General features: G+C 51.4%; 7 protein-coding genes across 7 annotated transcripts; 3 read left to right on the forward strand and 4 right to left on the reverse strand.

Moving 5' to 3' along the window:
- The first annotated feature begins 8,297 nt into the window (after positions 1-8,297).
- LOC100898717 (sodium/hydrogen exchanger 4) lies at positions 8,298-26,909 on the forward strand. Its single transcript, XM_029112538.1, is given in 22 exon segments — positions 8,298-8,336; positions 9,060-9,230; positions 9,499-9,634; positions 13,488-13,533; positions 13,702-13,743; positions 13,842-13,879; positions 13,882-13,906; positions 14,743-14,824; positions 16,230-16,443; positions 16,849-16,916; positions 17,074-17,363; positions 20,150-20,477; positions 20,640-20,781; positions 20,927-21,041; positions 21,252-21,381; positions 21,487-21,571; positions 21,992-22,024; positions 23,186-23,221; positions 24,031-24,272; positions 25,213-25,438; positions 26,295-26,509; positions 26,600-26,909. Coding segments are annotated over 22 exon segments (2,889 nt in total). The 3' UTR covers positions 26,786-26,909.
- Positions 26,910-28,147: 1,238 nt separating this feature from the next.
- G6P (Glucose-6-Phosphatase) lies at positions 28,148-32,835 on the reverse strand. The gene is made up of 5 exons (XM_003747096.1): positions 32,730-32,835; positions 30,095-30,308; positions 29,417-29,687; positions 28,919-29,161; positions 28,148-28,739 (listed from the first exon to the last, which is right to left on the reverse strand). Exons 1-5 carry the CDS (start codon positions 32,780-32,782, stop codon positions 28,471-28,473), a joined length of 1,050 nt encoding a protein of 349 aa, XP_003747144.1. The 5' UTR covers positions 32,783-32,835; the 3' UTR covers positions 28,148-28,470.
- A 2,504-nt stretch (positions 32,836-35,339) lies between these two features.
- Positions 35,340-37,645, reverse strand: LOC100898762 (membrane-associated tyrosine- and threonine-specific cdc2-inhibitory kinase wee-1.3). The gene is made up of 6 exons (XM_003747097.1): positions 37,522-37,645; positions 37,211-37,430; positions 36,892-37,128; positions 36,634-36,781; positions 36,305-36,520; positions 35,340-36,146 (listed from the first exon to the last, which is right to left on the reverse strand). Exons 1-6 carry the CDS (start codon positions 37,636-37,638, stop codon positions 36,026-36,028), a joined length of 1,059 nt encoding a protein of 352 aa, XP_003747145.1. The 5' UTR covers positions 37,639-37,645; the 3' UTR covers positions 35,340-36,025.
- Positions 37,646-37,649: 4 nt separating this feature from the next.
- LOC108864737 (uncharacterized) lies at positions 37,650-39,807 on the reverse strand. Its single transcript, XM_018640929.1, has 4 exons — positions 39,661-39,807; positions 37,965-38,222; positions 37,712-37,737; positions 37,650-37,668 (listed from the first exon to the last, which is right to left on the reverse strand). The coding sequence occupies exons 1-4, from the start codon at positions 39,706-39,708 to the stop codon at positions 37,650-37,652; spliced, it is 351 nt and encodes a 116-aa protein (XP_018496445.1). The 5' UTR covers positions 39,709-39,807.
- Positions 39,808-40,712: 905 nt separating this feature from the next.
- LOC100898908 (glutaryl-CoA dehydrogenase, mitochondrial) lies at positions 40,713-43,692 on the forward strand. Its single transcript, XM_003747098.2, has 9 exons — positions 40,713-40,941; positions 41,208-41,417; positions 41,682-41,825; positions 41,949-42,072; positions 42,194-42,366; positions 42,455-42,738; positions 42,872-43,101; positions 43,223-43,383; positions 43,493-43,692. The coding sequence occupies exons 2-9, from the start codon at positions 41,333-41,335 to the stop codon at positions 43,561-43,563; spliced, it is 1,272 nt and encodes a 423-aa protein (XP_003747146.1). The 5' UTR covers positions 40,713-40,941; positions 41,208-41,332; the 3' UTR covers positions 43,564-43,692.
- An 849-nt stretch (positions 43,693-44,541) lies between these two features.
- Positions 44,542-46,635, forward strand: LOC100899053 (ATP-binding cassette sub-family F member 2). The gene has a single exon (XM_003747099.2). It carries the CDS (start codon positions 44,676-44,678, stop codon positions 46,554-46,556), a length of 1,881 nt encoding a protein of 626 aa, XP_003747147.1. The 5' UTR covers positions 44,542-44,675; the 3' UTR covers positions 46,557-46,635.
- Positions 46,636-49,584: 2,949 nt separating this feature from the next.
- Positions 49,585-52,951, reverse strand: wnd (Mitogen-activated protein kinase kinase kinase 13 wallenda). The gene is made up of 2 exons (XM_003747178.1): positions 51,542-52,951; positions 49,585-49,875 (listed from the first exon to the last, which is right to left on the reverse strand). Exons 1-2 carry the CDS (start codon positions 52,949-52,951, stop codon positions 49,585-49,587), a joined length of 1,701 nt encoding a protein of 566 aa, XP_003747226.1.
- Positions 52,952-53,484: the final 533 nt, after the last annotated feature.

Consider the following 53,484-nt stretch of genomic DNA (forward strand, 5'->3'; position numbering starts at 1 on the left):
GGGACCAGGACATTCGTCCCATTCAAGCCTACCGGAAGCAGAGAGGGGATCTCGGCTGAATTCTGAGAGGAGCACGATACATCTTCCTGGGAGCAGCAGAGGAAAGCTGCGCAGGTGCCCGAACGGACGGTCGATCGATACTCTGATTCATTTTCTGAATGACGGAAGGTAATCGAATACTTGGTGTTTCGGCTTCTGCATCGAGATAAATTGGGAGCTGATCCAGTATTCATTTGGAAGAGAACCGGCCTGCGTCCCATCGGGAGCGGGATTCGGGACGAACATCCCTTTACTCCTTCATTCACTTCCTCGTATCTATTCTTGGATCAAACCCCCCAGTGTATGTCGCAAGCTTGAATACTCGTCGGCCACTCGTCGTTCTGCCAACGGGGCAGTGGGGAATCGGGTGAGGAACTCCCGAAGCGAAACCGACATGCAAGGAAATCAAGCGGATCCAGATTGGATTTCGGATACTGACGATGAGACGGCTCGGTCGACGAATGCCATTTCCTCTTTCGATCGCGCCTATCACAATAACGCGCAGAGGAGTCGTAAGCAGAGAAGCATTTGGAGCTTTTCTTTGACGTTTCTCGACAGCGGCGACCATCAGGAACTCCAAAGCCGATCTCGGCGCCCGAATCCTCAGATGGACCTAACGTTCTCACGCGACGACTTGCGGACGCGTCATCCACCGGAGGCTGATAGCCTGATGGCTCCGACTCGACGCTTTCGTGGAATTTTCAACCACGAACAGAACGCTGCAACGAACGGAGTCCTCGAGAGGTTGACCTAGAAAGGCGCTAGCTGAGAGATCTCCGACGACTGAGCTAGACGCGAAGCTACAGTGTTCGCATATTAGCTCTAGATGTATTAGTGATTGAGTGATATTTCCATCGGAGAAGAGAATTTCGCAAGCTCTCGACGACATTCCGGGACGCGGCCCTGAAGGCAACGAACTCGAGAGGAAGCTTTCCGCAAAGAAAGAGGCGTTGCGTCACGCAATTCGATGTAACTGATCGCTCGAAAACTAATCCTCGTGGGAGCGTATAGATGTTTGGATGAGGAGTTCTTGTTTAGCGACAAGAGCGGTCACAAGCTAGTCACAGCCGGAAACAGGGAGAGCTATTCGTTGCTCATGGAGTGATTAGAGGACAATGGGAGGAACGCCGCTTTTTGGGACGTTGTAAACGCGGAGACGTGAAAAACAGAAGATGAGGTCCCTTATCAGATGTGATGGCGACTTTGAGATCGGGGCTGGGCTATTCTATCATGAGGAATCGAAATGATTCATCGAGCTCCATCTCAAAGCTTTGAGACGCTCCCGTTATAATCAATCTGTGTTAGGTGATACCATGGAAGCTGATCAATTGAGCCCACCAAAGTCTGGGTGATCCTTGGTCATCGCAGCGTTTTCAGATGAGGAACGCATCTAGTATTTTACGCGCTTGTGAAGTAGAGCGAGGAGCTGCCGCTAGCTCGCCGGCCGACCAACAAGGCCGAATTCTATGAGACGACTCGGACTTGTAGCCTACGGATCCTCATTCCATGGGCGAGCCACTCTCAGGGAACGACGTGAACCGACTGCGAATTGTGACGTCGTCGACTGTTCGGCACGGGGTTCGGGACCAGAGGCCCGTGTTCGTTGACTTCGAGACCCAGGGCCCTTCATTTGAGACTAGTCTCGCGCTCTACGCACATTGTTGCTCTAGGCAGACTGTGGGGCCCTTTTGATTGTCCGGTGTGGAGCGGGTATGCACCCTTCCTCAAGGTCACAGTCTTCGTTGCATTATTCCTCGCTCTGAATTTTCGATGGCCCCGGATCCTCCGCCCGGCGACCTTTGTGATCCCCCTAAACCGGCTCAAGGATCTTCAGTGGCACCGACAACCACGCCGCCCGTCTCCGCTCGAGGCAGAGCTCCAAGATAAAAACGAGGGCGCTAGAAAAAGGGAAGATTAGTCTGTAATCACTTTCCAACTCCTCCTGGACTCTCCCCGATCAACAAAGACGATTCTTCCCGAGGCGCGTGGCCTCTTCGGCGGCATCTTTCCACGAAGCCATCTGACGACGATTTCGCTGCTCATGAGAAAGCCTTGACAAGTGCAATAATTCAAAATTCACCAACCTACGCTATGTATGTAAATATGAGCACTCACTGTCTCGCGTAGGCCATCGCAACTTATTTTGCTGTCTTTGGAGAGTCTTGCGCCGTCTTCGCGCGGTGTGCGTGTGCGCAGCTATCGAGCTCCACGAGTTCGTCGACTTCATGAGTATAAATTTTATTATTTGTATGAGAATAATATCCACTTGACGGTCAGAGAGTACCGTTTCATTAAACACGTTTGCGCGTTACACCCCCCAGCGTGAATAATGGAGACGTCATGTTGAAATTGATGGAGCACGAGCGATCCGCGTCCACCGTCTACCGTCATACATAGACTAAACGTCCGTAACTGGTCCTGACGGGCAAAGCCACTCCGTTCTCGATATAGGCGACAGATCCGATCACTTCTGAGAATGTCGTCAGTTCATGCGCGGCGCCCCATTAGTTCGCCGCTGACAGCTCCTTGTAGAGCCGCGAGATTCTTGCTGTGCCGGTGGCGTCAAAGATCTACGTCTCGAAACTTTGTCGGGACATCGTGGGTCGCTTGCTCCATAGTATACGGTCCTGGAAAAAGACGAAGCTGTTATAAATATTCAACCAACGACAATAACCTGCCGTCATCGGCTTTGCGGCGCGTGTTGTGACGCTGAGCAGAACTCCAGCGGATTACTTTCCGGTGTCCTGCTGTACGACGAACGAGGGCGGGAACCTAGAGGTGGCGAGCGTGGAAAAGAGACCGTTTCCGAGGGAAACTTCGGCATTCCTCAAGTTGAGTGCCCGAATTCCGGCGATTCGATCCGGAAGAGGACTCTTGACAGTCGTGGCCTAGTCGACCGGGCCAATAATGTCTCACGATACGTCGTTGTTCCCGGGAGGACTTACTGATGGACTTTATCGATGAAACTAGGGGACGATCCACTCTCACAACGGATAATGGAGCAAGGCGGAGAGACTATACCAACATGCGTTCATTTGACGTCTCCTTCACAAGAGGTTCCCTGGTCGAGTTCCTAGAGACTGGCTCCAGGCCACCAGTGGAGTTCTATGACCCTCCGCTGAGCAAGTGGGGCTTTACATTTATTCATATTTTCTCCTTGCAGGCTGCCCTCCTCTGAACACACAGAGGCATGCACAAATCGTTATGCACATGGAGTTGTATTTTGCTGGTCCAAGTGGTCGCGTCACAAGCCACTCACGGTAAGTTGGCAACTTTCCTTGAGAGGAGGACCCGAGCGGTAAATCTGCTCATGACTCATGACCAGGAACTCTCAGACCGCGCTCCCGTAGGATTTTTCGATGCGCGCATGGAAATACAGTAGCTTATCGGATAGGATCAAGGGATCCATGGCTCTAGTCGGGATATCGTAGATGTCTTTTCCGTTAGATTCTTTCTCTCTGTTGAGATTTATGGGTCGAAGCGTCGTCTCGGGTAGAGAAATGACGACGCCAAGTGGAAGTTTTAGGTGGTATTTCGATGGCTGTCACTCCGTCATCATGCCGCACTGTGGCTCGTCTCACCACCAGCGCCTAGTGGCTCGTTCGCTCATGCGGCGACCGCCACCGAAAGCGAAACGAGGCGAATACCAGCTACGCGGCTCAGCTTGACCACAGGTTCGGTTCTTGAGCTCGGTTCGAAGTTTATGGAGCCGCGTTCTCGGAACTTGCCAAAAGCCGCAAGTCTCAAGCTTCCAACGCTGCTTGGGAATTCCGATAACGCTTCAACCGATCAGCATGTCTGCTTTGCGGAAATGCATGAGCCCGTCCGACTTCGCACCTTCTGGGAACTGAATTCGACTTCGTGGGCCTTACGCGTTTGAGGACTGCTTTCTCAGCTCCGCAAATCTCGCTGGCTGCTCTGTTTTGCCTGGATCCTTTCCGACAACTTTCCGTGGGACCATGCGTCCCGAACGGGAGGCAGCTCTTCCCTCAGCATCATCGTGAGCTTGCCTCTGTGAGGGTCTCCGTGAGCGTAGAGTGGGACACGGTTGCCAGCGAATTTAGCGAAAGCCACCCTCGATCCATCTCATTCAATTGCTTCCTGTATTGATTCTCGGAAGCGGCCCCGAATCCGCAATATGCGGAATCTCTTACGTCGGCCTCCGAGAAAGCCGGAACAGTTTGGCTCGGGGAAACTTATCACCCGATCAGGATATCGCATCGGTGGAATGTTTCTCACCGACCGTGCCAGCTGAGAATCTCTCACCTGATCGTCCGCTTCGGAGCTGTCATAGGCTCATGATCGGGAGCTGCCCAGTCACGGAGATTCTCAACTTGGAAAATCGAGCTATGCTCTCAAGAGTGCAGTCAAAGTGTAGTCAGGTTCCGCGCTCAAAATGATTCGAGAGTCGAACGTAGTGGGAAAGCATTCACTGTCCTCAGCAGGCCTAGCCCCTGGAGCTTCGAAAACCTACGCCGATGACGTGAGGCTCATAGGCCTCATTCGTTTTCATTTTTTGGACGCCCGAGCCGGAAAAACTCTGGATGCGGATCCGTCCTCACGTATTTTTCCCCTCTATGAGTCCCTGCGCGCCGCGGGTACTCGGTGTTGTTACACTCATCGCGGTGCGGGGAACTTTTGAAGTGATTGGTGACAAGCCCTGATCATCGACCATTGATCACGGCGAGGAAATGTCGCTTCATTCATCGAGTGAGCAAACGGAGTATGACGACCCGCGGAGGGACTCTCATGCAAAGTCCTGGCCGCACGTCAGAAGGGGACGGGCATGAGGAATGACACTGTAATCTGAAAAAGAATATCATATGGCCTCCTCGTCTTTTTATTCAGCAAATAATGACATCCAACAGGTGACAGGTGAATCCAAACGCGAGCGCGACTAATCCGATAGTGAGTGCCTCCGGAGGAGTGTCACCCTTGCCCTATCGAATGATTCGTTTACCACGCTCAAACCATACCGCATAACCTTTACGGTGTGCTCCACCCAGTCGCCATTCAACGTGCCAAATGGCTCAAAGTGCCTCTCTGACTTCTTGACAGTCAATGATAGCGACGCAACGTACAGAAAGTGACACAGCACTTATGGAGAAAATGCAACCTTTCATGGACGTAATCATTTTATGCAAACCCCTCTCCCGCCCGGCCAAGAGAGGAAGAAGTCGAAAGACTTCGACAGCTGATGTTTGCGGTCCAACGGGGAGAAGGAGGAGCCATGTGGATTACTCGAGCTCGAGAGCTCAGCGTTGGACGACGACAAGGCGAGGGAGCTCCTTCCGACGGAGAAGCTGCAACCTTACGTGAGCCTCATACAGAGCGACGACGGCCTCGGAAATGCGTCTCCCATTCGCGATGCCGGAGATAGCTCCGCAAAAGAGCGTTCTCACCTCAGCGGCGCCGATCGATTCCGTCAAGTGACACCACTTGTTGACATTGCGGACGCCTCTGTTTATCTTCCTGACGGAACACCGAGCGGGGAAAGAAATGTCACTCGTTCGCAATTTGAGACTTGAAGGCTGAATGACTCCGGGAGATCAAAGCTCGACCCCGATCCCGTGGTCCGTTGATCCCGGCCCGGGAGCACGGCAGCATCCGCGATAGATCGGACGACTGACGTGGATTCTGCCGCGTCGGCTGTGGTGGCTCCCCGCGGTATTCACAGAGTAGGTTTTTGCGCTCTAGGCTGCGCGAATCCGGCCGGTTGCATAAACCGCGCTCAGTCAGCCTTGTGTAAGGAGCATTCCGCTGCATAACCTCAGCTTGCCTGCCTGCCTCGTATGGAAAGCATCTGGTCGTTGGTGTCGGATGATCGGACCCAGCCCGCATCGCTGAACCCCCTTCGGGGTTTCAGGCGGATTTCCTCGTTCGACGTTCCGTTGCGTAGCACTTGCGGCTCGTCAACCGCAGGGAAAAAAAGGCGCCGCCACGGGCATATCGGGACAGTGTGTCTGGAGAGCCGCTCGGCTCCATACGAGCTCAGGACCGAATTCTCGGAGTGGCTTCATATGAGGGAGGGCTCCGAATCACGACTCGTCCTACTATTGACGCAAGCTCCGCGTCTTTGAGAAGAAAAACGCTCTTGGACCAGGAATTGTTCGGCTGGGAAATCTCTACGCAGTGAATCGTATGATCTGCATCGACAGCGTGCAGGAGCCGCTTCCCTTGTTAAGGTCGTACAGACCGTGTTATACATATTTACCTCTCATTTCATAGTCCTGGTTACAGCCAAAGTCACGAGCTCGACAGCGAGTCGAATACGTGGTCGGCGAGAGCAGATAGCCGACAATGCAAGTGAGCCGAGACTCACAGACCGACTGAGCTGGCCAAAGAGCGAGGGAAGCACGGTTTAGCACGGCATAAATTTATTTATAACCCTATAAGTCTCGGTCTGGCTGCGAGGCTCCCGGGTAAAACTTCGCTCGCGGAACTTTGTCCAGTCCATGGCGACTCATTCAATTAGCTCACCTTCTTGGCTTGAAAACGAATCGCATGACTCTACCCGATTGGCATTTAATAAATCCTAGATGCACCAACTGTGGAAGACTCCCTAGGGCGAGGAAGGATGGAAGAATTAGCGTGACCTTTCATCAACTCGGAGGCTTCCGGATCCATCGAGCTGCACAGGACCGTGGAATGTCCCTTGCTGTGAAATACTTCTAAGGAGATCTTATGATTGTGGAGTGAGCGACCTCGACGATGGATCCGTAGCCTGGGAAGCTGAACAGAGGAGCGAAAGACTGAAAATATCATTTTCTTGGGAGGAAAGCTTGCTCGCTGGAATTACGCACCACGGCACAGTGTGCTTTTCGTACAGTCATTTTCCTGTTGCAAGTCTGGAGAAATTGGAGCTGGGAGTATCTATTGAACCAGCCCCACTCTAGTCGTTTTCGGGAGGAGTCGACGCAGCGATCCATTCCGCCAGCGTCATTCAGACTCTGCACCGTGATGACGGGGTTTGAGTCGAGAACCCCGATTTCGCAGAACTGAACGGCCGGAGTCGATAAACTCCGACGTACAGTTGGAGCGGTTCCCACCGTATAACTATTTTTGTGACTTATGCAGCCGACTTGACCCGTTCGAGATCGAGTCTACGCGAGTCTGAACAATGTTCGAGTAGAATTCGGCGAGAATCGTCGAGAGCCGCCCAGAACCCCACGAACGTTGGATAGCGAGAAATTGTCCTCGGCTAAGACAACAAATAATATCACATGTCAACAGCTGGGAGGAGGTCCATATCTTCGTGTGGAGCGTGTTCGTACACATGTCGTGCCTTTCTATTCGTACATCGCGTGCGCGTTCCCGGAGTCGCATCCCTGCCATCGAGTCTCTATCACCAAGTGATGTCGCTCGCGGCGTCTCCTGGGTGCGGCGATTCAGATGTGCGTTGCTGCTAGATCCGATCAAAATCCCAGGCTAAGCCGCATTTCGAGATGAGAGCATCCGATGGATGGAAGTATCGGAGAGCTCTGCCAGAAAACGAACGATGCGTCCGCGGACCAGGCTCGTGGCAGTATCAAGCTGAATACGAGTTCCTGATTCTTCTGAAGTTGGGTCGATGTCTCCGGGTCGGTTTTTCCGCTAGTAGAGCTGCCTGAACTCGACGATATCCATTTTGCCACAATTTCGCTCACGTAACCTAGCGACTAGCTCGTGTCGGAACAGATATTGGATCAGGGATCTTGCCATCGAGCTCAGGCACGATAAGACTTGAGCATCAAAATAACGATAAAGGTCACGTGGCGCGCTCGTTCCGCTGTTGGGGAGAAAACCTTCAGCTACATCGTCCAATGACAAATACAAAGCCCGAGCGAGAACGGAAACTCGATGATCTTCACTAGGGGCTCCCAAACCCATGAACGAACACAAGTCCTCAATCGATGAGACACGGATTGCGGAGGCACGTTCCAGCATTCACTTAAATCGCTACCTGTCCGATGCTCGATAGCGCAAATCGGAGCATCAAATTTCTTAACGACTCCCAACGCAAAACAGAGAGTCGATATACCTATCTATCGGACGCGGAGCCCACGCCGCACCGGTCAGAAGCGTTTGACCGGGTTCCAAGGATTTCTTGGAGATGTGAATCGATCCACAAAGTCGCACTGTCCGGCTGAAACGAGCTAATAAAATATATATGCTCAAATTGTCGATCTCTCATGGTTCCAGGCACTCACCGTGTTCGCCACCACCGATCCCACCATGACACAGAGCTCCAGCGGAGGGAAGCGAAAGCCGAACCATTGATGGATCCTCAACAAATGGAGGATGATCTTCCCAAAAAGGTGCGTGCTTTCGAAGTTCTGTCCCGCTCATTACCGGTGGAAATGCAGCACATCAACAAACTTGCTTCAGCTGCACAAAATAATGTACCGGCTAACGAGTCTGATAAGGAGCACATTCGAGGAGAGACGAGCACGAAAAAAAAAAACAGAAATCAAAGCAAGCGGAAATCCCCGGCTTTAGATCATGGTCGGGGCTTGTTTTACAAGCACTGTGCACGACGCTTCTCTTGATGAACGAGCTCTTCGCGGGACATGCTTTTAGTGCGCGGCTCGCAGAAAGTTGATAAGTGAAATAAATTGCTTGTTTACACTGAGAATGAAATTGCTCCGCTGACAAATGCCACTTTGGTACTATACGTAGCCCTCAGACCTCAGACATTTCGAGAACTGGCCGAGGTCATCTTCTGGAGAATGAAACTCGACTCTATTCTGGAAAATTAGGATCCTTCACCACACCGGAAAGGCTTCCAGGGGATGAGACTCGTCAGTCGCTGATCTCGCTCTCCTAAATTCTCATCCTAACCTCTTGCTATTCCTTCAACGAGTTCGCCGGGTCGGGGGACGATCAATAATTCTCTTTGTTTCCATGTGAAGCTCTATGTGTGCGCTTTGACTCCTTGATACTTGCGGACTAGCGATGAGAAGTCGAATTGATGATGACCCAGAGAGCTACTTATCGTGCAAGGGCTATGTAACTGAATGACGATCGTAATTTATTCATAGGACACGTTCAATCTCACCGACGGCGGTCGAAGTCACGAGAAGGTTCCTCAAGTGGTGAATATGGCTCCGTATCCACCGACGGGCTCAGCTCTCCCCGATTTGAAGGAATTCAATCACACGATTCAGAACCAAACCATTTTATTCGGAACACCGATCTCGAATGTGCACGCGGTAAGAATCCAGAATACGATTTCCTCCGTTGCGCTCAAGGTCACCGAGACGGAATAAGGCGTTTCCGGCTCTGAAAAATCCGATCCAAATGCATTTCCTATGCACTATCCGTTGTCTGAATACGAGTCTTTCGGATTCCAAGATGTCATCTGCATCTCAGAATGCGCCGCGAACAACTGCTTTGATGTCGGGGCCCGAGCCGGAGGTCATGCTTCCGGCACGGAGCTTCCATCGGGTTTCGTAACGTGCTTTTGTCGCTCGTCCACAGGTTGCCTACTGCCACGACGAGTCAACAGACCACGAACATGCGGGAGGAGTGACCGTCGCATCGATACGGTGGGAGTTTGTCTCTGTCCCCTTCATGTTCACCGCGTTCGTGATATTGGCAGGCCTCACAAAAATAAGTGAGTACACAGTTCCTTCCACTTTAGGCCCGAGCTGGCCTAGCATCTCGCAGTTTCGCGCAGGAGCTCATTCAGGCTCGTTTTGGTCATTGTACATAAACGTTTATTCCTCCCTCTCGGTCTGGTACATTCTGACGCCTGACGACGGAGTCCGCTCCGTTCGAAGGCACTGAATGGACGTAGTGTCTCCCACAAACGGGTTTATTTTCTTTTAATAACGGGTATAACGGAATGCTCGTTGCTCCCTCGCTGCATCAGAGGCCCGATATCTCGGAGCGGAGGCAAACAAGCAATGAGGGAGCTGCTGATCTCGTCTCGACCACATTTCGCCCTTGGTGGGGCAGTGACCTCGGGGAGAACTTCCTGTCGGTATTCTTGAGACATTGCGTGGAGACTCGCGTGTCAATCTTGGGCTAAGATCCGGAGATACGAGGGTGACGTTGAGAAACTTCTGAAGAAACCCTCCGCTGAGCAAGAAGCCGCATTCGAGAACTCGAGCCATCGGATTGGCGGCTCTCCATTCGCTCGCTTCATCCTAAAGCTCCGTGGCATCCCTTCCCGCCCCGGTCTCGCTCCCCTATGTCGGAGAGAACCTCAGACTACCCCATCAGGAACGATCCCCAAAAGCGTGGATGGTAAAAAAATCTCTCCGGTTTCCGGGGAAACTCCCATGGCCCAGCTCCATCGCGTTCCTCTCGCGGCTCGCGTAATATGTAAGACTCGAATGGTCCGGCACAACAAAGGGTCAAAGGCTCTCGTCCGGAACGACGTCTCGACGGCAGATCGGAACCGTGATCTTTTTCGGAGGAAGTACTCTGCTGCCGCTCTTTATTCGCCGTCTCTTGGGGAACCGATGGAATCCAGGGGAATTCACTTACGAGTATCCATAGATGAGATACTCCACACTCTACTTCCACAATTTCCCCGTCGATCCACCACCCGATACGACCTGATCAGAATTTCTTCCCGGCGAGGTGCTATCAGGACTTTTCAGTTGTTTATCTGTCGTCCGATCCGCCGTATCGATCATGCCGGCAGGATTGTACAGTTTGACGGCTCGGAGCCGTTGGAATCGAGTCTGAGCATCTCACTCTGGCTGATGAGCGTTGTCAACGCGTTGGGCTCACTCGGACTCCTCCGGGCGACTCCGCCCGCGAAGTCCGAGACGTCACGCTCGACCAATCTCCCCGCTCTCGCAACTCTATCTCACCACTCGCAGCGGATAGCCGACACTCTGCGAAGCCTCCGAAACCGTATGCAAATAGTACTTCATATTGTTTACACGAGCTGACTCGGTGCGCTCCGCTATTCCCCAATGCCTGTGCTTTTAGCACCACTGAGGCCGCTTTCCCGTCGACCGGGTCGTCTAGCGACGGTACATACGAGCAATCGTTCTTCATTCCGAGAGGAAATATTACGGAGACCGATTTTCGCAATCGAGACGTTTCGAGCCCACGTCGCGGCGTCTGCTCTCTTGATGGATTGGTCTTGAATATCTTGCCATTCACGGCGGAGGAGGGGACCGCGGGGCGGGGTTCACATCTCCTTATCTCGGCAAGAGTGGAGAACTAGTCCACGAGCAGACTTCGAGCCTTCGAAGCCCTTCGATCTCCCCGCGTTTAATTATGAGAAGAGGCGTAAGCCGGATGTGCTGACTCAACATGAGAGCATTCCTCTGAGATGTTTCCGCGCGATAACTTCCGAGCCGGAATCCGACCCGGAGGCCAAACCCACATGGACGGGAACACTGCCTGAGAGTTCAGTATCCGACTCCAAACCCTCGACGGAGCCGGCTCCTCGCCGCGCTTCGGATCATTCATAGGTTCCTCGGGCCGCGATGAATCCAATCACTTTGGGCAGAAACTCTGTTTACCGGCAGGATTAGGGTTCCCGAGTATCCGCCCTTTTTCTCTGTCTCCCAAGCCGAGGTTGTATATGAGCGTGGAAAAGGAGAAGAAAAAGTTCCGTCTGAGCCCTTCACTGAGACACCCAATGATTCAATCGCCTCGTTTGGTATACATGTTAGCGGTTTGCGGACAGAGCGTCGACGGCATTCAACGCTTCGTTGGTGCTCAGCAGCAATAATGAGGAAGGTCTCGTTAGGAGGGGAAGAGGCCCTCTGGCGGATTCGCTTCTGCGTGATTAGCAGATTAACAGCTTTCGCTTGAAATCGAGTGAACACACCATTTGACACATAGTTCTCCATTCATCGAGCGAGCGCTCTAGGTACTCGACATTCTCCTGACTCGGAAACCTATAGGAGACGTCACGTTCGACTTGTTTATCGATATCAGGCTTCGGCCACCGGGTCATGGTCACCGTCAAGTCCTAACTGGAAGCAGTCCACCTGCCCCATCGCAATAATGGAGTGCCTATTCTCGGTATGAACTCTCCGGCGAAAGTTCATCCGGAAATTATCCCGCAATGAATTGGATGATCGAATGATAGAGCTCGTAAAATGTCTAACGAGTCACTCGTCCGCTATGAGAGCTGAATTCTCCTTATCTTCCCTCGGACAGAAGCCAGGTCCCGGGAGGGCTCTATGCCGCTCTAATATCCGAACGGATAAAACGCGATGCACTCATGAAATTATTCTCGTGTTTCTCGTTATTCGTACGTATACTGCGAAAAAAGTCCAGGGACCATGCTGTCCCTGGAGCGTCCGCCGTGGTCTCTGAGCGAGCAACTCTTTCATACGAATTCGGTCGATGGGATTCGTGGGAGTACCTACTCGAGGAGACAGATAGAGGACGCTCTTCGCATCCGGAGCCGTCATTGCATGTAACGCAACGTCGTTCGAGGGCTGCATGTCTTTCTGGTTCTGCTTGTCGACGCCTAGGTTCGATCACATCTGTGAACACGATCGGTCAGTCCCGCCACGAGAAGGGAGTGACTCATTGGGAGCTGTCGTAATTCATTCCGCTTTTACGACCGGTATCAGTTGTCGTGGATGGAGCGTTGTAAGCTTTGTTCATATAAGGATGAATAGTATGTATTTATGGATTCATGCGTCAGTAAACCACCAGGGCGGCCGAGAGACGTCAATGATAGACAGTGGATTGACAATACGCGTTCTTGGTTCCGGTGACCGATCCGATTGCCCGGGATCCCGACAGATCTCGGGATTGCGATCTTTCACAGAAGCGTCGTCAATGAGCTCGGTCTCGAATCCGTATCAAATTAATTTCCTTCATCCCGGAATCCGCGCTTCCGTCCGGATCCGTCTCACATATTTTCCGAAGATCCGAATTCGTTCCGATCTCTTCGATATTATGAACTGGAGACTCAGACGCTCGCTCTGATTTTCGCGCTCAGCCCGAGGGCATCGATTTCCAGATATTTATGGTCGCAGCCTCGCCTCTCATCGAATGCAATCTTGCGAAGGATTCTAATCACGGTCCGAGGCTTCCCAGCTGTAAGGCGGAAGCTGACGATATGACTGGTGAAGGGTCGGCCGTCTCGATCGTGGCGCCTTGAATCGATCGAGAAGCTCAAAGCCATTGGCCAACTCTCCGGAGAAGGGAATCTCTTCTGTTTTTAGCTAATCCTCGGGAGTCGGCTGTTGGCGTCTCACCAAGGCTTATCCGAATCGCGCGCGAGACTTGGCTCGGACTCCGGTTGCCTAGGGCTCGAGTGTTGCAGAAAGGCGAAGTGAATTGTATCCAAGCGAGACGCTACTCTCAGAGGACGATTGCGGCCGGGGCGCCCTATGTCTGACGCGGGAGCGGGTTCGGGGACGTGATACATGGTCGTCCGTCGCCAAGGAAGACGAACGACCGAGTTCTTGTCTCTAAGTTATTGCTCTTCATCTCATGAAAATCACGGAGCTGATATTTCACTTGATTCTTTGCAGTGTTCCATCACGCGAATTTTCTGTCATCGATAGTCCCCGAGTCTTGGTAAGGAGCTCTCATGTGCATTCATGCAAACGCATCCCCATAGACGTTTAGTCGAAGATGCGATTCTTATTTCAACTCCGGAGGCACTCGGAAGAGTTATGTGGCCCATTGGGAAATCGTGGGAACACGTCTGCCGTCACACTTATTCCGGCGTCTTCTCTATTCCAGTATGCTCATATTGTTAGGAACTGTCGTAGGAGGCATCGCACAGTAAGTGGTACAAAAGAACGGAGAGGATAATCCTTCTCGAGGAATCGCGAGCACGACTTCTCGCTTGCAGGATTTCTAAAGTCGCCTGATTTTTCCAGCGTTACGAATCATGACACACTACCGGCCTTCTCACCGGATATTTTTTCCTCTACTTACTGCCACCGTGAGTAAATTCAAACGACTCACTCGGTATGGCTTCCGGCCACTCGAGCTACGAGAAAGTCTCTCCAAACTCCTCCTTCGTCATACTATTCCCGAATAGTCGCGGTTCCTAGCTGATTCGATTGAGATCTTGGTCACTGAGCGCCGCTCGTGCAGTATTCAATGCTGCCCCACCGATGTTTCACCACCAGACCTTCGCCGCACCGATGCTCCTGGGTGTAGAGTATGAGCAAGTCTCGGAGATGAACTTGCAACTCGAAAGGCGTCGAGAGAAGCTGGTAACGAGGTTATGAGCGCCGAGCTAATGCAATAATAGCGCGAACGAACAAAGCTTCTGATCGTCTTCGCGCACAAACGTCGCGCCTTCCTGTGGACTACTCCTAGCACACGGTACCGCGCCGCTTCTCCGATAGATCCCAGATCAGTACCCCGGGTCTCGCCCGGAGCATTTTCTTCAGAATCGTCCGGAAAACTCAGCAATACCCTCTCTTTGAGGGATACATGTGCGTCATTGGCGCTCTCTGATCACGAATTTATTGCTACTGGGCTCTCCTGGAATGAATGACCTCGGTTCCGGCGGGAATTAGCGGACCCACATAGCGACCCCGTAGAGGAAGAATTCGCGGGGACAAGAGCCGCGGACCCGATGTATCGAGTCACACGGTTGGGAGTATGTAGAAGACATCTAGACGGAAAACAACGAGCACCGGAAACCATGTGGAAAAATCCGTGCTCGGGGGTCCTTGTCTATCTGTGGAGGCTGAAAAACGTCCTCCCTCGGGGCTCGAAGCCGAACTGGGTCCCGGAATAATTTTTTCTGTCGTTTCTCCCTTTCAGAATAGTTCTGGAATCTTCGTACTCGCTGCATGACAGCTCGTTCTTCTCGAACATAGGGACAATCCTTCTTTACGCTGGCGTGGTAAGACATTTTGAAAATCCAAAATTTCCCTGCTGGTCTTGGTCGGCCTTGTATTCCTGCGTGGAGTCTCGCGCTGCGAGCGAGAATCCTTGCTGGGAAAACTCGCGCGTGCTTCATCGTTCCCTTCAGCAGCTCATGAATTAAACCGGCCATATCCGTTGGTTAAGTAAATGCTAACGACATACTTTGCTCAGCTCGGAGGAGTTTGAGATATTGCCGGGTCTCGCCACCGCTGTGGGATTTTGACGAACGTCAGCTCCCAGCGCAATTTCTTACCTGAGGAGAAGGTTCGATTATCTACTCTATCGCTACGTCGACTAGATTCCGGCTGTACGATCGAGACCGAGTACTCTCGGACTAGAAGACCGCCCACGATTTGCCCACGTCATACCTTGTGGGTTCCCCAGGTCCGGCGGACAATAATTCTACGAGAGCTGATTCCATTCTTCGATGCTGGAGTGTAAGATTGACACTCTGTTTTTGAAGTTTGACCCATCTCCGACGGCGATCAGGTCAGCTCGGTAGTTCTTCCTCTCGAGAATCTCCCGAATCCTATCGAGGTCGGTCGGCTCTGCGGGGTCACGCGTCGTCATCACGCGTCGGCTGACTCAGTTCGAACGTCGGGAAGGGTACGGCACTGTCGACGGCCTCATCCGTGCGCATGGGATCGTGGGAATAATTTCAAGCATCCGAGACTCGTTCAAGGAAGATGTTCCTCGATCTTTCTCTTTCCGGTTGATTTCAACATCAATCCACTTTTTCCACTCAGCCGTTGTTCGGCTTCAAGGCCGTTCCCGAAAAAGAAGCTTCGTGACGAGGAGAGAACTTCGCCGACCAAAAACAGGAACGAGAAAACGAGGAAACTGAAGCATTCGTGATTGCTAAAGGTTTCAGCCCCGTTCCTGACGAGGGACGAGAAATCGAAAAGCCTCGATTCTTCGACCGAGGAACGTATTTCGATGGAGATTCATCTCGAAGGGTGTGTAGCGAGATGAGAAAATGCGCTGGAGCTCCGTTTCCGTCTCCGCCATGTCGCGGATCATATCGAAAATGAGCGAGGGATGCGCCAGATGCTCCATTCGAGTCTGCATTCGGAAGACTATTCCCTCAAGATCCCTCGATTGTGCAAGAGTTTGTGTTCGTGAAGCTCGAAATTGCTTTGCTTTACAGCTAGGCGGACAGCTTTTGTTTTGATGTCGGCAGATCGAAGCAGCAGAATCGATTGTTTCGAAACTTGTTGGCTCATTTTTGTCTCGAGTTCCCGACTCTCACGGCCCGCAGGGACGTCCCTTCCTCCGGAGTCATTCACCCTTCGAAGGTTTCAAGACCTCCTACCAGACGCTTCCGCCCCGCGACTTTGTTTCCGAGTGGTGAATCACCTAATGTTCCGACCCATCTTTTCCAGGGAACCATAATAAACGTCTTCATGATCGGTCCTTCTCTATACGTTCTCGGTCGGATGGACTGGCTCGGTGGAGTCCAGCTGGAGCTGCTCGAGTGTTTGGTGTTCTCATCTTTAATTTCGGCCGTTGATCCTGTCGCCGTCTTAGCAATTTTCCAAGAAGTAGGCGTCAACAAGGTTCTGTACTTTCTCGTGTTCGGAGAGAGTTTGCTCAACGGTAAAGTCACCCTCGAACCACGGGACGGGACAACAGAAATTTCAATCATCGACTACTCGAGGAACTCCGTCCGAGTTCGGTGCGGGGAAGGGGAAAGGCAGGCAGGCGCGAACCAAGAGGACGGATACAGAAATGGGCAAACAGTCGTAGCGAAATTTGTTCAGAGACGAACTTCGATCTATATAAGTATTTGCTCTCTCCGTACCCCGGTTCGCCCTCTCGGGATCCGTCCATTCTCGTCGATGTATTCAGATCGAATGTACCCGGGGCTGCGACTTCGACGAAGGGCGGTTGCAATTTTCTTATCGCCCTATTGTTCGACGCGCGAAATGTCTGCTGGTGGGGAAAACGTCGTAGCCGTTGTCGGCACAACTAGCTGTCACGTGCTCTCTTCTCGAATTTCAGATGCTGTGACAGTCGTAGTGTACAACATGATGGTGTCTTTCCATGGGAGCGAAGTGACCCTGCAAGCCGTGAGTAACTCAGTTTGCATAGACAGAAGCATCCCGGGTGCGAATAGAATAGGGGAGATGCTGCCCATGGAGAGCAATCTCTTCTTCCATCCAATTAAGTTCCCGAATTTTCGCAGACATGAATTGCCTTCCTGAGTGATTCCTCTTTGTCTTGCAGCTGTTGACAGGTGTTGCATCGTTTTTGTCGGTGTCCTGTGGCGCTGTGGCAATCGGATGTATTTTTGGCTGCATAACAGCTATAGTAACGAAATACACGAACGAAGTCCGGGTTGTAGAACCTTTAGCAGTTATCGGAATAGCCTACATGGCCTATCTGACCGCAGAGCTGGTGCACTTTTCCGGAATTATCAGCATCATCTGCTGCGGTCTCATGCAAGTTCAGTACGCCATGAATAACATATCGCAGAAAAGCTACACAACCGTGAAATACTTCACGAAAATGATGAGGTGAGTTGGAGAATCTGCACTTTGGAAGGTTTCCGCTCCATGAGCTCGAGTGAGCTCAGATAGGCTGGGAAATGTACCCACCGGGCTCCTTCAGACATTTACGTACAGCCCATTGGCGTATACCTCTGGGAAAGTCTGTTTGGGTAACGCCCTCCATCAAGACAAGGCACGGCGAGATAAAAATGTTACTGCGTTGTAATTACATACCCCTTGGTTGGTCCACCGAAATGGTTCGCAAATCGTTGATTCCGGCCGTCGCGAGGCAATGCCCAACGACAGTGGGTTTTGCAACCTCGGTCCCGATTCGTCCTTCGCCCTCGACTACGTAGATATAGGGAGGCGAAGGGTATGAGCATCCAGAGTGCAGCTCCCGAAAATTTCCTATTCAAGAGCTTTTCCCGCATCCAAGCATCGCCGTCAGCGATACTTGTCCTTCGAACTATCGAGTGTCACTTTTTATCGCTCGCCCCCAAGAGCGATAAGAATTCCCTCGATCGAGCCTTTTGTTTCTCTCAATTTACAAGAGGGCATATTCAGGGAATCGCAAGTGGGCTCAGCGTTCCATTATGAGAAGGTCAACGCATTAGCGTTTGACGCCCGTCAGATGGAGCGCCTATCGAGTGCAGCCGATTTCGAAACAAGAGCGCCGGATTTAGTCTTCTCGGATGCTTGTGAGTCGCGGAGGACCCGGGTAATATCGACAATATGAGAGCGCTGAATGGCAATCCATTCGCAGGACTAGTCAGCTCTCGGCCAGAATATTTCACAACGACTCCTTTGGGAGATCGCAGATTACCGGTATGATGAGTCATCAGTCATCACCGATACCTTTGCACGAGGGTTTGATTTCGCTTTGGATGCTTGCAACGGCATCTCCCGGAGCTCGCTTATTCAAAGTTGTACCGATAAGAAAGGGAAAGGCGCGCGCTGGAGACTCGCACGGGTTTTAATGATGTGGTCGATACAATCAAGCAGAATCAGCGGAAAACTTCTGGTCGTGGCAAGAATACGCTTTCGAGAATCGCATGTACCCTTCGAGGCGCCGGGCGGTCCGGGCTCACTTCGAATGAGTAAAAGGACTCGCTGATAGGGAGAACTCCCCGGCTGCGCTCTGGCGAACTTCTGGAGCGTGCCTCGCCGGCTCGATGACAGTCCGAGTTAGAGCCGGATTCCTGATCCTCACACCGGGAAAATCCACCGTACCCTAGAGTTTAAGCCTGGACGCGTTTTGCAAAACAGGGGAGATGAACGTTTCGAAAACGGAGGCAGAACGCCTCCGTGACGTAGCTGATGCGATCTCGCAGGTGATAAACTCGATGCGAGAGAACGACGGAGGAGAATCTTATTACTGCAAATATGTCCAGACGCGTTTACTTTCGTCCTGCCGGCCGACACGGGACGGGAGTGCGGCCGTCAGTGGAGCTGTCTCTCTGATACAATTATGCTGTCCACCTGTTCGAAATTCGCACCTCGGCCGACTCGTAGAGGAAACGCTCCGGTATTATCTCTTGCTCCCTCGGTGCCTCGCGAAACACGGTCCGAACCTCCTCCTAGCCATCTTGTCTTGTCATCGGAGACATGGTTTCGAAGTAGTGATCGAAAATTCCGAGTTTGCGTTCGTCCCTGCACGGCTGCGCTCGATGGTTCCAGAGTTCTCATAGACGACATCTTGAGTTATGAGGCTGGCTCCGTCTCGCTGTCTGTCGAATCTCTTGGAGAACTCTGGGCGTGGAATGCACTCTCGTCCATCTCGGCTCCAGAAACTCGAGCTCCAGAGATGTGCTGCGGGTCAAAAATTCAGTTTTCTGCTGTTCGACTCAACCTCATGTCAAACCAGCATGCGGGTTAACGCAGGGGCACAGAATCGGAATGAGTCGCGGTTCCCGAAGCTCCAGAATTCGATCGAGTCCCCGGATGATAAGCGAAACTTCCTTCCTTTGATGCGCGGCTCGGATAGAAATCGCCGAATCGCTATATACCGAATCTCGAATACAGATGAGCTCACAGACTCTGGAAGTCTATTGCTGACCGGACGGCGAGTCCTATTCTTGGGGAAGGGGGGAGTTCGTAACTTTCGAGACGAGAAATCTGATGATCTTGAGCAGCGTTTGAGAGTGTTTTCACGCTCTGCGCTGCGGTCAGTAGACCCCAGCGGAGCAGCATCATGCGGATGCCTAAGCATCGAAAGCGGCGATCTACCTACACGCATCGTTTCCGGAGATGCACCAAGAGACCACGGGTAGGTGCTCGGACAAATCATTGCCGGGAGCAGCAAAGTTGCTAGCCACCTGACGGAAGTCCAGGCGGGAATTCCCTGGAAAACTCGGACGGAAATTACCCTGGAAACTTCGGCTGGAACCCTGTAGGGGAGCCGAACTGAAAACCCGTCGGCAGCCGCAGTGAGGATCTCCGCGGGGAAGATATCCTGTTCAGGGACCCCGAATTGGCATAGCGAAATCGGGTGGCGCCATTTAATGGAATTAATTCACCGGATGAAAGCTGCTCTCTTGAGGCGCGGGTCCCTCGTACGGAGCAGTCCATGTGTCGAATCGGCTCTTGAAGCGATTCGGGGGCCAATGGGCTGGAACGAAATAATAATTAATTTGAATACATATAAATAATTCATACATAAATATATATAAGTAACGAAATAATAACGGTAACCGACGCTTATGGGAGAGGGCGGAGAGTCTCATACGGATCGGATCTTTTAGAAATCACCTGAGTTGCGGTGATGCTCTCCTGATTCTCTCCTTGGAAACTGAGCTCGTTCCTCTAATCCACAGCGCTGTGTGTGATACAATCATCTTTATTTTCCTCGGGATGGTCCTCGTCAACAAAAAGCCCGATTTTCGAACGGAGTTTATTGCATGGACAACTTTTCTTTGCCTCGTGTTCCGCTTCATCTCGGTCTTTGGACTGACGTATTGCGTCAATAGAGCTGGACGCCTCATCAAAATCAACGTCGAAGAACAGTTCATTATGGCCTACGGCGGACTGCGGGGAGCCGTTTCCTTCTCTCTCGTCATCATGCTTTCGCCCTGTAAATTTCCTCATTACCACACTTTCATCACGGCGACTCTCTTCATCATCATCTTTACCGTTTTCATTCAGGTCTGTTGAATCCATCCAACGGAGTTCGTTGCCCAATGGGAAATCTACAAGCTCGTTTCCGTATTCTGTAGTTGTTCATCTTCTCTTCGGATATCGATCAGGAAGATTAATTAGAGTGCATGCTCGAACTTGAGGACCGAAAACCCCAACGAGTCGTTGCAGGGTGCATCTGTGAAGCCATTGGTAACTCTTCTGAAGATTCGTCGACATCAAAGCCACGACGATTCATTGTTCACTGAGATCAACAAAAAATTAGTCGACAATATCATGCTGGGGATCGAGGAAGTCACAGGGAGCCGAGGAGGTTTGTCCGGGAAACTACACAGATGTACATACTCCTTCGCATTTGCGAGCTCCTCCAAACAATCGTCATCCATCACCGTTGATGTTGCCCATTTAGATGGAACCGCTGCCGAAGCAAATTGAGCCGTATATTTGCTGTTTTCCAGGCAACTACTGGAAAGGCGTCCTCGCGAACCTCGACGAGAAGTACCTGAAGCCATTGCTGGTCCGTGACAACGGCCAAAACAGCCTGACACGGATATATACCAAGGTCGTTCTGGCGTGAGTAAACGACGGAGTATTCGTTCGACCTTTCTCATCCAAAGCGCTGCCCACCGCGGAACTCTTTGCGCAAGCACAGATTATCTCTTGATGGCTAGTTTCGCTCGGGGAGAAGCATTCGCCCACTGTATTGCAGACACATCCTCATTAAATATTTCCCAGCCCCTAGAATTCCCAGAGTCTCCTCATATCCGTGTTTTTATCGCTCAGTGATCATTACGCTCATCTTTACGGACCAGCAACGGCCCTTGAGGAAAAACTACCGCTGGATGTTCCGCGGTCTCTACATCAGGGGGTGCTCTCGTCCGACGACCCGGTCCTGGACGACCAAGATCAAGATGTTAGTCGAGTGATGATTTTCGGAGTTCTTCACGCAATGTCGAATTGGAGAATGACCGGGCCGACTCGGCTCACGGGAGCTACGAGTTTCGAACTTATTTTGCAGACATCTTCAGATGAGCACGAAGAGCAGGTGCTTCTGCGACGTGGCAGTCGCAAGAAATCTGTCACCGTAGCCGCTCAAACCAACGGTGAGCGTTCAATACGACGGAAGAGGGGTCGAGGTGGGGTCAAATTATTCCTCTCAATCTATTTTCGTTCTTCTCCGTCCGTATTCCTTCTTATCTCACTCGTCACTGACCTCGACGGTGTTCATTCCACTGAAACCCCAACAACTCCGCCTTGGGCAAGCAGGGTCTTGTAATGAGCTTCACAGAGGAACATCCTTTCTACTGCAGAGCCGGCGTAGATATGAGAGTTTTCGTAGAGTAGTGACATCATGCTGGTCAAGGTGGCTTTTTGTCGAGCTCCTCTTCGTCTGGTCTTCCAACTCGGAAGCTTCTGTCCTTTGTGTTCCGTTCGAGTGTTTGTAGGCAAAGTCACCGCCTAGCTATTCTCTCGATGTATAATTCAATGTCTAACATTCTGCTGTACGCTATCCCCCGTCGCAGTCTCGCCAAAACGTGTACGCTTCTCTCGATTCGGTGAGTACCCATCCGATGTGTAAGGCGCGCATCTCAACACTAAAATCACAAAGAAGCCAAGACCATTAGGAAATGGAAGTTGGCCGTAAAAGTCAATCGTTACGATCACTATACAGCCCGGCGAAAGCACGCTGGCCGCTTTCGTGACCGAGCTCCTCAGGGGATGAGCGAACGGTCACGGAGCATCGATGAGAGCTCGATTGTACTCCCCGGCGCTGGGGTGTATGTGTAGGTTCCTGTCACACTTTTCCAAGGGGTTCGCTGCCTTCTAGTTTCTCGATGGATCCTCCGCCCCACCTTAATACTGTTGCCCGGAATGGATTCAATGCGAACGACCGAAAGTAGAACCCAACCACCCTTCGACGGTGCTAATCCAGCAAACACAGCTCAAAACAGATGCGGAGCGGCGGCGCACCTGGAAAGAACACGTGCACGTGCATGGACGGAATTCAGTCGCTCCAATGGAGTTCCTCCGAATCATTTGCCCGATGCCTGGTCGAGCCCCATCTTTCGCGGAGCCATTTGGTGGAACCTCGTCTTGAGAAGTTTCACCTGCTGAGAGATCGCGCTCCGCTCAAAAATAGGAATAGCGAAAGTTCATGTCCGGATGAGGATCTGGGAGCAATATTTGAAAGAAAAAATAAGTTTTGCTTCAGCAGTCTACCAGTGTAGGGCCTGGGAGGGGCTAGGAGAAGGCCAAGGTTACATCGTTGTATCCCGAGCTGAGCCACACGGCCAAACTTCAAGTTGCCGGGCCATGGCTCGGGATATAGCTTCCGTGGACGTATCGGGACCACGAACAGGCCAACCCAGATCGCAGCAGGGATCACGCATATTTCCTACAGCCCCCTTCCCCAACTAGACAAGCCCCTCTCTCTCTGAGAACAGTCTCGGAGGAGTTACGCGAGAAGCTCCGTCTGCCCGACACGCTGCAAACGAGCTGACCGCTCGACTCCCGTCATGTTCCCATACGGGAATCACTCGACAATGCTACGGGTCGATGTGTGTGGGCGTCTGATGTCTGCTTGAAGCTCCTCCTTTGTACTAACTCCAATGATGTCTGCCTCCGGAAGAAAAGCCAATATCGATCCCCATGTCCCGAGCAAATCTAATCGAATGATTTTTCTTTTTCTTCGAACGCATCCCTCTTCGCGCTAACAGTGCTGATGCCACGACTGACAATGAGTTGCAATGACGGTAAGTTCGGAGCTAGTCGTTTCCATGGTCCTCGGAAGCTCTACGATTTTCTTCGAGGAATTTCGAGCCTATAATTCTTCTGTTCGGTCGGAGGAAATCTACAATGACCGAAGAAGAGCAAAGCTCGAATGACTCGAATCCGCCTTGCTCCTCGCGTTTGCGAAATATTCCCACCTCTGAAAAAATACTGCTAGGGGTAAACTTTACGGAAACGAAAGGAGCTGCGGCTTCTCTAGAATTCCCCCTTGATCCTTGTCCCGGATCAGCCATGTTCCAAGTATCGAAGTTTATTGATCCTGATTGATTCGCCGTCGTCTCGCATTGAGCTTTGAACAGAAGAGCATTTCCCTGGTCCGATCTGGATCTTTTGTGGTGACCTGTGTATCTACAAACGCTAGCTGGTGACGATAGAGTTTTTCTGCCCCAGCCTTGCATTCATTTGCGATCGCATAGTTTCTAGCCAGTGGGGGATTAGGCGGCGTGAGCGAAATCCTTCTCAACTTCCTTATTTCATTTTCGTGCCCGGCTAGGCTTCAGCTGTCGGGCAAATCCCCTAGCGAGCTCAACTCAACTCTTAATTGATTGAGGGAGGCCGAGGCGTCCTCAACGCATGTTGGCCGTCTTGTCTCTCAGCCAGATCTCTCCTTAGTCTGAGCGAGGCCATTGCCGTCCACGAGAACGCAAACCGTACGAGCCTCGCATCGTGCTCGTCAGAACACGGAAAAAAGTTATCCCGACCGAATCCGAAACCCAATGTGCACATTGAGCGAGCGGCTCTTGCGACTCGCTACTAGAAACTCATTTAAGAGCGCAAGGACGACGACTTTCAGCGGAACAATTGCGAGCAACGTCGCGAAGCGTGGATTCCGAGGCTTCGAACAACAACCAGTCCGGGCTGCACAGCCCGGGAGCGAATATGTCCACGATCGACAAGAGGCGATACACGGTGGGAATGTGGAAGAAAGCAGCTGCGAGGGCTTCATCCTTGGATTCGAGAACAGACCCTACCAAACTGCTACTCAGAGCACTCAATGAAAACCCATATCACAAGGTGAGTTGTTGCAATCGCATCTGTGGACGAAGCTCGAGCCCGAGGGCTAAGGCAGAGTTCTCAGCTGATTATTCCTGCGCCCGGGTTCAGTGGAGCAATACGACAGAAAGTTCTCAAGGGATCGTTCCAATAGATTCGCCAGCATCGTGGGCCCTATATTCGGTTGAGTTTCTTACGAGCTTGTTTACGAACGCACCGGATGCTTCGCTATTCTGTAGGTTTGAGTTTTTGCTCGAGTCTCGCCCCTCAAGAGACTCAAAACACTCGAGTTCGTTTGCATTCGTATCGCTTTGTTGCTGTTTCGTGTCGACAAGGAATGAGACTTCGTGAAATATTGACGGATCGTATGGAAGGGCCACCTGAGACGACCTAAGTGGTTACCCCCGTGCAATGTACCTGTAGGACGACTTCGCTACCTCTGGACTCTCCGTGCAAACAGCTCGGTCGATGTGCCACAATGCCCGAATATTGTGTATCTCTATTGATTTCGGGTCGATTCCACACGAACGGCCGATCAGAACGGCCGAACAGAGGTCCTCGCTGGGGGCGCGACCCAATTTCTCGAAAGAAGAAATTCTATTGCTGCCTCTATTACGGCCCAGCATGCATATCCGAGCGAAGTTCATCGACAAAAATGAGGATCCCTGCGACAAATAGAGAAACAGATTGAGAAAGCGGGAGATGAATGGAGACTTGTCGCTCGGGACTCGTTTCGATTCTGGAACGTGCCGGAAGAGCCGGGACGATAATAATCATTTATTCCTCAACTGATTCCATGCCAAGTCTTTCGGTGTCCCCTAGCTCTTCAGGTCCAAATAGGAACATCATATCGAGAGACACGCCTTTCGATGCGTGGACATTCCTTCGCGTCTCTAGACGTCTCTGCGGATGGATTATTATTAGAGGAGGACTGAGTAATCGATCCGTCTCTCCCTTCCAGTTCCACCAACGCTACAATCCCAATCTGGTCGACGACGATAACCAGGAGATAGCCGCGCATCTTCGAGCTCGGAGACTCAGAGCGCGGCGTTTGACGATGTACACTCTCGCTGGGGACGTCCCCTCGGAGACCGATCAGACCGATCAGGATTCGGTTCACGGCAGTTCCAATTTGCACCCCACACAAGGAAACACTACCGACACCGAGTCCGACACCGAAATCAAAGGTAATCAACATTCAGACCAGCTTCCGCGCACCGCTCGAGAGACCTCTTTCCTAATCAGTTGAGCTTCCGAGGTCCTGGGTGAGAGAAGTTCGGACTGTCTGACATTCGAATTTCTCTCCTTCGCACTCGCGCGTCAGAAGTTCGCGGACGGCTCGCTCAGTACGCTCCGGGGATCAGAGAGAAAGCGAACAAGTTATTAAAGGAGTTCATGCATAAAAACCAGAACCGCATAAACGAACGTCATCGGTGGTCACGCGGAGCGCCGGAGTTCTCTTGCAGAGAGTGAATTTCCAAGCCTCCGCCTCTTTTCATCGCGCCCGAGACTGCGCGTCTCCTGTCCGTCTCAGCTTCCGCTGAGCCGGCGATGATCTAAGTTTTGGAGCTGCATCGTCCGGAGGAACGAGACAGAAGGAAGAGCACGATCTGGTTTTTGGAGCGACTCCTCGTCCGGGAAGAAGAGACTTCATCCGTGATAGAATCCAATGGTCGACTTTCGAACTTGTTCCTTCCGGCGTTCATTCCCGCGGCGAAAGTCTCTGATGGCGGCTCCGCCTGAGGCCTCATGGAGAATCATTTGTTCTCCTTCCGTCCGAGTTCCGGCGAGCTGGAGTCTAAGAGCAGAACTTCAAGAACCTGCAGCGGATCTCTATGTCAAAGTACCTCTTTAGGAATCCTCTCCGTTCGTTCCGCCTACTCGTACGCGTGAGAATCCGAGTAGGAGACTCATGCTATCCGAAAACCGGAACAAACGAAATCTCTCGGTCAGGGTCAGACATGTCATTCCGATCGATCGACGACTCGGGTCCAATCAGCATCGATAAGAGGAATTGATGACTTCTTTCGCCCACATTCACAGGTCGCCGAAGGCCAAATTCCCAGGGGGAGCGACGTCGGTCACTTAGACGACGGAAGGTATCCACGCTGACACTCGGCCAAGTTTCTCATCTGGACATTCTGAGAGCAGCACAGCAAAGGCGGAGCTCTTTGCTCAACCGAAACACATCCAGTTTACCCGGACCTCCGTCCAGCTCGATACACGCTCCCATGGAAAAGACCGATTCCGTGGGCAAGGTTCGTCCAAGCAAGACGATTACCAACTTTCATGAATATTCTCCGGGATGGAGGGAAATATTCTATTCGGTTTCCCTGATCTCCTTACAGGAAAGCGTTCAGTCCAGCAGACCACCAAGTTTGAAGCTGTCCCGACAGAAGGCTATATCATCTTCCCAAGAAGATTCACTAGATCCTCCGCCCGTTAAAAAAGCCGAGCAGCCGGGTCACCATGTCGTCGATATCGAAGAGAACACGGATGAGGAAAAGAAGGACCTCGAAGAAACCAGCATGTAGTTTCGAGCGGGACAGCTCGACTTGCATCGGAGAGCTTCTAGATCAGGTCATTGATGCTTTATCGACTGGAGGAGGCTACCGGATTCAGACGGAGCATGGGAATGAATGAGCGATTCCTCGTTCTAGAGATGTCCCCCACGGCAGGAAGGGGGATCGGTTCACGCACTCCGTGACTTCGAGACGCAATACCCCAGAGCAGCAACGCAATCCATGCGTCTCCCGATCTTTCGTGAAATTCTGACGGCGTATATTTCGATTGCTGGGAAAAGTGGAGATATTTCTGTTCAGATCTACTTTAAAGCCCCGAGTTCGGTAGAGTCCTCCGCCAGCACTTTTGAAACTGGAATCCTGATACTTGAACCTGTTTTGCCCCCGAGGCATTCCCGGGAGACTGCAGACGCGTTGCTTTCAATATAGTACAACGCATTCCGTGATAAGATCGGATCTATTCCGCCGAGATTCACGCTGAATCACGTACATCAAGAGCCTATAGAGCGTATAGTGCGAACCTTACGAGCGAATCAACGAAACGAGAGCTGGTCATTTGATCGAGCGCTTTCGATTCCGTCGTCCTGATTGTAATGCTAAGGTCAACTGAGTCGGAACGATTGTTGCTGTCAAAGGTTCCTCATCGACCGAGCTGGGACCAGACTTCACAAGTTTTTCACGCGAACACGCAATCGATTTGTTATCAACTGGACATATATATCATCGAACATAGTAAGGAATGTTATCAAATCTAGCCCTTCATACCGTTCTCGACGAGAGTTATGACGTTCTACATTCTATGCTCGGAGAATCTGAGCGAGCTGTTCCAAAGAATAGCAGGGGATTCATACCACGTTACTCGACACGTATTTCCTTTCGTAAACGAGTTCTGCACCCGGAAGAGACCGAAATTCTGTTTCCCTATATGCCCCTTCCCAGAGTGGCAGCCTCCTCCCGAACGGGTGGAGGGGGAAGGGGATATTCTCCGTGCAATGCTCGTATTTCTACCTGGACTATATTCGACCCGCTTAGAGGTTTCGACTTCAGCTTTGTGCGCACGCTCCCGGCTCGATGCCTGGCGAACGGTATTTGATTTCCATCTTACGTGAATATGCCGGCTCCCGGCTACTATGTGCGATACGGTCGTTCCTGTCAAGACTTGACATGAATGTCCAGACCCCTTTCTGATACGGGTCTCGAAGCTGGAACATCTATATTTATAAAACTGGAGCATGAGAGTATTTAAGGTATGTTAAAGAAGAATATTATATACGTGCATTCATCTACCTATGGCCAGGTAATTTCCAGATGGCTGATATGTAGGAACAAGAATATAGCTAATTTTACATGGAGGCGGAGAGAGTGCCAAATAAATTCGATTGTTTGAGCTTTTCACGCTTTTCCGTACTCTCTTCTGAGACGGAGCGCACACATCCGTTCTTCCGAGCGGAGTCATATTTAATTAGCGTTCCTTCCACTATATGAACAAAATAATTAGGAATATAGATCATTTCCTCAGATGATATCTGATCGACTCGTATGTACATTCGGCGACTATGAATCGGACGAAGAAAGAACCCGGTGGCATTATATCAGAGAGCGACCTCACTCCTTGTCGCTCGGCTCCGACTCCGCGGACGTGTTGTGTGTGAAGCAATCTTCGTCGGTCGTTCTTCCTTTGTCTGTCACCACATCATCTAAAGCTTTTTCTTGTCTTTGACCTCGCCACCGATGACCTTGAGGACCAGTGAAGGCACGACGGCAAAGAGCATATACGCCGCCGCGACGTAGTACGAAAACGCGACGATGTAGAAAAAGAGTGGCGAAGCATCTTTGAACGGCACATCGATATTTTCCGAGAGTTTCCCGATGATGGCAGCAGCAACCCCCATCACGACCCGGCTGCCGGTCGAAATCTCTTTGCCCGCAATACTGAAGACACCACAATGCGTGGCGAGGCCCACTCCTGGAAGGAAGACGAGGAGGGCGTAAAGGACTGGGTTTTTCCGACTCGGCGTAAACTAGCATTCGTCTATCCAACTACGGGAAGAACGCTCGCAGCCTCGAGGGTAGCGAGGATTCGGTGGAAGGAAATCTGCGAGTGAGACTTCGGCAGAGCCTGAGCTCTCGAATGTCGAAACTTACCGGCGCAAAATCCGAGGAATCTCGTCATGGAGAAGTAGGGCGTTGTGTTCACGTGGATCCACTCAGGCCGAGCGCAGTGCTTCTGAGCGCGGCCTATCGTCGAGAGTACATCGACGCCGACAGTCTCCAAGATCCGCTTTGTCGCCATGGTCGACACGAAGAGGAACAATGTCAGGAAGAGGTATTTTTTGAGCGACCACCTCGAAGTATCCAAGCCCACCAGCGAGGATGCTATGGCGAATCCTGGAAAAAATTCTACGATTCAGTGCCGGAATCCAAATTGTTCACCTCATCCTCGAGTTTATCCACCCAATTGACAAAAGATCGATGCACCGAACTTTCACATCGCGAGACGAGCAGGGAAATCAACCATTCCTCGTGTACCTAGCAGCCTAGAACTATTACTCGCAAGAGGAACGCAGGCTTGCGGAAATAGATAAGGAGCGAAGACTTCCATGATCGTGACATTTCGAACTCGACGGGGAACGGGACACTCACCGATTGCCACGCCAAGCATACACTGATGGGGGAAATGGGCCGCGATGTAGAGTCTGCTTAAGCTCACGCCTACAACAACTGCGATGAAAGCTGGGATCAGTACGAAACGCGAGATCCATCGGTGTTTCCTCGCGAAAACCTTCGTCGTCAAAAAGTGCACGATCGCGTAGTTCAAAGCGGTTTGCAGCTGAGCGTGACCCGAAGGTGAACCCGGGCCAGTTTCGCATGTCAGGGGGAACTGCTTGATAATTGTGTCTCCTGGGTGGGCGGGCTGGAATTGAATTTCATTTTACTAATTCTCTGTTCGGGAAAGACCCCCCACGAGCCGGACCGAAGCAGCTCGTGTCAAGACTCGAGCTTTCAACACGTAGCGGAGCGACTTTCTTCCGCGGGTGTTTCGCTGAGCGTTAGGTCGGCGAAAATACTATTGCTCAGAGGGCTTCGACCGAAGCCCCACTGCCGCAGTGGATACGGGCTTTCCGAAGGAAACAATCGTTCTGATTCATCCGACCGGCAGCGTCGGGCGCCTAATGCCTACGCAAGTCTGTCCCTGACAATACACAGCCGATAAGGAACTCGACGTCGCCGAGAGCCCGCTGAGCACCCGAGCCGAATATTCCTCGTTCGGCACGGGACTGCACGGAGGGGATCGATGCAAATGAAAGAATGTGTACTCACAGTCATATTCTCCATGACCCACCAATACGGTCGGTGACCCAAGAGGATCCATTTGAGAACCATATTCGCCCACTCCGTTATGATGACGACCAGCAGCATAGCCCTTCCGGAGTTCTGACACAAAGCGTAGAACAGCGGTGGATAGACGAAGAATGCATAAGCTGGATCGCAGAACGATGAGATGTCTTGGAACAGGTCACAGTACGGTTCGCCACTGGAAGGAGTCAATTGTAAATTTCCGTGAAGTAAACACGATTTGAATGCTCCAATTGATGCTCATTATTTGCGGAGTAGAGTGTTCGCGATCAGGCTTGCGCGAAAATAAATCTCAGAGAGGAAAGATACGCCCGAGTGCAAAGAGCCGCCTCGAAAAACTACGGGGAGCTTCGTGGCTCGCCCGGAGTTCGTCATCCACCATGGATCATGCTACAGAGGAGAATAGTTATCTTATGGATTTTCTAGAAACGAAATTCAAGGTGGAAGTACCAGGCTCCGTTCTGAGACCGAACCCAAACTGTTGCACGAAAGAAACCAGATGGAGATTCCAAATAGGTACTCGAAGCGAGGGCATGGAATAATTCTCCCAAATCGCTTGGGTGGCCAGGATCACTGAAAGGCGCGACATCCTCGGGTATAATATCGAAGGAATCTAATAGATGCTTCGTGCCTCACACCAAGACGACTGATACGAGGGACGGGGTTGCAATGACACTTCCCGTGTATTCGGATGTATCGACGTCTCTCGGGTGTCGTGAATGTTGGGATACCGTTGAATGGAAATGGATCGTGCGCGGACAGCTCTGACTGGACACGGTAATAAGGGATCAATTTCCAGTTAGCGGGACTGGCTCGCCGAAGTTCATCGACTCTACACCTTCTGCGATCCCATCACTCCTCATGCTCGAATGATATTCCTTTCATCGATTCTGACTCTGTGGTCCCGCAGTCCAACAATCACGAATCAGTTCAAGGTGAAAACCCTCTCCAGCTCATTGCAAGACTTGCAGGGAGCGGCGTGCATTTCCACGCGATTCTAAAGAAACATCGATTAGTGTTCACTGATACGGTGCAAACGCTCGAAAATCCCGATCTTTCCGCCGTCATCCATCACTAGGCTCATCGAGCATACACAATCTCGTATAAGAACCTACGCGTCGCAAATCTTGGAAAGCTTCCTGGAAACTTTGCCGGTATCCCCCTATCTAATCTCCGCTCAAAGAACAATTATGGAGAAATCAGGAAGCCTGTTGTCCTAGGAACTGTGTTCGCATCGAACACGTGACGGTCTGCCCAGCGAGTCGAGTAGCTGTCGGTGGAATTCGTCTTTAAGGGCGAGGCTCATTGCAAATCGGGAAACTCGTCTATTAGCCCAGTTCCCATCCGCGACTTCGCTTGCAGCTAAATTCGGATCGGCCTGGCTACGGGGAACCACCGCGGCAAGAATGCCATAATTAAGTTTCCCATTAGCGTTGAGATGGTCGAACGCTCGGCTCCCCGGCAGCTCCACGTGGAAACCGCGCGTCGAGCAGGCGGAATTTTACTAAGAACTCCCGTGAGGCTTTCGGGGGGATGTCCAGAGATATATGATGGAGGGTCCCCAGATCCAGATCAGGATCCCCATAGAGATTTCTGTCTCGGCTTCCGAGAGCGTTGTGGTAAAGTTTCTCACAAGGCTTTCTGTCGATTATTCTAAGAGGGAGCTCCGATGACGAATGTACATACTCGCAAAAGTATGCAGATTCATCCTTGATATCGCCCGGGTATATTCCTCCGCCTCAGTGGAATACAGCTCGAAGAATGAAATCCAGAATGTTCTACGACCACCGCGCATGTAAGGTCCGGAGATCGAACCTTTATCTCGCAGAATTAAGAGCTGCCGTGGTCGAGTCTATGTCCTGGAAACCGTACACCTTGTAAACACTATCAGCTGAGCTCTCCAGCGATGAAACGATTCCGCAATCCACCGTTGAGCGGAGCAGACACAAACGGATTGTGGCTTCAGAACGCAATAGGAGCGACTTGTCATGCTTCGAGACCCGCTCGCTGGGACGGATTCGATGGCAACGACGTCTATCCCGTTCGGAAGACCCTCGCCCCGGGGGAGCCTTGACAGTTTTTCTTGAAATCAATCATAGTGATCATCATAAACCATCAGCAATTAGTTCTCTATCGATGGTGAGGGTTTCCGTAAACTCGCTGCAGGGGGTGAAACCGAGCAGCGACGCATCCCATGCCGTGCAATATGAGAACAAGGGGCGCGCGGAATGCGATCGTTAAACTCGAATGATTTTTTCGATTGCTCGCGGATATCGGCTCGGTTCGATCGACAGGCTTTCCAGCCGTTTTTCAGTCCCTGATCGATCGCACTACAATCAAGCGTCTCCAACCCAATCCTTGCACCGAGGGGCTTACACAGATTGGAGACAGCGCTCCACGGAATGAAAAGTCGATTCTACGACGAGCGCCAGGCAGAACGGCTGAACGCGCGCAGGGCGCGAAACGTTTCCTCTCTGTCATCAAAGACACACAGCAGCACTCCGCTGACCTAGCCCTCGAGTCGACTGGTGATTCCGCTCTCCGAGGAAGTTCAAGGTCTGGGCTTGATTGGGTTTCGAACAGAATATTTAATACTCACTGTTTCTGGAGGACCTGTAAGGCCGTTATGCCGTGCTCGTAGAGGAACTCCATGATTGTCCAATTAGCACTGGAATGGTTGTGTATCTAAGCTCGTTGTCTTTACCGCAAGGTTGATGCGGCGAGGATATACTCCGGGAAAGAGGACAGACACTCAGGCTAGTTCGACATCATACCGCCGCCAGTTTGATTTGCTGTGATGACTCGATCTGTCAGCTCGGGGTTCGATGCCTCCGCTTGACCGTGGCTGGGGCCGAGGCTGCATCACATGGATCGGTGCTCTGTCGTCTTTTGGACAGTAAACTCTGATCTCGTCGAGTTCCGATCACGGGACTATCCGAAAGAACGAGCAAGATCGCCATCTATTTGGAGTATAGTGCGGAAGGTGAAGCGCCCAGAAACATGACATCCTTTCGAGGCCTCCACATTGTTTCTGGTGATTGGCCGTCGGTCGAATCACCCGTCTGGCATAATCTCCATCGTTTCATAGCCCTCGAATCCTGACTCCTGCGGGATCGCCTCCCCCCTCAAACGACGCTTGCGTTTGATTATTCGCGTCACGAATCCATGCCGATAAAGATTGAGCAACCCCTTGAGTTCGAGATTTTTCCCTCTCGCGGAACCTCAATTCTCCTGAGAAGAGATTGGAAACAATGAACCATGGCGTCTGAGTAGGACGCAACAGGACGGTTTCTCAAAAAGCTGCGGATCTACGGACGAAAAGTATGCACTACCTGGCGAGCTCCTATGACTGCCCCCTCCTACCTCCCCCTCCAACCGGAGTCTCATTACGAGGAGAACAGAGCGCGCACAATGTGCTCGCAGTTTTTCCATTCCAGATCCCTCGGCGAGAGAGATCGAATTCCGATTGGAATCACTTCCCAAAGCAAGAGCCTCTGGGCTCCCACCGACCCTCCGACATGGAGCGTCCGATCTCCTGAACAAGTTTACATTGTGTCGATGACAGACAGACTGCCCAGATGTGTTCTGTTTGAAGCGGTGGGTTCTTTCCCTGGTAGCGTCTTCGAGGAGGCCGGTGACTTAAGAATAATATCATGATTATGATTCATCTTGCCTCGCTGCAGAACGTCACGATCGAACCATTACAAGTCGATACGATCGAGTGAGGATTGTCGTTTCGCGGAAGGATTGAGCCCTCTCGGAGAGAGCTTCGAGATTCCCTGTCTGAGCCGAGAACAAAACTGGCATCGCAGCCGATTGTCTACGACCGTGACGCCGAATCCATCGAGGCTTTCGGAATCACGGATTGCTTACTCTCGCAGCGGTTCCATCACGCGGGGAAAAATAGCTCGATATCTTCGCTGGGGGATTTGGATTTCGGAATCGTTTCGGGAACCGAGAATGCCCTCCCATAAGTCACGACGATTCAGCGAATTCGCGCCGGACAGACGAGAGCAGGTTTTTACTACCAGTGATTGCAATCTGCTTGTCGACGTTTCTAGAGTCCATGGTTTTCGGGATGATTCGGTGGTTACCATGAATAACCGGAAGACTGTGCGGCATTTCAAGCGCCCCCGCTGTGCGAGTCCAAGGCCGTTCCAAGCAGGGCAGGCCGTTGCGTTCGAAGGTATCATACGCTCTAGCCAAACAAAGATTAAGGATGATTGTCTCCAATGGACCGTCAAGCTCGAGAAGAATCGACTTGTTCTCGAAAGATAGTTCTGACCGCAATATCGACAATATCGACCCATTCAGTTCGCTTCCAGTCCATCGCCGTCAGTGGGTAACGTGGATTGTCGGAGCCATGCGATAATCGAACCAACGGTCGTTTTGCACTGTCTAACGCGTCCTCGGAGAATTATGCTTCGGGACACCTTTGACGGGCGCGCATTCCATCCAACGTCGGATAGTCTTCGATTGGATCACGGACGAGGCATTGAGGAAGCGCAGGACGCCCCCGGAGCGATGATACCGGCGAAAATTTTCCCGTCTGAGACTCGGAAATTCCGCAATCTAGTCTGGAAGCCGTAAAACAGACTATATTCTCTGATAAGACCGATATGATTAGAGTGAATGCATCCGCTAGCACCATCGGCATTAGTTATCATTCGGTGCAGGCTCCGCTCACACGTGTACGTTCCGATATTATCTACGAAAGCCCTGACGAGCGAACTCGAGAGGGAGTGCGTCTGGCGAAGGCAGCGCGACCAAGGTCCCCACATAACTGACAACATATCTCCCGGCGTAAATTGAACATCTGTTGATAGAGATTCAAGCAAAGAGGAAAACAATGAAGAATAAGGTGACATAAAGGAATGACGTAAAGCATTCCATCGCGACGTTTCGGGGTGACTCGGTTCACGTCATACACTCTCGGGAACGAGTGTCCCGGTTCGACGGTCATGCTCTCGGGTCTCGGTGTGGGTATTTTTTTCTCATCCAATTCCCTTCCAAGGTTTCAGAAGTGGATTGCTCAGATTTCCGCTTTCCGTCCGTAAGGAGATCGCAGGCTAGACGTCGACTCGAGCGGTCAAGCCCTTTGAAAAGATGCTCCTGTCCTGTTCACGTTGATGCGACGTGCAATAATGTACAATAGGATTGAAATTATTTACATGCGTATATCACCGCGGAGTCAGCCCACGACTCGATGTTCAATTTCTATTTCTTTTATTCTTACTAATTCAGAAATGTCACAGATTTTGGCTCATATATATTAAGTGGTCAATCACAGGTGTAAGTAGTGTTCTTTAGCCTCGTATCGCTGCACCCATGGTACATGCATGATTAAAACTTCGAGGAAACATATCGAGAGCATTTCCGCTGTTTGTCGGTGAGGACGGCTCCGTCGAACGTCCTCTGCTTCCGGCATCGGTCGCTATCTCTTGACCGGGGGCATATGGAAATTTTTCGAGAGCCGGGAAAACAACTCCTCGATCCGGTGGACGAGCGAAGAGACACTTAGGGTGGCCGTTGCAGGGAACCAACTCACAAAAGTATGGACTGCGATCTCGGCATACAGCAGGATAAGGTTGCCGGGGTCGCCTTTCCAAACAACCGAGACCGCATCCGACGGCGTCGGAGAAGAAGAACAATTAGGTCAAGTAAAGCTAGACTTCAGTCGACCACAGATATTAGCGCTCGGATTCTTAGAGCCGGAATGACATGACTCTTTTTTCTTTCTAGAAGGAACAATCGCTTCGTCATATTTGTTCAAAGGAGAGGGTACGTTGTATTAAAGAATACGCCTGCTTATACGGGGCGAATTATTTATATGAAGTATGCGAATAAGATTGCGACGGAGAGCCTGGACTGGAGAGGACTCGAGCCGGAAGGGGATCAGAAGTCCTCGGGCAATTGCTCTCCGGCATCTTCACTTTCCTCCATATCGGTGAAACGTTCCGTGAGGTTGACTCTGCCTGTTAAACTCTCCTCATCCACGCCGATCAAAGGGGTGTGCCTGGAATGCGGAGAATCGACAGCGTTTTAGTCAACAGCTCTCGAGGTTCTCCCGAGGAACTAAACTCGGTCCCTTGGCTCCTATGTCTCGTACAGAATCTACTCTTTCGATTGCGCATCAACTCTCCCTTCCCGCCCCACAAAGTCCCACGAACTCACACTCGGCTGGGGGTGCTTGAGGATCTGAGTGATTCTCTGTAACGATTATCCATGAAAGACAATGTCGGTGTCGCCGGTGGTTGCGGCATCGAAGATCTCTGTGAAGGAGTCAGAGGACGTTTCCGCATCAGGGGTCGCAACTTCGATAGAAGATGTCGAGGGCACAGGATCGCAAGGAGTTGCAGTACGTTATTAAATACAGTGTTCATTCTGTACCTGAGGAAAGCAGAATTGTAAGGAAAAACTAGAGCTAGCGGCTAAGCGGTTGCCAATCCGAGATTGAAAATCGAAGCGGGAAGCATCAAATTCGCGGAAACGCCTCAACTCACTTGAAGCGATTCCTCGCGAGTTGTTTCTCCCGTTCGAGAACTCGGAGCTGCATTTCACGGGTTTCGAGGAGTTCCTCTGGACTCGGCCTTTCCTGGGGCTTGCTCGCCAACAGCCACCGGAGGGTTTCCCAGAGTTCGTCACTCTTACCTGTGGTTGATGAAAGGATTTTAATCTGATTCCGTTTTTTTTTAGCAGGAGGAATCCACATCGGGACGAGGTACATATTCTCTTCAGTCGGAAGTCGATGTCTCTCATACCTCTCATCTCTTCCGCAAAATTCTTTCTCCAATCCTCCGGACGGAACTTGAGATCAGCCCATGTGTCCTGGTATCGCGCATGTCTTGGATGCAGTATACCCATGGCGATCTGTAGGACAGTGGCGCCTATCGAATACGAGTCCGCTTTCGGCGTGTACGAGGTTAAGTTAAATGTCTCCGGAGCAGCATATCGTCCGTCGCCCTCAACAGCTTTATTTTTGTTCCCATCAACGAAATCTACGGAGGAACAAATCTTAGCTCGAATCTTCCCGGATATCGAATTCGGTATGAATTCCTACTTCCGCATGCTTCCACTCACTGAAAGCGATGCCGAAGTCTCCCAGCTTGAAACGGCCGTCTTCGATACCGGTGAACACATTCTCGGGTTTGATGTCCAAATGGACTATTTTATGACGATGCAGATGTCTTGCTGCTTGCATAATATCGATCATGACACTCCAGCATAGGTCTTCGGGTATCAAATCCGGTTGTAAATAAGGAATTTCTTCGTTGATAGAGGAAGTTTGTATCAAGTTTTTCTGCAAGAGCAAAAGAGTCATCCAATGGGCCATGAATGCCGAGATCCTCCAAAACGACATAAAGTTCTCAAGAATGATCCGGAGATCTCACCAAGAACTTCGCCAGATCGCCTTGACAGAGTTCAGTCTGAATGAAGAGCTTCTGTCCTTCTTGCCATGCCCGTTTGAAGCCCACTATATTAGGATGGGAAGGGAGGCATTCCAACATCTTGACTTCCTTCAGCAGAGACTTCCGTCTCTCGCGAGAAGTGAAGGGTTCTCTGAGCTCTTTGATAGCATACAGTTTGCCATCTTCTTTCTGGCGACACTGGAATTGAAAAAAATATATGGATCGACTGCTTGCAAAATTCATGTCAATCTGAACGCTTCTGAATACATGGTGTTGGAGTCCGAGGCAGTGGACTCCGGCCGCTGCCCAACGAGAAGTCTCATGATGTATGACATCTTTCGGGGAGAAAACGAACACTCCCACCGGTCGGTGGGCGGAATATTCCAAGACCTGAGATAAGTGTGCACATCTGGGGAAACAATCACCTTGTACACCGCTGCGAAACATCCTGAACCTAGAGGTTCGATGACTTCGAAACAGCTGTTATAGTAGCTCGTCGATTTGGACCTGTCGAAGAATGGGCTGTCGAGGTTCTCATTGCCGTTGAACGATATAGCCAACGTCTCATTGAGAGCATCATGCTCCTCCTGCAGTTCCGCTAATCGCGGATTTCTGCATTTTTGACGACCGGGCACAGGCGTCGATTCTGTCGGTCCCAGGGACAATGGACGATTGGTTCGCATCTGCAAAACGACGGTGGGGAGTTCTTAGCACAGAATCCGCTGATTGATCCGGGGGACAGGATGATGTATCCACTAGAGCAGCGCTCAAACACGGAGTGGGTACCCTTTTCTTCGACGAAAGCTCTTCGTCGGCGAACGAATCACTTCGTCTCCGTCTCGTCGGGGAGAAATTGTCGCCCATGGCACTTCACAAGTCACGAGAAGTCGGGCACCACATCTTCCGTCGAGAGCTAATCGCTATCTCCGGAAGATTGAGCTCCTCGATCGCGGTCGGCAATCCGCGAGAGATCGTCGCTGAGATTTCGACCGATGACTGTCACTCGCGAGCTCCTATCTGCGACGCTAATGTCTTCGCTGACAGGATTCGATTCCGATTCGAATAGCCACAAGAATCTGATTCATTTATGTAGCACAGTTTCTCACATTCACGCCCCACTGACAGTGAGGCTGAAATTATTTTGCTCTCGTCTTTGTTTGAAATTGGCCCCGAGGCGCCAAAAGTTAGTCCGCCATTTTGAAATGGCGCGAAAACTGCGCGAGACCCCGAGAGCCGCATGACTTCGAATCGTCCCACAGTCTTGGGCCCCTCGGACAGGGTTTTCGACCTTCATTCCCGCCAATACAGGGACAGGCGGCAAAGATCGGAGTGTCTAAGGGTCGAGGTTCTCGATCGAGGCCGCGCGGGAGCGACTTGATCGCGGGGAGCTGTTCGCAATCAAGAGACCCCTTGGTGACGACAGGAGCGCGTGGTACGGCTCCCGCTTGGAACGTATCACGTTCACTTATTCTCTGCTATGGGAATGTTTCCTACCGAATGATGATTGATATACGTAGCATCTGTCTACAGATTATTCGGAGCACCGTTAGTTGCTTCGCTCGGGAGGGATTGAGAGTGGGTTTGCTCGATGCTGGAATTCGATCCCCGATGTTCGTGAGATTGATCATCAATCATCCCGTCGTTCGGTAGAATCGTGCGCGAAGTTTCCCGCATCACAAAGGGATAAGGGATACGGTAATGCAGGCGAATCGACGCATATTGAAGGTCAGAGTCACTCCATTGCAGCTCTGGACATGAAGTCGATCCGAGCGACCGCGAGGGGAAGACCACGAACGGCTCTGCTTCAATCGTTATTACATGGAAACGCTTTTGTACGAATCAAGTACCGAGGGAGCACTCCTCTGGGAACTGCAGCGTAGTCGGCGATCTCGTCGATATGGAGGAATTCCAACGTGAAACTGCGCCTCCGTATGCGACCGAAATGGTGTATTCTTCCCCTCTACATCGATTTCCAGGGGGGAAATGTAAAATGTAGGGCGTTTTCACGGCTGAACCCTTCTGATCTTGGATAGCTAACATGGAACCGAAATCCCATGCCCTTCAAACACCGGAGAGACCATAAGGATCGTCTGGAAGAAATATTACAAACTAACCACGTACCCGAATTATGCTGAAATCTTCCTCAGCGTTCTTCCGTCCCGAACCCATCCTCCTACCATCGGCTAAGGGTGGGGTTCCTAGCTTGAATGAAAACTTTTGAGTATTGATACCACGAAGAAAAATCGTCTTTCCCAGCAGGGAATCTGCACGGACTACAAGGAAATCAAAACCATTAGACGAAGAGTATGCTCCGGAAGCATACGACAGAATTTGCAGGAGGTGGTGGGGGAATCGAGAATTCGCTTGAGATCCATTGGAAACGAAGGGCTCGTCTTTTTCGTCTTCTGAGGCTCGACTAGGGATCCACGTTCTCCCCCGCGTATTCTCGCTCGTACATTGTATTTTCCAACGTTACAGGTACAAAGTTCGAAACAAGAATGTGATCACCCCTCGATTGACCGGGGCGGCCTTCCAACCGTCAGGAACTAGAATCGAGAGCAAGATTCACGATCGCCACCCTCGGTCGTGTAAGCGAGAGGTTCGATAAGCCCATGCACCATGCAGCGAAGTCCACAGTCGGTTGGGAATCCTGGATGCGGGGCTCCTCGGAGAAAGGTGAAAAGCTTTGACGAGAGTGTTGAAATCTTCGGGAAGCTTACCACGAGTCCACGGACGAGACCGAGAAAGTAGACTAGCCGTCGAGACTGCTGCTGATCTCCTCTGTCAACTCTATTCGAAGACTTGTTGATAAGGTCCTCGAGATTTCTCCGAAACCACCTGTCGAACGGCTCCGGAAGAACAACTCGAGGGAGCGGAGCATCCACAAGTCGACGAAGAGCTGCAGAAACGAATCACCAGAATCTCTATACACCACAAACTTCTCCCAACTCACGATGTCGCTTAGCGTGAACCCGGAGAAAACGGATCCATCCGAATTATCATGTGGGGGTTGAGCAGGCGAATTCCCAGATGTTAGGAAGGCAACAAGCAGCAACAACCGGCAAACTTATTGGAGGTACGCCAAGGAAGCGCCCGAACAAGCTCTGACCGATAGAGAGGATCATCAGCATCATCCCCTTCCCTCTCCTGTCGAAACTTTCAATTTCCAAGATCCCTGCGCCGTCTCCACTCTTTGTACGCATTTCCCAGGTTTTTGTGATGTTGTGATACATGTAATTTTTGGCAGTTTGAGGCATACGCACAAGCGCGCGAAAGGAAGGCTCTCAAGCATACGAGCTGTTCTTAATGTCAGCAAAGCCTTGACGGTGTCTGTACGGACGGATTCTATCGGCCTTGAGGAATATTCCATTCTGTGCTATATTCACCCCTCCCCCTTCAGCAGTAAGTGAATTTGTATTTCCGCAGGTAGAAAGTATTGGGCATGCAGCTCTCTAGACGCGTGCTAATCCTCCGAAGACAATTGTTGACATTCCGAGAATTTTCGGCTTTCTCATAGAGGGACTCATAGTCGCCGAGTTCCACAAATTCTGAAAAATCGCTCAGCTGTTCAGCAGGGATTGTCGTCGGAGGAGCGCGGGTTCAATTCCACGCTGAGCTGTCGAGGATGAACATTTATCACGATAAGTGATCCATTGATAAAATTTCAGGCTTGCCGGACGAGTTCCAGCCTGTAAAGATAAGAAGACGGGACAACAGGTAGCTTGACTCACTCGCGTCGTTGAATCGAATCCGATCAACGATATCGCGTCCTTTCTGGAGAAGAAACTACTATATGAACGCCATGCTGCCATCTGTTCTGCGTGTGATTGCGCGTTCGGCGGACTTGAAGTCTTTACGTCTTCTGTCGACATCAAAAGGTTAACCAGAGCTTCGAGAAAGTTTCTCCGTCCTCAATATCACTAGATTAGGAGTGACGAGCGTCTTCGAGTGATTCTCTTCCGATATCGCCCCGTGGGTCCTCATACTCGTGTCGATTGAAGAGAAGATCTTTTCCCATGAGATGCGTTTGGAGTTATCTCTATCTCAGGACTGAAATGATAAAGGATCGCCGCAAGGGCTCAATCCGTTGAGATATTGATGATGAATTAATTACCAATAATAATTGATAGAATTCTCCCTAGCCGCATCGTCGAAATTCGACTACAGAGATCCCTTCCTCTTGGACGAGCAGCTGAGCGATGAAGAGAAAATGGTTCGAGACAGTTTCCGGAGCTACTGCCAAGAGAAGCTTTTCCCCCGCGTCCTCATGGCGAACAGACTCGAACGTAAGTAAGCCGAGCTCGATTTATGTATCGTCGTCTTACGATGCAGTCGAAGGCAAATCAATTGAGTCAGATATCGTTTCGTGCCATCGACTCCGAATCTTGAATTTAGTCTTGCCATTGAAGGATTCGATCGCGAGATCATGAACGAGTTCGGGGAGCTCGGAGTCCTCGGATCCACCATTCAGGGTTATGGTTGTGCTGGTACGAATTATGTGACTTATGGCTTGATAGCCCGCGAGGTCGAACGGTAAGTTACCAGGCGACTCGCTCTCGAATCGGGTCATCGCTACCCGTCGGGAGTTGAGAGAACCCACCTGCCTCGGAGAGCAGAATCCGACAGGAGAGTTAGAGCTTCCCTCGTCTTGCAGAGTCGACAGCGGTTATCGATCCGCTATGAGTGTACAGTCGTCGCTCGTCATGTTGCCGATCTCCACATTCGGGTCAGAAGAACAAAAGCAGAAGTATCTCCCCAAGCTGGCAAAAGGCGAACTGGTCGGCTGTTTCGGCCTCACAGAGCCCGATTTCGGCTCGAATCCGGCAGGTGAAAAAATGTCGCGCAATATCCTATGCCGTGAGAAGTTCTGGATCGAGTGTTCGCCATCGTCTTGCTCACGACGATTCCCCTCCAGGAATGGAAACGAAGGCCACTTATAACCCCTCTGGAAAAACATACACGCTTCGGGGATCGAAAACGTGGATCACCAATTCGCCGATTGCTGACGTCTTCGTCGTCTGGGCGAAGGACGACGCAGGCGACGTCAGAGGATTCATTCTGGAGAAGGGCATGAAAGGACTCAGTGCCCCGAAAATAGAAGGGAAATTCTCCCTACGAGCCAGCATGACTGGAATGATCATGATGGACGACGTCGAAGTTCCCGAATCCGCCATGCTACCCAATGTGAAGGGTTTGAAGGTGATTAATGAGACAGAATTAAAACAGACTGCAGACTACAAAAAAAAACGAGATCGGAGGGATTCGAATCCCGAGTATCGACATTGCACTCGGAGTCGACTCTGAAATGACTAAACTGATTTTTCTTGTCCAGGGACCATTCACGTGCCTGAACAATGCCAGATACGGGATCGCGTGGGGAGCATTGGGTGCCGCTGAGTTTTGCTTCGAGCAAGCGAGGCAATACACTATAGAACGAATCCAATTCAAAGATCCCCTCGCCAAGAATCAGCTGATACAGAAGAAATTCGCTGACATGCTCACGGAAATACACATTGGTTACCAGGCTTGTCTACGAGCCGGGCGACTCATGGACGAGAAGAAGTGAGCATTTAATTCTCCTTCATATTATCACGGCAGGCGGACGATCGATACGATTCTTCGCAATCGTGCCGCATTCCGATCGCTCCCGCATGGAAATCGCGATATCCCGAAAATTTTCCAGGTTGCAACCGGACCTGATCTCCATAATCAAGAGAAATTCGTGCGGGAAAGCCTTGGATATCGCGCGGACATCCCGCGACATCCTTGGTGGCAACGGTATCTGCGACGAATATCACATCATCCGTCACGTCATGAACTTGGAGGCGGTCAACACCTATGAAGGTTGGGACCGATTCCGGGTAACATTCGAAAGACTCGGGGGAAAATCGTACGGGGGCTGCCCCCGGATCGCGCGGATCGAGTGAATCACTCTGGAATTCGATTTTTTCAGGAACTCACGATGTCCATGCTCTCATACTGGGACGCGCAATCACCGGACTTCAGGCTTTTACATCCGACTAAGGAGGCTTGGATAATTCAAAAGCTGCTCCGGTTCATTACTCAGATGACTATGCAATCGATTCCGTCTCGCCTGAACTTGACGCAGCTCATTTCTTGTTATAAAATTTAAAATATATAATTTTTATGTGAGTGAAGAATTTCCATCATGATTAGAGTGCTACTTTTTCGGGGAAATTGATTGGGAATCCTGCACAGCGGGAGGAAGAGGTCAATTTGCGAGGGAAAGGGAATCATGTAGAATGAAAAATTCATCGAATGGTCGTCGTGGGCGTCGGGACCCCTGAGCGAGCATGGCCTCTCATTGATAAGGTCCTCTTAGAAATCTCTCTCAGTGGCGATGGTTCCGGGTTCCCCTCAGGGCAGGATCCGGTGACCCACCGATGCACATGAGGAAATTTACATCTGGTGGATCAACGTCGACGTACAATGGTAATGGCCATTGACCTTCGGCTGCAGCGTTTGGAGTCTCTTTACGCTCGACTGAATCACCATTTTTTTCTCTCACGACTGGGCGCAAAGGGGAGACGAGATCTCCGGGATTGAAACGTCAGGAAATAGGCGAAACTTCCCAGGAGGCAGAGTCTGGACGAAAATATGGAGAAAGTTAAAATAATTTCAGTCTTACTCCGACAGTGCCCTTCCCGGTGAATAGTTGTCACGACATGTCCTCGCCATCCCCCAGCCTCCACGAGGACGAGGACGAATGAGAGCAGGTGAATGCTGAGATGGTACGCATCAGGGATCAAGGCGCTTTTCCGCGACATGACTTGGTCGCCGTCCTTAATGTATCGCAGGTGGCGTGTGAGCGTAGCGGGGGACCATCAAGCTGAGCGGTTGGCAACGGCCGCAGCATTCCGTGAATTCTGCCCGCCAAGGAAAGATCACAAGCATCATCACACGTGGCGCTTCCTGTACTGATCCCTACTGCTGCTGCTACCACTGGCCACCGCCGCCTGCTCTGCAGTTCCATTTGCAGAAGACACACTCGTTCGACCGCCTGCCTAGTGACTCTGGTGGCGAACAGTTTGTGCCGCTGTTCATTGATCTATCTGTGATTTAGTCGTTATTCTAATTGTCTGTTGAAACTCCCAAGTTCTCCGAGCAAGGACACGATGCCGTCTGACGCTAAGAAAAAGCGAGATGCCAAGAAGAAGGAGGCTCTGAAGAATCGGAACATGCCCACCAAGAAAGGCGACTCGCCGGTTGAAGATGATTCACCGCCGACGAACGGCTCTTCAATCGTAAATGGAACGAATGGTGTCACAAGCGAGTACGCAGAGGATGAAATGGATGAGGTGACCAAGAAATTCGAGGAAGACATGCGGATGAACGCTGCTGCCCGCGCCGTCACCGGTGTTCTCTCTATCCACCCCCGGTCACGCGACGTGAAGATCGAGAACCTCTCCATCACCTTCCACGGCTGGGAGGTTTTGCAGGACACCAAGCTGGAATTGAATTGTGGACGACGTTACGGACTCATCGGAATGAATGGCTGCGGCAAATCCGCCCTGCTTTCGGCGATCGGCCGTCGAGAGCTGCCCGTCCAGGACTGCCTTGACATTTACCACCTCACTCGCGAGTGCCCCCCCTCAGACAAGACCGCTCTGCAAATGGTTCTGGACGTTGACAAGGAACGACTCCGGCTAGAGAAGCTCGCCGAGGAGTTGGCCTCCGCCGAAGATGACACGAGCCAGGAGCAGCTCATGGAAATTTACGAGAGATTGGACGACATGAACGCTGAAACGGCGCTCGCCAAGGCGTCATACATTCTCCACGGTCTGGGTTTCACGCTCGCCATGCAACACAAAAAGTGCAGGGATTTCTCCGGAGGTTGGAGGATGCGAATCGCCTTGGCACGTGCGCTCTACGTGAAGCCGCATATCCTGTTGCTCGACGAACCGACGAACCACTTGGACTTGGACGCCTGCGTGTGGCTGGAAGAAGAGCTGAAAACCTACAACCGTATCCTGATTCTGATTTCCCACTCGCAGGATTTCCTCAACGGTGTGTGCACCAACATCATCCACATGAATCAGCGTAAGCTCGAATACTACGGAGGAAACTACGACCAGTTCGTCATAACACGCGCGGAGCAACTCGAGAACCAGATGAAACGTTACAACTGGGAGCAAGCTCAGATCGCCGACATGAAAGACTACATCGCTCGATTCGGTCACGGATCGGCGAAATTGGCACGTCAAGCTCAATCGAAAGAAAAAACTCTCGCGAAAATGGTCGCTGGAGGTCTCACGGAGAAGGTGGTCCAAGATAAATCTGTGAGCTTCTACTTCCCGTCTTGCGGACCCATTCCCCCGCCTGTGATCATGGTTCAGGGCGTCTCGTTCAGATACAGCGATAACACCCCGCTCATTTACAAGAATCTCGAGTTTGGTATGGACCTCGACACGAGGGTCGCTCTGGTCGGTCCCAACGGAGCAGGGAAATCCACGCTGCTGAAACTTTTGTGCGGTGCGCTCGTGCCCACCGACGGCATCATCAGGACTCATTCTCATCTGAAAATCGCGCGTTACCACCAGCATCTCCACGAATCGCTCGACGTCGACCTGTCCGCGCTGGAATACATGATGAAGAGTTTTCCAGATGTTCGTGAGAAAGAAGAAATGCGAAAGATCATCGGTCGCTACGGGCTTACGGGACGGCAGCAGATTTGCCCCATCAGACAATTGTCGGACGGACAGAAATGTAGAGTTGTGTTCGCTTGGTTAGCGTGGCAAGTGCCTCATATGCTCTTCTTGGACGAACCTACGAATCATTTGGATATGGAAACTATCGATGCTCTCGCTGATGCCATCAATCATTTCGAAGGAGGCATGGTGCTCGTTTCCCACGATTTCCGTCTGATCTCTCAAGTAGCCAAAGAAATTTGGATCTGTGAGCATCAGACGGTCACCAAATGGCCGGGAGACATCAAGACCTACAAACAACATCTGAAAAACAAAGTCATGAAGGAGCTCGAGAAAATCAAAGTCTGAGAGCTGGAGTCTAGGGCTTACGTTCATTGCTACCGGAGACGAATTAATTAATTATTTTGATCAATAAATTGTTGACCGTGGAATACCATGTCTTCAATGGGGAGGAGGAGACGGAGAGGGGGGGGGGCAGGAATCTATGCTCTGCCACTTCTCCTGCCAAAAATCTTTTATAGACCGCACTCGATGCTCTCAGCTCAAGGGGTTCTCTTTCTGACCTCTGGGATCGATGAATGGTGGAGTCAGACGGCTCCGAGGGTTACGTCGATATCGAGAGATTTTTCCCCGCGAGCACGAAGTTCAGAGTCATTGATTTTCGACTCATCTATCATCGCGAATTTTTTCCCGGGCATTTTCTGGCCCTCGATCCTGACCCGATAATCTCTCATGGGGTAGGATGTAGGCTTTCGCTTCCAACAACAGATTTTGTGAAAGGAATTCCGAATACATCTGCTCTCGGATTGGCGTCATCTAACCAATGAGATGTGGGGAACGCATCGACAACAATTTGGCGATATCGAGACCGAAGTCTGTGCGCACCACCGATATCCATCCCAACTGCGGGACACCACCCTCAGCAAACCTGCTCGGCATCGAGCTTGGGCGAACGTTCCGCGTTCGACCTGTTTCGCCGTAGTTTCAAGAGAAGATCGGCCTCGAGCCCGATTGCTTCCACCCGAGTGGCACTGGAACGGAACGTCGCCTCCGGGGTATAGTTTGAGCTGCTTCGGTGCTCGAGGAAGCGCTAAGAAGTTCCCTATGACTTCCGTTTGCCGTCTGACCGTTTCTTATAAGAGGGACTGATGTTCTGTTCTGAAGTGACTGTTTCCGGACACGACGTTCCCGCGCTGCCGAATGTACCACGCTGAGCCGCGTCACACCGTAGCTGCCCTGGAATTACCACAGTAATTGACACAGGCATTCCGTCCTTAGTGATCGATAATCCGCCGGATCAGATAGGGATGCTATGGTGTCGACTGTTATCATTCGTCACGTTTAGGTGCGTTCTCTCGGAGCGAGTTCACCCTCGACAACCGGAGCTCTGTTGGAGACGGTCTTCCTTCGCTGATCCTGGACCCTGGCTCGTGCACTGAATCAGAGGATTTCTTGCGAAGCTAATCGCTTTTGGGGATCGATCCCTCCGAAGGACATGGAAGGATTCATCATCCTTTGTACCACGGCGGAGGGCTATCTCGACGATATAATCCGATTACTGATCGATTCCTTTTCGGTCGATGGGCGCAATGGATACAAGTCAAGAAGTTGAGTATACACAAGTGTATTTATTGCTCAAGTGCAGAAAACGCTGACACCCAATCGATTATTCACATGTAAAAGCTGTCACATACATATATCATACCATAAGTTATAACCAATTATTATATGTACAATAATGGAATGATCCAACTTCTTCATCTGGAAATTATAAAATCCAAGAGCGACTAGTCGGTCGAGATATACCTACGAGAAATCCCCTGATGCGGAGGTCCGTCATGCAATCGGAGTTTCCCGGACAGTTAATAGAACGGTAGTCAATCAAGGAGAATGGGGGTCTTCCGTCGAGTTCTGGGTACCGCTTTCCGTGAGAGCAGGTTCGACGTCGAATAATGCCTATATCAGCGCTAAATCGAATGAGTTTGTGTTGAGCCTCAATAGGAAAGACTGCCCTGTTTCTGAAGGGAGTTCGTCAATTTCACGCTGAGGCGCCAGTCTATGGAAACACCGAGGAAGGGAAACATCATCCAGAAAAAAAGGATTAGCCATCGATTTTACGGTAACGGGAACGCTCCTGCACGACGTCGAAGAGGAAAATTCCCGGCAAGACTGAGTGAACGAAAAGCCTGGGATCGAGGGCGCAGATCACAACAGGAAAATTTCGCAGACGGAAAGAGAGACAGCGAGGAGCTTCTCGCCCCAGGGTCGTCCGGAACAATCGAGAATCCAACTCATTGGGGCAAGGAGTCGCAGTCCGATGAGAGACATCTCTCCAATTACGGTGTCGTAATGAAATATTCCGTATCTGACCGAGAATGAACTCAATTGATTTACGTCTATGGAATCACTGACGCGCTCTTGTACAGTATCGGAACTCCAGCCACACGAGCAGAGGCTCATGAGCGGATTCCGGGAGTCAGATCTACCAACAACGCACACCTCGGCGCGGTGCGTTCTGGGAGTGAGCAATAGTTCCCAACGTCCTTCAAGCCTTTAGCCCTCTTTGTATTCTCAACGTTATACCCAAGGACCCTGCGGACCCGCTATGGAGTCCCAGTGGGTCGGGAAATCGCCATGGACCCTCGGGTGTATAGGGAGAACTCTGGGAACCACGGTCTCGAAGAATGGTGAGGGGGGGGGGGGGCGGCAAACTCTTCCCTTCTTGAGAGACCATTGTACAGAAGGTATTCCTATTTACAGCATTTTACACGGTCCCAGCGGGAATCGAGCGGAGCCAACGAACAGGAAGCTTCCGAGACATCAAGAGAGGGAATGTACAAAAAACGGAAGTTAGTATCCAAAATCAATGAGAAGCTCAGCTCGGAGCCGGAGCAGCGTGCTGACGCCGTGGGTTTTTTTCAGTCAATATCACTTCCGGATGTTCGGGTGAGCCCAGAGTCCGGCCAGTATACGCGGCCGGGTCGGAAATCGCTCACCCTTGAGTATTCGCAAAGTCTAGAAAATCGAACTTGCAAAGGCTTCCTACCGGAGGAACACTGGAATTCGAACACAATATCACGGCATCGTGGACGGGTGGTCCGTTCCGCGACGTCACAACCTGTTTTTTTCTCATGCGGCGGTGCGTGGACTGCACTATCGCGAGTCTACCGAACACAAGCTTTTGGAATATTCGTATTCTATGTATGTACATACGTCGTCGAACAAAAATAGGTCGAGCTGACCGGAGCCAGCGGGCGGAATGACTGAGCGTAGCTCTAAACTTCTGAACAGAACCGCCGCGTTTCTGATCGGTCGTCAGTGACTGAGGCACTGGGTATCGGGAATCGACTCCGAATCGACCCTGTCAGTTAAATTCCTACAACGAAACGGTCTGCGTTCCAGTATCCACGACGGCTATCCTGTTGATAGCCGTTGTACTTCGCGATGACCTCAGTCCACCAAAATTGTTGTTACTTTCATCACTCAACGAATGTGACAACCTGTACGTCCGCTTCTTGTTGGTTAGACTTTTCGAATATCGTTTCGGTGAAGATTGGTCGGATGAAGACGCTTCCAAGCTCGTCGGTGTCCGCAGATGAGTCGAAGTGCTCCCCATTGTGTTGAGTTCCGACTCTCGGAGCGCTAGGTTTCGCTCCCGCTGCTCAACCTGAAATCGAATGAAGCTCTCGTCAGTTGGAACCGTGAGGTGGTGGGGTCCGAGCTCGGGAACTTAGCGTAGGTGCCTATCCATGGGCAAGGCAGGCGGCCAAATGAACTTCAAAGGCCAATCCAGATTTGAGAGGAGTCTCTCTGCTGTGACACAGACTATTCACCATTTATCCGACAGCCCGCGCGGCCAAAGAGACTTCTCCACTATTCTCTCATTCGAATTCTAATCAATTCTCCCAAGGGTCGCGCAAATCAATGAAACCACGCTTAGTTATTCGGTGCATTCAAACATGAATGATTCGGTTTCCCGCCCTGATCGGAGGATGGCGATAAGGGCTCTGTGAGCACCCTGGAATCGTCTCCGGCTCCGAAATGTATCATCATTTCTGCAGGGAATAATTCAGTGGCCATCAGCGATTCCGTGGAAATGCTCCGGAGCTTTCAGTCTCCTTTCGGTGTCCGCAAGCGTACAGAGCCGACGTGAGAGATCGAAGGTTAGCATCTTCGAAGCTCAAGACCTTCCCGCCGGTAGGGCTCCGCGATGAGCCACGTCAACTTCGGCGGTGAAGCCATCGTTGAAATTCTCTCTCGTCGACTGCTCATGCCACACGGCGGGTGCAATCGCAACTCAATAAAAGAGAATTCTATTATGTCATCAACGAGCGATCGGCGTCATGTGTTAGAACAGATCTTTGCTCTGCGAGCGCGCGCAGACGACTCATCGACAAGAGTTCACTGAACGGCCTTCGCGGATTCGACGTTCGTCTCGTCGTCGGCGACGTTTTTCTGGAGAGAAGTGTACCCTACCAGCGAAGCGAGTTCAAGAGCGGAAATCTCGAAGCTTCCGTCGAAATGGTCTTGAGTGTCATTTCCGCAGCGAGGTCTCTGGCTATCCGAAGAACTCCACGTGTGTTCGGAAGCGCTTCGCGAATTGAAATCTGGGAGTTTCTTTCCCATCTCAAGAGGGCCCGCAGGTGTCCGTAGTTCTCCCAATCCGTTCAAGGACCCGGCTAATTCTATGTATACCAAGGTCCCTCCGAGGGAGCGGCATCCGAGAAACTTTACGATTTTAATGAATTTGCTTCTTCGTCAAAGTCGGTTCAAGATCGACGATGACCTCCGCTTGAGGGATGCTCGAATCCCACCAGGAGCCGCCGGGACTCTCCAAGCCAGCGGATCCGGCTGATTCCATGCCAGTATTTGTCGGAGGCAATTGAAATTCCGCCGCAGAGCCATCCTTACAAGCAGGGTCGTCATGAGCGGTGGAATGTGCACTAGCGAGAAGGAGTGTCTGGAATGCAGCAACTGCCCGTGTTGGATCGGATAGATGCTCCTGCAGCCAACAGCCAACGACGACTTTAGCATATCATGCGACCGTTGGGCGATTCAAGGGACCAGGCGACAAGACATCGACGGCAATCTGGCACGAAGGCGCAATTAGCGACTTTCGAGCTGCTCTTAGCAGCACAACGAGACGACATATTAAGCAAACCGGATAGAATATCTCGACCCGGTTTAGTCCAGAACCAATTTCGAAAAAGAAGGCAATGTAGGGGCACCTCTGCCGCGACTAGTGAAGATCTCGATTTCCCGACCCCATGGAAAAATCTCTAAAGAGGGGAAGCACCCTAGACGGCTCAAATACTTGAGGTTATCGAACTCACCTGCTGCAGAAGCGCTGTCGCTTCAAGGTAGAGTTTGTTGGCACGTTGCAGTCTCCGTTCGTAGTGAAGCCGGACTTCCTGAGCGTGTCGGAGCTCCTCGAGACGCTTTTTCAAGAGAACGCTCGCTTCCTCTTCCAGAGCCACCGGCGGTTTCAAGCTCGTGCATCGTACCTTACTCATGTACGTGCGGATCTCTTGACGCCAGTTCGCTTGCGTATTGAAATAAGTGTCTTTCGGCGTGGAGAGAATCTGAACGGCTGCGATTTCTAGATGGCTGAGGATGTGTTTGAATGAGGGACGGTTTTGAGGCTTCGCATTCCAGCACTGCATGAGCAGGAGTTTGAACCCGTCTGGGCACGAGGTTGGAATCGGCAACGAGAGCAGGTTGTTCCCGACTCCGTAGATAACAGCCGAGTAGTCGAGCTCTTTGTACGGAACCTCGCAGGTGAGCAGTTCCCAGAGAACTACACCGTACGACCAAATATCGACCTTCTCCGAACAGGGTTCCTGACGGATGACCTCGGGCGCCATCCATGCGACAGTACCCGCGAAACTCATCGGCGCCGAAGTCTCTCCGAGGGTTTTGCTCGTACCGAAATCGGTGATTTTCAGAATTTCGTTATAGCCTATGAGGATGTTTGGCGACTTCAAATCTCGATGTATGATCTTGTTGGTGTGGAGATACTGCATACCGGCCGCGATGTGCTTCGACCACTCGACCACGATGCACGGAGCGACGGGCCGACCATTGTGCAAAACGTCGTACAGCGAGCCGTTCGGACAGTACTCCATTACGAGGCAGTAGCACGGCGCTTGGCTGCAAACACCCTTGAAACGTACGAGGTTCGGATGGTTCAGTTTCTTCAGATGCCTTATGTCGGTCTCGACGAGTTTGTTGACTTTTTTCACAGCGACGTCCTCGCCCCGGTAGCTCCCCAGGAAAACTACACCCTGAGCTCCGGAGCCCAACCACTTGACGTCTTTGATATTCTCGAACGGAATCTCCCATTGGTCGTTGACAGCCTGTTTTTCCGCCTGCCGAGTGTTTATGACGTTCCACATCGGTCTCAAACACCCCAGCAGGCCTCCGAGCCAGGTTGAGGGCGAGGCTCCGAAACCCCCGACGATTCCGGTTTTGTACTGACCACCGTTCATCTGGTACGAGACGTGGATATCTCTTCTTGGAACGCTCGACTCCAGGGCTTCGACCCCTTGCGAGAACTCCACCGAGCTATCGAACGAGTCTCGACTCGTAGGGAACACCGAGTCCGGAGTGAGGATCAGCTCCGACTTGAAGGAAACTTCGAGGCTGGGATTGAGGAAAAAGTCCTGACAAAACTCATCTTCGATGTTCTTTTCTCCGTCTTCTTCGGGCGTTGCGGAGGGAGTATTCCGGTTGTCGGCATCCATTTCATTGATCCATTTAGGTCGACTCCGAATGTCAATGGCAAGTCGAGCGCGCGGCCTTGTCCTCAGACTTTCCCTCTGTCTATTGATGTTATTGGATTCACTCACGAACGTTAGGCCTAGCACCGATCCGGAGCCGAGCAGGACTTCTTGAGATGCGGACACTAGGCGGGGGGAGCGCTGGAATTCCGGCTGTCGAGACACTGTCAGTGTTTCCGGTACGGTTGTGCGGGACTCCTGGATGAACTCTCGAACAGAAGCACCGCCACCACCACAAGCTCCCACAACACAACTCGCAGTCTCTGCTGTGACGTCAATGGTTGTAAACAACACTGGATCGTCGCTGCTCCATGAAGCGAGAGGAGGGCGCCGTCCCCGGGGACAGTTGTTGTCCCCGATGCGAATGAACGCATTCTATGGCGCACAGCGGCGAGCTCCCTCGCTCGCTCATTTAAGGGTAGAGCCGAGAGGCGAACTCGAAAGATTCCGCGAATTCTACTGCTGATATCGATCTACGACTGCTGTGCTACTTAGTC

Source organism: Galendromus occidentalis, unplaced genomic scaffold (assembly GCF_000255335.2).
Source record: "Galendromus occidentalis unplaced genomic scaffold, Mocc_1.1 scf7180000077512, whole genome shotgun sequence".
Classification (NCBI taxonomy): Eukaryota; Metazoa; Arthropoda; class Arachnida; order Mesostigmata; family Phytoseiidae; genus Galendromus; species Galendromus occidentalis.

Bases quoted from the DNA above. Each gene is read 5' to 3' on its own strand.
- G6P (XM_003747096.1), bottom strand. From the start codon at position 32,782: ATGGAGTTCCTCTACGAGCACGGCATAACGGCCTTACAGGTCCTCCAG. The intron at 29,688-30,094 runs GTGAGTACACAT...ATTCAATTCCAG, and splicing joins GGGTCATGGAGAATATGACT to CCCGCCCACCCAGGAGACAC. The intron at 29,162-29,416 runs GTGAGTGTCCCG...AATTTTTTCCAG, and splicing joins TATGCTTGGCGTGGCAATCG to GATTCGCCATAGCATCCTCG.
- wnd (XM_003747178.1), bottom strand. From the start codon at position 52,951: ATGGATGCCGACAACCGGAATACTCCCTCCGCAACGCCCGAAGAAGAC. The intron at 49,876-51,541 runs GTGAGTTCGATA...ATTCGATTTCAG, and splicing joins CGACAGCGCTTCTGCAGCAG to GTTGAGCAGCGGGAGCGAAA.
- LOC100899053 (XM_003747099.2), top strand. From the start codon at position 44,676: ATGCCGTCTGACGCTAAGAAAAAGCGAGATGCCAAGAAGAAGGAGGCT.
- LOC108864737 (XM_018640929.1), bottom strand. From the start codon at position 39,708: ATGGGTTCGGGACGGAAGAACGCTGAGGAAGATTTCAGCATAATTCGG. The intron at 38,223-39,660 runs GTACGTGGTTAG...GTCGTTTTGCAG, and splicing joins AAGATTTCAGCATAATTCGG to ATGCGAACCAATCGTCCATT. The intron at 37,738-37,964 runs GTGATTGTTTCC...TTTCAATTCCAG, and splicing joins GTTTCGCAGCGGTGTACAAG to TGTCGCCAGAAAGAAGATGG.
- LOC100898908 (XM_003747098.2), top strand. From the start codon at position 41,333: ATGAACGCCATGCTGCCATCTGTTCTGCGTGTGATTGCGCGTTCGGCG. The intron at 42,073-42,193 runs GTAAGTTACCAG...CTCGTCTTGCAG, and splicing joins ATAGCCCGCGAGGTCGAACG to AGTCGACAGCGGTTATCGAT. The intron at 42,739-42,871 runs GTGATTAATGAG...TTTCTTGTCCAG, and splicing joins CCAATGTGAAGGGTTTGAAG to GGACCATTCACGTGCCTGAA.
- LOC100898762 (XM_003747097.1), bottom strand. From the start codon at position 37,638: ATGTTGGAATGCCTCCCTTCCCATCCTAATATAGTGGGCTTCAAACGG. The intron at 37,129-37,210 runs GTGAGTGGAAGC...GTTCCTCCGTAG, and splicing joins AGACTTCGGCATCGCTTTCA to ATTTCGTTGATGGGAACAAA. The intron at 36,521-36,633 runs GTGAGTTGAGGC...TGCTTTCCTCAG, and splicing joins CTCGCGAGGAATCGCTTCAA to GTACAGAATGAACACTGTAT.